Source organism: Mixophyes fleayi, chromosome 10 (genome assembly GCF_038048845.1).
Source record: "Mixophyes fleayi isolate aMixFle1 chromosome 10, aMixFle1.hap1, whole genome shotgun sequence".
In the NCBI taxonomy this organism is placed as follows: Eukaryota; Metazoa; Chordata; class Amphibia; order Anura; family Limnodynastidae; genus Mixophyes; species Mixophyes fleayi.
The window spans coordinates 47,546,743-47,601,677 of record NC_134411.1 but is presented as its reverse complement, the minus strand read 5'-3'; the positions used below and the strand labels follow the sequence as shown (position 1 = coordinate 47,601,677).

Genomic DNA, 54,935 nt, shown 5'->3' with positions numbered 1-54,935 from the left:
AGCCATTATTTTCTGCATTTTCAATTTCAGAGTACCATTAAGGCGCTCCACACATCCCGAACTTTGGGGTCTGTGAAGGGTGTGAAGGGCAGATATGATTCCCATGTCTTTTAACAGTTCCTGGAATCCTAGCCCTGTAAAGTGTGTCCCTCTGTCACTTTCAATGACCTCTGGTACCCCATATCAGCAGATTACCTCACTCGTAAGTTTCTTGGCTACTGCTTTAGTATTTGCTTTCCTATACAGCCAGGCCTCCAGCCAGTGACACAGACTAGCACATTCTCAAAGCCCGAGCATTTGGAAAGTTGTATAAAGTCTATCTGTATCCTCTTATAGGGATACTGTCTCTGGGGTGTGGTTTTCCATAGGACAGACTTACCCGGGTTATTCTATGCACAGATTAAGCATCCTACCATTAACACCTGTGCTGCTTGGACAAACCCTGGTGCTATCCATAACCTGTTAGTGAGTACAACCATAGCATCTTTCCCCAGATGTACTTTACTGTGTGCTATATTGGGATAAACTACTTTTGGCAGACACAAATGATGACCTTTACACCACTCTCCTTGCACTTCTAGTGCTTCATGTTTTGCCCAAATCTTTTTCTCATTCTCTGTTGCTTGTCTCTGCATAAGTTGGAGTGTGGAACGGTCAAATATGGGGTTAGAGGGTCACCATGTAAATAGACTCCACTTGGGGTACTGGGGCTATGGCGGCTTCTCGTATGGCCTGATCTAACAGTCTATTTCCCTTAGCTTCGGGGGGTAGTGTCTCTGTGTGTATTTTCATCTTCATCACTGAGTTTGGAGGGCAGCCGGAATGCGGTGAACAGTGCCCTGATATGTTCAGCATGTTCACTGGTTTGCTTTCTGAACCTATAAAGTCCCCACTTTTCTATATAGGGCCATAATCATGCGCACTTAAAAACGCATAACTTGAATCAATGTAAATGTTTACTCTCTGTCCTTTTGCATATATGCATGCATGTGTCAGGACCTTTAATTCAGCTTCTTGTGCTGACATGTGACTAGGTAGAGTCTGTTGAATCACTTTTTCTGTGTGTTTGGTTACAGCACACCCTGTATAAGAAACACCATCTATGTGGTAGCGTAAGATCAAAGAATTGTATAATGTCCTGCACAGAGCTAGGATATGCCTCAAAGTATATAGAAATCACAGTCTACATAAATGAGGGGGTGCTCCCTACCATAATAGAACATCAAAAGGGATCAGAAAAAGAAGGGATTTGGAAGCACTCCTGTCCACATTGAAAGGGTAACTCAATAATTACCACTAAATAGTTACGGGCAAAAAGCCTTTATTAATAAATAGAAAAACATATCCATCTAGATGATGGTATACAACCTCATTGGTAAAAAAGTGAAATATTAAAAAAAGATAGAATATGGTGAAAAGAAAATAGAGCAATGTGTATTAAAATTAGGGATAGTGGAGCCAGGTAATATGAAAATATATTTCTCTAGGTGTCCATATCTGATAATAGGACAGAGTAGATCGTATATAATAACCTGGTATAGGCGCCCCAAATGACTGTGGCAAACGCCTAAGATTGCCTAGCTAAGGTATGTGTGAAGCGCTCTTGCCAGGGATATCCTAAAGTGCTGTTATTATTCAGGGACTTCTAATACCAACCCTATGGCATATACCGATCTGTGATATTCTTTCACCTGGGTTTTTTGCCAATCCCCATTAATTATCATTTAGTATGGGGCTGACACTTTAGGATATCCCTGGCAAGAGCGCTTCACACATACCTTAGCTAGGCAATCTTAGGCGTTTGCCACAGTCATTTGGGGCGCCTATACCAGGTTATTATATACGATCTACTCTGTCCTATTATCAGATATGGACACCTAGAGAAATATATTTTCATATTACCTGGCTCCACTATCCCTAATTTTAATACACATTGCTCTATTTTCTTTTCACCATATTCTATCTTTTTTTAATATTTCACTTTTTTACCAATGAGGTTGTATACCATCATCTAGATGGATATGTTTTTCTATTTATTAATAAAGGCTTTTTGCCCGTAACTATTTAGTGGTAATTATTGAGTTACCCTTTCAATGTGGACAGGAGTGCTTCCAAATCCCTTCTTTTTCTGATCCCTTTTGGTAGCGTAAGATGTCTGCATTTGGTAGCGGTGTATCTTTAATGTCAGATAAAACCAAACATCCTTGTCTCATTAGTTCTACACAATCATATTCAGAAAAAAAATGTGTTTGCATTTTTTTCTTCTTGTTCAAGCCGGGATGGGATTCCTCCAAATCCCTAGGGGAACCTCAATATATACAGGTACTTCTCCCATCTTTTGAAACTTGCTGCAATAAGGCAGCAGGATTCAACATTGTGCACCACTTGAGTGTAACATTACAGGAAGTTAGAAGTGCTACTTAGTCTGGCTGCTGAGAAGTGTTTTGTTTGTGCTTGATTTAAAATTTATGTTACCGCATGTGGCACCATTAGGGTTACTGGGTGCCCTAGCACAATATCTGTACTTTTTCTAAACACCATGGCCGCTGCAGCCATTGATCGTATGACTGGGTCTAATTGTGCAGAGTAGTATGCAAGTGACCTTAGTTTCCGACCATGTATCTGTGTCAGTACTCCTTGTACATGTGCACTTACTTTAAAACAAAATAATGTGAAAGACTTGTCATAATCTGGCAAAGTCAGTGCTGGCGCTGAAGTTACTTCAGCTTAAAATTGGTTAAACATTTGGCTCTGCTCAGAGGAGAGTATAAATGGCTTGCTATCATCCAGAAGTGCTATTGCAGGAGCACAGATAATAGCTCATAAAGTCTTAAGGCTTTTTCATTTATGTACAAACATTAAATTCCCATCAATGCATTACCATACCCTAATACAATGAGGTATTTACAGTATATGATGATTATAGCACAGTAAATAAGGGCAGTGTATGTCTTTACAACATTGATTGACTCAAAACTATTATGAGGATAAAAAATAAAAACCTTTGTTATCTACCATAAATTGACATTACATTGCATTACTTTCTTTCAAATCATCTGATATAAAATTTGGTTAAAAAACCCAAAAATAAACCCAAACATTATTTCATATTCAACTATGTTAGTCCATTTCTCCTTTTCCCTTTAAAAACCTACCAATGACCTTCTACGACATACAGAAAAAACACCTAGTTCAAGCATTTGCTATGTGAAAAGCCCATAAACTCTAATATCTCTTTCCAAAGCAAGGTAATCATTACTCAGCAGAGTCTACGTTCTTTAAATCCTTCAATAGTTTATACTTATGTTTGTTGTGGCTGTAGACCAAAACATATTGCAAACTTCTATTCTTTGGAAGTTGGATTAATGCAATCTGGATTGCCTAAAGGGTCTTTGTAGCTGGAGACCTGTGAAAAAAAACAACTTTTGCATAGAGATTATCATTTATTCACTAGGAATTACAGTAACTATCATGCTTGTCTGTATCAGTACACCGTTATCAGGTAACCAGTAATCATTTTTGTGCAGTGAACAGCTGATAAAAGCTTTTCTGTTTCCTAAGAATCCACGCACAGGTTCATTGAAGAAGGACCAAGCAGCAGACTCAATTTCCATCAATTTAGCGTTAAATATTTAATCTGTAAGCAATTTCATTATTTCTGGCCTACAAATATGCCTTCTTTTAGACAGAAAATGGAATCTCTGTGTCAGGTGCCGTCTCCGCGCTCTCCACAGGCGCCGTAGAAGGACACCTTCTCTCCGTAATCCACGTCCTGTTGTCTAGCACCAGAACTCTATCTCTGCTCACCTGTCTGCAGCCAGCATGTCTAAACCACCTAAATCTCCCTAACCCAATCAGGAGGCACATTAGGGTATATAAGGCAGCCTCTGACACATGTTGTTATGTACTTGCCCTTAGTTTTGCCCTCATTCAAGATGGCCGTGATTGCATCATGAAGTTTCCATCTTGGATCTCTGTTATGAACTTGCCCTTACAATAGCCCTTATCCAAGATGGCCGGGACTGTCTCATGAAGATTCCATCTTGGATCCCATTTCCTGTTTGGGCCTAGAAAAGGCACTTCCTGTTATGAAGCCTTTGCACGAGTATTGTGTTTGTCTCTGAACCAGATGCTTCCACAGAACCTTGCCTCCTTGTGATTTGGACTTCAAGTACTTGATACTTCCACCAGACCTTTAACCTCTTGTTACTTTGGACTTTATTTGTTGGACACTGGAGATTTATTTGTATACCAAAATAAATCCTTTTGAATTCAGAAATACCTGGCTATTGGGTTCGTTTGTGATACCAGAAGCGTGACACATGTCTAGTGCCAGAGTATTGGTTCTTCCAGCTCCAGCATGGTTGTTCCTGTGTTACTCCTGTGTATTGACTCCTTGGCTATTGTTTGACTTCTTTTCCGGATCATCCCTTGTTCTTCGCTGCCCGTACTGGTTTTGACCCTTGGACTGTTCCTGACTACGATTTGCCTTCTCTCCGTTGTACTGTGCTCCTCTGGTTTCGACTCGGCCTGTTTGACTAATCTCCATTCACTGCACTGGTAACTATCTGGGAGAACCACGACCTGCGCATCACACGCAGCAAAGCCCAAACCTCCTTGCGGGGGTCCCTGGCAAACACCGGTGGTGCGTTAGACTCCGCGCCTCTCAGTTTAGTTGTGCTAATACCAGTCAGTGATATTCCTAGTGAAAGGCGTGACACATGGTTACCACAGAAGTAACATCACCAGAGCAGACACAGTTGGCCTGATTCATCAAGGCACATATCTGCTGATTTTGAGCATATCAAAAATGCTCAGAATAGGCAGATACGTCCGTGACATGTCACAGCACAAGGAAAGGGCAATTACTACAGCCTATGATTTAGGCTTGGGCAAGTCATTGTAGAGTAGGGGCATACCAAACTCAAGCACACACAGCCACGGGCGTAGCAAGCTCTGCAGCTGTGGAAGCATCCTTGTATTTTTGCTGAATCTCTTGCACCAGCTCTGGGGCAAGTGTAAGTTGAGACAAAGGGCTAGATTACTAAGCTGCGGGTTTGAAAAAGTGGGGATGTTGCCTATAGCAACCAATCAGATTCTAGCTATCATTTTGTAGGAAGCACTAAATAAATGAAAGCTAGAATCTGATTGGTTGCTATAGGCAACATCTCCACTTTTTCAAACCCGCAGCTTAGTAAATCTAGCCCAAAGGGTCAGGCGGCTCTGTACAATGTAAAAAACAAAAAAGAATTTAAAAAAAATAAAATGCATGGGGTCTCCCCTCCTGATGCTATTAACCCTAGTGCTGCCAACCTACTGCTGGTTGCCCCAAAATCAGGGGAAAAAAATCCTTGGGGTCCCCCCCGATTTCATGAAAACCAGGGTATCAGGGCATTCTGACACTTGTTGTTCTCCAAGTGCCAGCATGCCCTGGCTACCATGGTTATGCTTGTGCTTGTAGTTCTACAAAGTAAAATAGTGTTTTATACTTTTCCTTTTTTTTATCACTTTATTACCCTATACACACCACCCCAGGGGTGTAGGAAGAGCCCTAGCACTTTTAGCAACAGGCTGGGTATTCCTAGAGTGGGGACACGCACAATTTGTTTGTGGACTCCGCTCCCTACTGACCACCCTGGAGTTGGTTTGACATTATGGCAGGGGGAATCCCTGCTGCGTATCCCCTTCTTATAGTGCCACCAACAATGGCTGGTTTGCCTAGTGCTGGTTTTCGTGAAATCGGAGGTATCCCATAAATTTTTTCCCCCAATTTCACGGAAACCAGCAGTAGGCCGGCAGTGCTAGGGTTAATAGCAATTGAAAGGGGGACCCCATACATTTTTTTTTCAATTTCTTTTTTACACTGTATTAGAGCTGGCGGGTCAGGAAGCTGTAATGCCGCTCGATCTGCCTGCTCTGCAGGCGCTGACAGGCACATACATACCTGTACGGTTCTGTGTAGTACAGCAGCCCTGCTCCCAAATGCAACAGGTTACGGACCTTGAGATCCGTGCTTTGATAAATTGGGGTGCATGAAAAGCCTACATCTGTGCATTTAATACTGAGCACAAGAATGCATGTCCTAATTTATCAGGCCCAGAGTTGGCACAACAGGGTAAAAGGCAGAGTGCAAGAGAAGTCTCGAGAGCCTATTCTTACAGGTAAGCCATGTAGTAGCCCCCTTGGAAAGACCCCCATACAGCGAGGTTGTATACATATATGGGCATTTATATTGCCACGCAGCTGGTACCACATACAATATGGGATATACCGAGCGCGGGCTCGTTGCCAAGCAGCTGGTACCATATATAATGTGGGATATACCGAGCGCGGGCTTATTTTTCTCTGGTTTTGTTTCAAAATATTGCCTTTTTGTCAAAGCAGCTGTCCATCAAGCCTATTTAAGGCACATTTGGGTGTGGCTCACAAGCCAGCCTTTGCTAGATGTAAACCCCTATACCTGGGAGGTGAGTGCATTTGATTTTAACTGCATTTTAATAGTGTTTAAAGCATATAGGTCAGTGTAGGACCTGCATATAATGAGGTACCCTTGACGTGGGATGCAGGCTTAAGTCTTTGGATCAAAATATGAACTAATACCTCATGTTTTCATTTTGCTAGACACACACAGATATGCAGTTTAAAGGATAAGCGCTGACAACTTTATTTCTGTTTTGTATACATATATGGGCATTTATATTGCCACGCAGCTGGTACCACATACAATATGGGATATACCAAGCGCGGGCTTGTTGCCAAGCAGCTGGTACCATATATAATGTGGGATATACTGAGTGCGGGCTTATTTTTCTCTGGAGCTGCATAATATGCAAAGCTTGTGTGATGTGCCTGTGGTCTGTGAATGTGGATTTACTGCTTCTAGCAGCAGCGGCTGGTTTGTAAGGGCTATAACATTCCTAGTACTGTGGAGGAGTATGTTGAAAGTAGAAAGCAATTCCATCTGCTTAACAATGTACAGGAAGAGAAGATGTTTTAAAATGAGTACGTATTTCAACTATTGTACTTTTCTGTGCTAAAGGAAGAGCCTGTGTAATAAAGTTTGTGTCGTGTTTGAACTGAGATGGCCTGGCACCCAATATTCTTGTTATTACACCATGCTCACACTAGTGTCCACTCCACATCATGACAGTGTTCAACACATGTTTATTTGGTGAGGTCCTCTAGTATTGGTTGCTTATACACATCAGCTATCCTGGGCAACAAGGACTGCAGGTATTGCAGCGATGGTCACCAGGGGCACCCTTCACACAGGCACGGTAGACTTTGAAATGAAATGAACCTACAGTTCCTTTATAACAGAGTAGGTCCTACTGTATCTTCACAAATATAAATGTAAAATTAAGTTGACAGGACTTTGCTCGATTAACAATTTATGGATTAGTTTATGTTCTGCAAGCTGTTGCTTTGAGTTATCAGCTGTTTCGTGTAATTAGACGTTAGCAAATATTTGGGAAATTGCTAGAGGCATAAGTGACAGAGAGAATATAGTACTGGTGGATCCTGTCCTTTTACATTAGAGAGCTTAATCGACTTGCAACAATGAATGAAACACCTGGGGGCATTATGTGGCCCAAATAATGGGGTGTGGATGGTTTAAGATGGGGAAATTAGGGATACTATCTGTCCCTCTGCTCACAACCATACACCATCATTTATCATTCATGGAGAGAAAATGACCACAAATCACAACAAAATACTTCACTTCCCATCATCCAACTTGACAAAGCATGGCCTGGTTGTGGTAGACTCCTCATGGCCTTTTTGAAAGAGGGAGAGGTGACCATGCTTTTCCTTTTAACTGCTGCCCTCCATGGCAGGACATGCGCTCCTCACCTCCTGCGGTTCCCAGGTCTCACAGCACACATCCTCCTTCTATTCTCGCACTAACAACAGTGCTATAACTTCTCACAACCCACTCCAGGCCATACTTGCCAACCTTGTTTCTCTCCCCTCTGGGTAAAGTGGCAGCTGCGGAGGGGGAAGTGACAGAGTGAATCACATTATTTTGGCCCTGCCCAGCTTGATCGCATAATTTTGCCATTACGTCCAGCACACATCTAACTGCAGACCTAGCTCCAGGCTCCCCACTGCGGGCCTGATTCATTAAGCAAAAAATTAAGTAAGTTTTCTTACTCAAGTTTTCTAGACAAAACCATGCTGCAATGCAAGGGGGGGGGGGGGTCAAATTAGTTTATTATTTTGGACATAAGGAAAATATTGGCTTTTTTTTTCATGTAGAACACAAATACTTGATAGCTTATTTGTACAGCATACTTGCCAACTCTCCCGGAATGTCCAGGAGACTCCCGCATTTTGGGTGAGCCTCCCGTATGGCAAAATCCCGCATCTTCAGAATTAGGGCCAAATACCGCGATTCTCCAAAAATCGCGCCATTTTGCCCCGCCCCCCCACTGTAAAATGCCGCAATTTTGGAGCCCCGCCCCCCGCACGCCAACCTCCCCCACGGCAGCTCACGGAAGACAATGCAACAAAGTTGGTAAGTATGTTGTACACTAAAATGTAAAGTTGATCTAGTACATGCCCTACTCCAAATATAAATCTGCCACCACATTTTAAATGTACCTCCATCTCCAATGCAATATGGTTTTGCTTTACTTGCTTACCATTCCTTAATGAATCAAGCCCTGCATTCATAGCCCTATCGCCCATGATCCCAGATTCATAATCATGTTTACCTTAAAAGACCAGGGACTATTTTCCCTAAAACACCTGTTACTATAAATTGGTCTTGTGATCAAAGATGAACTTGGCTGAAGTTAGCCATTCTTCCATATCAATTGCACAAAACATAAATAATCATATAAGCTGCATACACTTTTTCAGGTATCTGGCATAATTAAGAAAATACATAGGAAGAATGACCATGTAAAAATAGATTGTTGTTTCCCAAATACTATGAGGTTTATGCCTTTAGTTTGATAACAACACATTAAGGGACATTTCTAAAACTGTTTCCTGAGGCCCCTGTGATTCAATGCTAAAAATGTGGAGGTTACAGATAAAGGAGTGGAGCTTATTTGCGGGCAACATTTTTAAAGGTATGTAGCATTTTGCAAAAAAAGAAAAGAAAAAGCAGTGCTTGTCATATAGTGCATGGTGCAATTTGTGAAACATTTACAAAATCGGTCAGAAGAGTTTTAGAAATGTCAGGCATTTTTGCCTATTCCCTTTCAGAGGCTTATTTTGCATAGTTTTCCTGATTTCCCTGTTCTTAGTATCCATTATGCTCACATTTTTATGAAGAAAACCAGTTTCATTTTTGTTTTCAAAGAACTTCATCTAAAAAACTAGATCTCCACCCATAATTGTGATCACATGTCAAAGTTCTGTTTTAAACAGGAAGCTATGTTTGTTTTTATAAGTAAAGGGTGTGTCAGCAGAGAAGCTGAAAGTCTTGCTGATGCAGAAGAGGTTTTAAAATACTTCCACCAATTGTCTGTTTGAGACCACTGGAAAACAATTCCACTTTCTACATTAAGGAGGACACCCCTAGGATAATCCAAAAGCTCTCTCCCCATTTAAGAAGTACAGAGGCAGCTGTGAACCAGCCTGGAAGAGAACATTTGTACATGAACAAGGTGAGAAGTGAAGGGGAGTGCTTTTATAATACAAGATCATTGCTTTGCTAACCCACCATACAATTGCTGACTGACTGTAGCATCTGTACAGTCTGAAATATGCAGAGTAATTTATTACATATAAGATGTGTTCAGGGGCAAACACAGGATTTTTAAGGGGGGGTTTCCAAATAGTTGAATTCGGAACAAAGCAAAATAAAGCATAAAAAAATCATTCCTACCACACACTAAAATACTGTACATTACATTAAAACAATCTAAACCCTTCATTAAAATGAGTATTGAAACTCCATATTAAAACTAGCTATGATACCGCACATCAAAATAGCATTGATAACACACATTAAAACTAACATTGCTAATGTACATGAAAAAAACGAACAACAAAAACAAACAAAAAGCATTTATAACATGGCACAAGTTTGGAATATATATATATATATATATATATATATATATATATACACACACACACATTTGTTATTGGGTTACAGGGTGAGATAAGATACTGGCCACAATCAATCTAATGTAGTTTTTTTATTAATAGACCAAAGACTCAATTTCTGGGCAGCCTGCAGGGTATGCAGAGCTGTGTGATTTATATATAAATATTGTATTATAGGATTAAAAAAGTAGAGGAATCCTCTACTTTTTTAATCCTATAATACAATATTTATATACAATCACACAGCTCTGCATACTCTGCAGGCTGCCCAAAAATGGAGTCTTTGGTCTTTTAATAAAAGATACTACATCAGATTCATTGTGGCCAGTATCTGCAGCTCTTTTATTATTTAATATTTGCTATATCACTTAAAATAGCCCTACCGTGCCCCAGGGAAGCCAGCCAGTGATGCCGGGTATTCAAGGGAGGAGCTGCTGCGCTCGCGCATGCGCAGCAGCTCCTTCTTGCCGAACAGGAGATATACAGCAGCCGCGGCGCTGTGACAGAAGCATCGCGGCGGTGCTGTAAAAGAAAAAATATTTGGCATGTTTAAAAACGTGCCTTTGACCGAACGATCCGCAGAGGGGAGGGAGAGGTTTCTGGAGACTCAGAAACCCCCCCTGCGTGCGCCCCTGGTGTTTATCTCAAACAGTTTTTATATAAACAGTCTCAAGATTTTGCTTTTGCTACAATTGCACATTGGGTAATTTGTTTGGTAAACAAAGCAATTTTCCTATAGAAACATTTTCTCTTTCACTTTTGGAAAAAATGGAAGATGTTACTGGGATTTTTTTATTTTTTATTTTTTAAACTAACATTATAGGAGTAGTAACACTTAAAGATGCACTACCACTTGCATAAAACACTAATGTCCCCTTCCCCATAGTACTGCTACATGCAGTTGTTCTTGGGGCTCCTCCATTCCTCTTACATCCCCAGCTGAAAACCTGGTGGGGGTGGAAGGGAGTGAGTGGGAGGACTAATCACCAGCCGCAGTCAAAAGATTGTATCGTGTAAATGGTCCACCCTCACTGAAAGGTGGATAACTAAATGGGTGTGACGCTCCTGAATTACAGAACCAGCATAGTCCAGAGAAAAACACTGCATGTAGCAGCCCCTGGGGCTTCGGATAGTGGTAAGAAGCACATTAGTAAAATCTTTTAAATAGTTGATGAAAACTTTAAAATGAAAATGATCAGTATGTGCTGTTAGCAGGTGAAACATTCCTGCCTATTCCTCATAAAGGAGAACAGGTGCAGCACTCGGAGGGAGCTCAGGTTGTAAGGGCAGCCTAACCTTTTAGTATTGGGAATGTAAATAAACATTCTTCACTGTACAATTGTAATTCTGCTTAGCAGAAACTGCAACTAACACTACAGTGCACCTATGAACCACATATATGACCAGTGTTTATTTTTTAAACTGACTTACAGTCTATAGCAGTCAATTCATCTGGTTTAATTAGTATTGTGCAAATGGGACAATATAAGAAAATCCTCTTAGTGCTGCTTCTTTTCAAGTTGACCTATTAATAGTCTGATAGAAGCCTCTGCTGTTCAAATCCAGGGGTTTATGTATTGGTGAAGTACATTGCTGAATTTCTACAAGCAAGCAAAGACTAAACAATTTTGGAGCATATGTAGAAATTAGAGAGATGTCTTTCACAATATACAAAGTCTTTTTGCAACCTGAAAATTACATAAATTTTACAAAATGTTGTTACATTCCGGTGCAGATGTTCCCGGAAGGAAGAAAAAAATAATGTAATATTATTGTACCATACCAATAACGTGAAAAAAGTGCAAAATGAAATGTGCACACCTATTTGCAGTGATAAATTTACATATAGGATTACTTCAAGCTTTTCTTCTCCGGTATAAAGTATGCATCTTGGATTAAACTCCAAAAGGGAAATTTACAGTTTTTTCCCTGTAACAAAGTGAATTATACAAACTTCTGGTTTGTGTCTTCTCATTCACCTATTGTACCTTCTGGAGAAGATTTCTATTCAGCACTATGGCTTTACAGATTAAAAGATTGCTTCTAAATATTGTTGGTCACGGAGGATGTTAGTTGTCTATAGAGTATAAAGTTTCATTGGTAAAGGTGAGTCTCTCAGTTACCTACTGATTGGTTTCGGAGGAAGCTATATTTGTTCTCTCTTCAGTTGAGAATAACCTTAACAACTCTTTGGTATTGACCACAGAAACCATTACCAGATGTTTGAAGTTTTTGATACACTTTACAATGGGTGATTGAGAAGACGCAAACGAGAAGTTGGTAATAAATCAGAAAGAGAACTATTTTGTTTTCCCTTTAGGTTTAATCTGAGATGCTCACTTTACATCAGAGAACCTAACATTAATGTAATAATCCTACATGTGAATTTATCACCTCCAATAGGTGAGTACAATTCACTTTTCACATTATTACTCCTGTTTTGGGTTCTAAAAAACAAACAAACTGATATTTCTGGAAAATAGAGTTTTCTGGGAAAATAAGTGTATGATTTTTGTGGGTACTACAAACAATAATCACTAACCATGACATTGAAATGTGACAACCAGAAAGTGCAAAAGGCACAGGGGTAAAGAAAGTGTTTTTGTTTTTTTTGCAGTGGAGCAGTTACTACAGAAATGATGCTTCAAGCAGTACTTTTCCACCACACACAATCTCGCAAATATTTGCTCATCAATGTTAACATGTGTATGCATGTATATGTTTTTTTTTTGTTTTTTTTTATAAACAGTCAAGTCAATATTTACTATATGTGCATATAAATGTGATTGATGCTCACATCTTCTGCTTTTATAATTTCACCACCAAGAAAAGGCATTACTACTTACAACCCTATTTCTTTGTCCCTCAGAAACTGTGACAATGGCAGAGACTTCAAAAACTTCAAGTGAGTGGAGCTTACCTCTTATATATTAATACCTTACCATCAAGGCAGGACAACCTCTGAAAAAGTGGCTCCGTGGGAAAAACTTGGAAATGCAAATCTTTCTATATTAAGGAGTGAAACTCGTGGGAGGGGAAATCTCCACCCACACCTGGGAGTGGCTATGTGAAGTATTGGGTGTGGTTATGTGATTTGGTGGGCATAGTCATGCAAATCGCAGAGTCAGTGAGTGCAATTTGCTCCTAGACTGACCTGATTTGTGAATAGTCTGTACTGTTTATACTTCTTCCAACCAGTAAAATGAGTTTCCAAAGGAACAACACAAACAGGCACAAAACAACTGAAGGGAAATGGTTAAAGCCAGTAGTCCCCTTAATGCCAGTTAATTACAAGTGGTCAGCATGGGGAAACTTGGCTGTTGGTAATGGGAGTCTAGATGACTCCTAACTTTCAATATTGTTTGTCATTTATAGTGTGTGTGGGTGTTTTTTTGTTTTGTTTTTTTTGTTTTTGTTTTTTAAGTTAGGTTGATACACTTTTTAGGGCAAATTCTGCCAATAAACCATGTGGAATGAGGTGAATACCGTATTTCCCCATGTATAAGACGCACCTTTTTCCCCAAAATTTTGGGTCTAATAACTGGGTGCGTCTTATACAGGGGTAGTAGCACTTACCCTGTCAGATGATTCCTCTGTCCGGTAAAGTCTTCTCTCTGTCTGATCCTGATGCTGGAAACCCGATTAAGGTCCTCTCTGCGATGTCCGGATGTCCTTTCAGGACCTTGACAAGGTCCTGAAAGGCATCCTTGAGGTCCTGAAAGGATTGTCAAGGTCCTGAAAGGACATCCGGACATCGCAGAGAGGACCTTAATCGGGTTTCCAGCATCAGGATCAGACAGAGAGAAGACAGAAGACTTTACCAGACAGAGGAATAATCTGACAGGGTAAGTCAGAATTCACTATAGCGTTGTCGCTCCTCTGTATAAGCTGCACAAATACTCTGTGAAAAAAATTGAGGATAATGTTTATCCGCAATTTTTTCACATGATTTATATAGGTGCGTCTTATACAGTGGAGCGTCGTATACATGGGGAAATGCGGTATTTCATGGAATGGTCTTGAAAAGATCACTCCTCTTTTGTTCTAAATAATAAAGTTCACGCACTGCTTCAAAGAGTAGTGCTCATTGGCTGCCATATTAACCCATTGTTAATGGCAACATCATGCAGTCATTCATTCAATTAATCTAAGATGTACACCGGGGTTGTCCAACCCGCGGGCCGCATGCGGCCTAGCCCGCCTGTAAATGTGGCCCAGCGGTTGTGGCAAGGGGGCAGTGCTGTTAATGAAAAAAATATCCTGCAAAAAAAAGAAAATACTTACCTTCCGTCACGTCAGCTGGCGCTCCGGCTCCCTCCCTGGTCTCCTCCGTGCGGTGCTCGCAGTGAATGTTGGGGGTGACGTCATCACACCCGACATCCATTGCTTAGCGCAGCACAGAGGAGTCACCCGCGCGAACTATCAGCAGCAGTGAAAGATTATCCAGTATCTTATTGCTGTTACTCTGAATTTGGACTTTTTGCACCATGCATTTATGAACTAGCTGTGTTCTCTGTATGTATCTAATATAAATATTAAGAGATGATTGTATTTTTAATATTTTAAACCATTTTAATTGTGCAGTGCTGAGTAGGGTGAAATTATCACCCACTGTTACCCTCATCGGAGGCTGCTCCATGAGCCATTTTTCCCACCACCCTATCTTTAAATCTCTGTAGATTTCTATTAGTCCTCCTGATGCTGCATATATCGGTGACCATTTCAAACTGGTCAATAAAAAAAAATGATTCATGGGTGCAGAAAGAAAGGAAAAAAAAGTTTTTGGCATTTAATTCCCCGAACCCCACCAAGGGGCAGATGCAGGTAAGTTAAATTGCAGCTGGTAATGGGACTACTGCTTTAATCATGATTCTGCAACAGGTTTCCTAACTCTTACTAACTTCATTTCCAAGTAAGTTTAATATGTTAACTATGGTTTTTTTGGGTGATCAGCTATCGTTAGTGTTAGTGTATTTTATGTGCGGCCCAAACCAACTCATCGTCTTCCAATGTGGCCCAGGAAAGCTAAAAGGTTGGACACCCCTGATGTACACCATACAAGTGAAATTAAAATAAATGGCACAGCTGAAAGACTATACATTTAATCAACAACTAAAATGCAGACTGTCACGAACACCCAGCCTGTCCCAAATACAGCAATCTGTGCAGCTGGCAGTGACTGGCGTCACCTTAGTCACTTAGCAATGAATACACCTTTTCTGCCACCATGAAGGATTTATTATGGTGTCCATGCGTTCACCAGAACCACTTATTTCACACTTAAATCACATACAAATGTAGCATGAGCCTCCCTGGGCTTAGTAAATTCATGGAGAATACGCTAGATAAAATTTATTTAATCTGAAAATTTTTTCCAAAGCTTAATTACACAAAAATTTAATAACAAGACATACAATGTATTGCGCAAATAAGTTTCAGAAAATAAAATGGGAAATAAAACCAGAGTACTACTTACTAGTTAAGACTTGGTATGTGAGGGGACACTATTGAGAAAAATAGGACATTTCAGTCTTGATAGACCCCCTCATAAAAATGCACACAGTAATGTCTGAAGCAGAAGATTTTAAACCTTTTTTTTTCACATAGCTCTCACCCCCCCCTACCTTTGGTGTTTAGCTGTCAATAAGGACAGCTTGATCTCCCAAATGTCACAGGGCTTTAGAAGTGAGCTAGGAATGTCCTGTGATCGGAATTTTCACAGGGCCTAGAGTTCTCACCTCTGCTCCTTCTTGAGTGGCTAGATGGTTTACAACTTTGGGGCTTCAAACTCCTCAGATCCTTATCTATCCTGGGTCTGGCTAATATCAACAGATTATTGACACTTAGGTTTACACTCCTGTCAGTTAGCAAAACAAATGTTAAGATTACATTACAAGGTTACATACAATCTACATTGTCATACATGAATTCAACAAAAAATAACAATCAGTCTTTAGATATCGTACATAATCGTCACACAGACCTTCCAGCCTTGCTGTGGTGTTTATTTAATCAGCATTATAGTATTGTGATTCCTGGTTACATTACCACTTTATTACACCACATATCCTATTACAAAATTTCTCTCCCACTACCTATGCATTGGTACTGCTAAAAGCATGAGTCAATGCAAAAGTGTTAAATAGATTGCATTGCATCTGAATGTTAGTAAATCCATGAGTGGTTATGGTGACATTGGAAACCATGGACTATTTTCTGACCCATTTACATGCATTGTACTAGCATTAAACATGGTAGCAGAATGCATGAAATTAAATGCACTGTGTACTTGGCTTTAGTGTTCAGCTTTCTTATTGGACACATCTCTCAGAGACCTACATTAGAAAGACTATCTTTCCTCTCCCTTCATTACGAATTGAACAATGTAAGTATATACATGTCCAGTTCAGTACTTTCCACTCTCCTGAAACATTTGCACTACTTTTAGATTCAATACTATTGAATAGTAATTTTTACAATGCCAGTTCTGGTAACGCATCTCAAAGATTTGTTTAATTTTTTTTTAAATGTAGCAGAGAGCAAACAATATGTGTTGTTCATATAAAATATTTAGTAATTTGAGCAAAATATATATGTGTGTGTGTGTGTGTGTGTATGTATATATATATATATATATATATATATATTATATACTATATACTCGTGTATAAGCCGAGTTTTTCAGCATATTTTTCTATGCTGAAAAGGCCCTCCTCGGCTTATACACGGGTGAACTTACCTGGTCTCCGGTCCCTTGGCTCTTAACTTCCGCAGTATCTACTGACAGGAAGTTCGGCATTTGGAACGCACATGCGTTCCACTGCGGGCGTAAGTAACTTTCACGATACCTGGATGTAATTGGGGGGACAGTGCTGTTATAACCAATCTCTCCTGTTTCATCAAGCTCTTTCCCTCGTCACACACAGCGTTGCCCCATAGAGCCCACGCATGTTGAATCGGGCCTCCATGAGTCTTCACACTGGTATGTTGTCCGTTTACAGCTACTGTTGTCTTATCTGAGCTCTGCTACTGTGCTTCATGGGATTACAGAGATTTTACACTTTTTCTAGCTAGACCCTGGTTACATGATTATATCATGGACTGTAATGCACAGTGGCTATATTTATGCTAACATACTTGTCCTTACAGCACTTGCTGTGTATATGTATGTGTGGTATGATATTGTTACCTTATATCAGTGCACTGATCACGTATGTTGGACAACTCTACTGTGATTAAACTTGTGCTTACAGTATACATATATTGTGGTGCTTTTGGGAAAATCTGTTTTTTAACACAGACCCTGGTTACTGACAGAAGATAACCACATTGGGTGGCAGTAAATCATTCTGTAAGTGTCTCCTGGCCTTTGTTACTTCTGTCACCTGGATTACAGATGCTGACCTTAGGCTGTGCATTTACCAGTAGCTGCTGCATTTCTCACCCTAGGCTTATACTCGAGTCAATAAGTCTTCCCAGTTTTTTGTGGTATAATTAGGTGCCTCGGCTTATATTTGGGTCGACTTATACTCGAGTATATACGATATATATATATATATATATATAATTTATGTGTTTGTTTTTCTTTCAATACTACAAAACAGAGATTTATTGTGCATGCTCTGTCCCCTGCATATTATCAGAAAATCCCTCCAGTGGGATAGGCCGGAATTGCTGGGCCCTCCCCCATACCATATTCTGCCTCTGGCGTCAGCTTTGACACTATTTGATAAGTAAGGTTGAAATCAAGTTAGGAAAAGTATAATGCCCATCAATCTTAATGAGGATTCAGCCTCTGCACTGAAAGTTATTTTTTATGATCCTTAGAGCAAATGGTAGCATGAAGTGCCCCAATCTTCCAATGCTGACTTCATGGCTTGTAGTTGTCTGTCTTCAATGGAATCATTCATATTGGCAAAATATATTTTTCTTATAAAAGAATTCATATAGTTGATACCTGCTCAATTTAGTTTGCTGGGTGATGAAGTTAAAAATTAACGGTAAGCCTACTGCTAAAATATACATGTACCATGTCTATCATTGCAGTTTGATGTATGCTGGCATAATTGCACAATATATGCGTTTGCAATATTCTCACACAGATTTTTTTTTTAGATACATCTTTTGCTCTGTCCCTATGTTGTATGTGTGAATAAAGTTTTGCAAGACACCACAGCTCATAAGGATAATGTTTGCAGGAACTTAATTATTTTCTTGGGCAATCCTGTACAAATCCGATTGACACCTGCTATTTTTCTTTACGTTCAGAAATGAAGTGCCCCTTTTGTTTTTGTATCACACAAAAATGGTACAAATAAGTAGAAACATTATACTTTTTATAGAATACATATAGATGTGCTGCTACTGCCATCTACTGTCTTAAGTTAGTATTTGATTCCAATTATTTTCTATCAATCTTGACTTCACGTGAATGGTAAATTTTAGCCACGCCCTATAATTGTTTATGCATTGATGCTGCTTTATAAATATCCATGGAAGACACTGATCTGAGGTATTGTAATCTTGCTATGATTATAGGCTCTTGTCTGGATTTGGTTACAGTGTACTCAATACATTTTACCTTTGGCAGTTAAAACTAGAGATGGGCGGGTCCGGTTCCCCGAGAACTGAACCCACCTGAACTTTGGGTATCCGAGTACCGAGCTCAGTAGCTCGGAACTCTCCCACCCTCTCCGAATCCAAATCGAGGCCGAACATCATCGTGACGTCGTCAGGGCTCGGTTCTCGCGATACTTCAAGATTATAAATACACGCCTCCACAGCAATCCATCACCATTTGACAGAGGGAGAGAGCAGAGTGTAGTCACTGGCTGATTAGAGCAGGGACAGAGAATCCAATATTCTTTTTCCAATTGTTGTAACAAAAATCGCTAGAGAAGAAAGGAGGATAGAGGTTTTTTTTCTTTTCAATATTTGGCACTCCCCAGTGTTTTTGGGGTGTCCCCCATAATTGTGCATAAATATTTCTGGCTGTCAAAATTACTATCTGTCAGCAGTATCTTACCAAATAATTTTTAGCACTCCACAGTGCTTTGGGCTCAGAATGGATTCAAAGCAGTTCACATATGATCAGAATGAGCAACCAGGTTCTGTCACCAGTCCTGATGTTAGTGTTCCCAGTACGTCATCTGGGCAAGGCGATGTCAAACTACAGTGTTTCGAAATCGGTCCAAAAAAAAATAAATAATTTACTGTGTTGAAGTGAAAAAGAAGTGTTACTGAGCAAAAGTTAAGTGCCGATAAAAAAAAAAATTGCCAACATGCCATCCTACACACGCAGTGGCAAAGAGAGAATGAGGCCTTCACCTTTGGCTATTAGTGGCGGATCCCAAAAAGTTACTGAGCCTACAATTGGTGCACAACTACTGTTGCGCGTCAACGCTGAACTGCAAGATAACAGTAAGGCATTAGAGGATAATGTTTGCTCTGATTCACAAATGACACCAATCCCTGTGGAGAGTCCATCCAACAGTGGTATGTCTAATAGTGAGCATTCTGTTAGTGTACCCATAAAGAAGGGCCCTTTCAGCAGTTCTGCTGATGTGTACCTGAACAGCCCGATTTGATACACAAATTGAGGATGCCACTTTGGAAATGGAAGAGGATGAGGATGTTGATGATTATGATGCAGACAGATACCAAATTGCCTTTGTCCATTTCTTTGTATATTCGAATTTCTAGTTCCACAGTCTGTGCAGGCTGCTTTTTTTATATTCAACTACAAGTGTAGGGTGTAATATACACCCAAAGACGATGGCTACATTGCCAATATTCAAAGATGGAGGAGGTAGACAACCAGGTTTGTCTGTATAATTTGCAGACAAGTGTTCGAATTAAGGACGACCTACCAGGGATTAAACTGTTTTTTTTCATAATTTATTAGCTTTAGAATAACCTCACTTATCTAAGAAACTGGTGGAGCACTAAATTAGGTTATTTTAGACCAAAAAATTTTTTTTTTAAAAAAAAAATAGGAAAACAAAACCAAAACACGCAAGGGCGGTTTTGCAAAACCAAAACACGAAGGTAATCCAGATCCAAAACCGAATACAAAACCAAAACACGGGGGTCAGTGACCATCTCTAGTTAAAACACTCATCATTCATGCTTGGTATGTAATCCATTGGAATTAGAAAACTGATTTAATGTGGGAGAGATAGGTGGCAGTCACAAGAGCAATGTCATATGAATTGATAATAAACTTGTATAAAAGTATCTGACAATTTCATTAACAAAACACTGAAAGATTATTGATATTGGCATGACAAGTTATTTATAGTGACCATCTCAAGTGTTTGTTTTATTTTCTTTTTACACTGGTAATTGCAAGTGAAAGAAAAATGTTTGTTTTTTCTGTTGTCGGTGCATTATAAAAAAAAATACACCAGTTGAAATGACATGCACGGGCATTACCTGGGCATTTGAACACCTATATGGGTAATGACAAGTAAAGAAATAATGAGGTTTTTTTTACATTACTGAATGAAATAATATATGGTGGGTTAGAAAAAGAGAATGTATACACACTGGGAAGAGACCTTGCACCTATCAATTGCACAAGGTTGTGAGTTGCTTTGCTCATCTATAGCACCGACCACACTAATTTTTAATTCATTACACAGGTCTGCAACCAAAAAGCTGTTTTCATAATTTTATCTGATTCTTATGTTTTTTGGTGAGCTGAATTCGAAAATGACCACCGTTTTTTCCTGGGACGTCAGGTTTTTTCACAATCGAAATGTGCCTTGGTCAAACAGGTAGCTGGGGGTGGGGGTGGGGGGAACTGAACATGGAAAAACAAATTTATTTTCACTGCCAGTGCTCCCAATAACATGACAATACATGTTTATTGGTCCTTATGGTGATCACCGCATTGTTGAGTGTGCTTGCAATGGCCTGCCCGGACATGTTCTTTCATGCATTAACTTGTTCTCTGATTCCTCCACAATCTTGTATTTCATTTCAGTCGTCATCCTGCTATTGTCTGTGTGGTTCAAAATTAGTGCAATGCCTCCAAGAAAGTGTGTAAATTCGCCTGACAGTTTCTGTTTCATATGTGGAGAGTTCATGGTGAAAAAGCAGCAGAAACTGCAGAAACCAAAACTGGTTGGTATGTGGGGATTTAAAAGTATTGTGTATACTGCTGGGACAACAGGCTGGGTACACCAAATACCCTTGTTTTCTATGTTTATGGGAAAGTAGAGACCAACAAAATCACTGGAAGCAAAAAAATTGGCCACCAAGAAGTCTAGTTGTTGGTGAAAAGAATGTTCTCAGAGATACATTGGTACCCCCTGAGAAGGTTTTATTACCACCACTCCATATAAAATTAGGATTAATGAAGCAATTTGTTAAGGCACTTCCCAAAGATAGCGAATGCTTCAAGTACTTGGGATCCAAGTTTCCAGGTTTAACAATGGCAAAACTGAAAGAGGGGGTTTTTGTTGGCCCGGATATTAGAAAACTCATATCCGACAAACAGACTTCATCAGTTCAATGACTTCAACTCAAAAAGAAGCATGGGTTGCCTTTACTGTGGTCATAAAAAACTTTTTGGGGAAACCAAAAGGACCCAAATTACAAGGAAATGGTGGAAACAATGTTGAAAGCGTTCCACAAGCTTGGTTGCTACATGAGCTTAAAAGTCCAATTTCTCAACTCGCACCTTGACTATTTTCCTGAAAATTTGTGAGCAGTGAGTGAAGAGCAGGGAGAACGTTTCCATCAAGATATTAAAGAAATGGAAAGAATGTATCAAGGGAAATGGAGTGTTACAATAATTGCTGACTACTGCTGGATGTTGTACAGGGATCTTCCGGAAGCCACCTACAAGAGGAAAAGCTCAAAAAGAAGTTTAGAGTTTAAAAAAAGACTATTTCACAAGCAATCTACTTGAGTGTGGTGTTAATTTTGTCGTCATCTGTGCAAATGAGTTAATATTTTTCATGTAAATAAAATATTTGCGTTAAGAGATTTTTTTTTTTTTAAACGATGACCATCCGTTTGTTCGAAAACCTGACGTCCCAGGACAAAACGGCTGTCATTTTTGGATTCAGCGCACCAAAAAACGTAAGAATCAGTCAACTAAACCAAATCAGCTGTCCAAAAATGTTGTTTTTTTTGTAGACCTGTGTTATTAATCCCTGTACACTGCCATATATGTAGGATGCTCCACCATTATATTATCGTACATCACAACATGTCGATCCACTACATGGCCACATCACAATAGCTGCGTGGCATGTCCCCAGAGGGCTGCCTAGCACTGTAAAGCGCTAGGCAGCACTTTAGATACCTCACTTCCCCCAACAATCCCACCAGCGGAATAAACATGTCCCAGAGAGGGACAGAGCCCAAAAATTGCTACTGTCCCGCTGAATTCGGGACAGTTACAAATTATACATATTTGCCAAAATATAGAAAGCTTGTATTGTTTGATTATTTTCACCAAAATATAGTTAATTTATCATTGGCACTACCCTTTCAATTATCACCATATTGGTGTGTGATTGTTGGTTTGTTTGGCCATGTGGCACTAGTAGGAGTAATTCAAACACAACACTTCTTAGAACTAATTAATGGTGCCTGAACATTTCAAGCCATGCATCACATCAATTTGTATATTTCTCATATGCAAGTCATGTTATGTACCTTGCCTGTGTGATCTTAAAAAAGTTTACATATTATGTAAGTTTCTTTCAATTAATCATTAAAATGTAGTACTTGTGTTATGCTATTTATGATAACCTTGTGTGACAAACTTACTTATTCATGACTGAACAGTCATGGTCAGAGTTGGCTCCATCTTTGTTCCTGCCGGAGTGTGCTGGACATGTAATTTTTGACAAAGCTTATATATGTTTTCCATAAACTTATTTATATACAGAACTGAAAAACTTTATTTATTTATTTTTTTTGGTGTACTTGACAGAAAACGTCACAAGTGTCTCTTTGCCATTTGCATAGTGTATCTTTGTATTTTGTCACACTGTGCATGCTCGGAAAGTGAATGTAAACAACTGCGGCTATTTAGACCTGTGACTTTTTTTTTTTTTTTTATGTATCTTGTTTCTTCTGTGTAAAAATTATTTCATGTCCGTTTACCTAGAGAAAATGCTCTCTGAATCAAAAGCGCTATGATGCAAACATGCCAGTATTTTATTATTCTTTCACTCGGTTTTGCTTGTGCAGGGCCTGATCAACCATTGGGCTGATCAGGCTCCAGCCTGGGACACTGGGTCTCTAGTGGGTGCAGCACCGGCAAAGTTGACAAGCATTTAAAAAAAATTCCTACCTAAAATGTCCAGCACTGCCTTCTCAGTGATCGGGCCGCCCCTGGTCCCAAGGGGGGCGGTCCCGACTGTCAGTGTATCTAATCACACTGATACAGGCAGCTAAGAGCACATCCAATGCTGTTAGCTTCGGTGCTAAGTTTAGTGTGGTCATGTGAGATGATCAGGGCTGCCAAGAGGAATTCAGGGCCCTGGTACAACAACTTCATGGGGCCCCCCTATAGTTGAGCATGTCAAAATTTTGCGGGGACACAAAAATTGTGCTTGGTGTATTCATACAATTGGAGGTGTGGCTATGCATCATTAAGGCGTGGCTAGCAGGTGAAAAGCGCTACGTCGCCCTCCTACAGAAAAAAAAACGCATTGCTGTGTACACCATAACCACAAGGTTGCAATGCATAAGTCCCAGCACTCCTGACTTTCAGGACATCTAGCACAATAGTATAGTATAGAAAGAATGCAATGTGTACATAAAAAGTTCAGTCTTGGCCTTCCCCTTACATTGTGCAGAACACTCACCAAAAATTGGGATTGTTCCACTAGAATCACAACATTTCACAGAATCTCCTGCTCTCTCCTACCTCTTCTCACTTTCACCACCTGTGGCTGCTTGTCTGGATCCTGGAATGTTGGGGGCCCTATTTTGAAAAAAATTGTTACAATTAGAAAATTGCAACCAGCCCCGGCGTTAAATCAATAGCACCCACGAGTAATAATTAGGAATTTCTCTAGCCCCAACATTAAAATAATAGTATCCCCATTTAATATATAAATCTATTTTCCTCCCTCCAAACAGCCCCAGCAATAAATATACCTATTTCCCACAACCATCACTGCCATTAAATAGTTCATAATCACATTTAATAAAGAGATCACTCACACTACCACAAGCCCCTTGTGCCATCACACACATACACTTTACCACAAGCCCCCTGTGCCATCACACACACACATTACTGTTCCCCTTCATCATCCCCACGCTGTGCCCCCCCCCCCCCGTGATCACACTGCACCCTCCATGCTGCCCTCCAACTCCTCCATCACTGTGCCATGCTGCTCCCCCCCCTTCCATCACTGTGCCATGCTGCTCCCCCTCCTTCCATCACTGTGCCATGCTGCTCCCCCCGCCCCTTCCATCACTGTGCCATGCTGCTCCCCCCGCCCCTTCCATCACTGTGCCATGCTGCTCCCCTCCCCCCATCACTGTGCCATGCTGCTCCCCTCCCTCCATCACTGTGTCATGCTGCTCCCCCCCTCCATCACTGTGCCATGCTGCTCTCCCCCCTTCCATCACTGTGCCATGCTGCTCCCCCCCCTTCCATCACTGTGCCATGCTGCTCCCCCCTCCATCACTGTGCCATGCTGCTCCCCCCTCCATCACTGTGCCATGCTGCTCCCCTCCCTCCATCACTGTGCCATGCTGCTCCCCTCCCCCCATCACTGTGCCATGCTACTCCCCTCCCCCCCATCACTGTGCCATGCTGCTCCCCCCCCCCTCCATCACTGTGCCATGCTGCTCTCCCCCCCCTCCATCACTGTGCCATGCTGCTCCCCCCACCCCCTCCATCACTGTGCCATGCTGCTTCCCCCCCACCCCCTCCATCACTGTGCCATGCTGTCCCCCCCCCACCCCCTCCATCACTGTGCCATGCTGTCCCCCCCCACCCCCTCCATCACTGTGCCATGCTGTTCCCCCCCCCCACCCCCTCCATCACTGTGCCATGCTGTTCCCCCCCCCACCCCCTCCATCACTGTGCCATGCTGTTCCCCCCCCCCCCACCCCCTCCATCACTGTGCCATGCTGTTCCCCCCCCCCACCCCCTCCATCACTGTGCCATGCTGTTCCCCCCCCCCCACCCCCTCCATCACTGTGCCATGCTGTTCCCCCCCCCCACCCCCTCCATCACTGTGCCATGCTGTTCCCCCCCCCCACCCCCTCCATCACTGTGCCATGCTGTTCCCCCCCCCCCACCCCCTCCATCACTGTGCCATGCTGTCCCCCCCCACCCCCTCCATCACTGTGCCATGCTGTTCCCCCCCCCCCCACCCCCTCCATCACTGTGCCATGCTGTTCCTCCCCCCCCACCCCCTCCATCACTGTGCCATGCTGTTCCTTCCCCCCCCACCCCCTCCATCACTGTGCCATGCTGTTCCTTCCCCCCCCCACCCCCTCCATCACTGTGCCATGCTGTTCCCCCCCCCCCCCCACCCCCTCCATCACTGTGCCATGCTGTTCCCCCCCCCACCCCCTCCATCACTGTGCCATGCTGTTCCCCCCCCCCACCCCCTCCATCACTGTGCCATGCTGTTCCCCCCCCACCCCCTCCATCACTGTGCCATGCTGTTCCCCCCCCCACCCCCTCCATCACTGTGCCATGCTGTTCCCCCCCCCACCCCCTCCATCACTGTGCCATGCTGTTCCCCCCCCCCCCACCCCCTCCATCACTGTGCCATGCTGTCCCCCCCCCCCCACCCCCTCCATCACTGTGCCATGCTGTTCCCCCCCCCCCCCACCCCCTCCATCACTGTGCCATGCTGTCCCCCCCCCCACCCCCTCCATCACTGTGCCATGCTGTTTCCCCCCCCCCCACCCCCTCCATCACTGTGCCATGCTGTTCCCCCCCCCCCACCCCCTCCATCACTGTGCCATGCTGTCCCCCCCCACCCCCTCCATCACTGTGCCATGCTGTCCCCCCCCACCCCCTCTATCACTGTGCCGTGCTGCTCCCCCCCACCCCCTCTATCACTGTGCTGTGCTGCTCCCCCCCACCCCCTCGATCACTGTGCCGTGCTGCTTTCCCCACCCCCCCACCCCATCCTTGCATCCACATTTGTCTGTGCTTTTTTTTTTTTTTCTCCCCTTGCCTCTCCGTCCTTTACTTGCCTTTTTATTAGCTTCTCTCTTCTATTCTGTCTTCTTTCTTTTGTCTTGGTCTTCTCTGTACCGCTCCTCACTGAGCAGAATGCTTCAAGGTAAGTTATATTTGTGAATTATTGGGGGCAGGAGGAGGGAGATTACTGGGGGGAGTGAATAACTGTTATCTGCTTGATGGTTGGGGGTGGGAGGGTGGTTAATGAGGAGACTGGGAGGGGGGGATGGTTAATGAAGTGAATATGGGACCTGATGAATTGACTGGGGGAAAGGTTAATGAATTGGCTGGGGTCACTATAGTACAATTTTTTGCACACTTTAAATACAAGACTCCAGAAGTCAGCCAACTGACAACGCTCCAAGAACAAGCAAGGGAGAACTGCAGGTAGTCTATGCTGCAAGATCAGGTAAGAGATGAAGTGCAGAATGAAGTGTGTTTTATGTATCTAATATTTTAAAATGTTGTGTTTATGTATGTGTGTGTATATATATATATATATATATATATATATATATATATATATATATATATATATATATATATATATATAAAAAAATTTACACATACACAATGAATCACTGTACACTTTCACCATCCCTGCATCGCGACCATGGAGTGGGGACGGCTGCCTGTCCTTTCCGGCTGAGGGAGCTCTGTTGCAAGGCAGCAGAGAAGCAGTATCCCCCAGCCGTCTGAGCGCCCTGCTGCTAGGCAACAGGATGCTATTTTTGGCTCTCGGTCGGCGTTCTGTGAGGTCACTGACTGCCGACCTATCAGGCTCCACTATTTAAACCTGATGGTGCCAGAGTATTAGGACATTCCTGCCTCCAGCGTTTATATTAGAGATCTCTGCTGTTCCTCCTGTTTTGACTCTGCTTGCCCTGTGACTACTCCTCTGGATCCGGTTCCTGTTGGTTCGCTTTCCTGGTTTGACCGCTTTCCTGGTTTCCTGACCATTCCTTTGAATCTACATCGGTACTTCAATGTTCTATTGGCTTTACCTGGATTGACCTGACCACCCTCATCACTACTATACTAGTAACTGTCCTGGAGTACCGCAACCTGTGCACCTCTTGCAGCGAAGTCCAAACCTCCTTGCGGGGATCCCTGGCGAATACCGGTGGTGTATTAGACTCTGCACCTCCTTGTACAGTTGAGCCAATACCAGTTAGTAGCTCCATCCAGCTTACAGTCCTGACATGCACCTTCCTGCAAAGAGCTCCTGCAACTGCTGACTCTGTGAACAATACATGAAGATAACAAATTTGTCTGGTTCTTTCTATGTCCCGCTCTTTTGTCTCCATCTGCTGCTCAGTATTACTGCTGATCTGATTCTTGGCCTCCTCTGATTCTTGGCTGTTTATTTTGAAGCGGGGTGGATGGTTGGCACCCAAGAAGTAGTGTAAGGAAGGATTCTACAGGCCCGGTGGTATGAAGAGAGGCAAAGATCCCCCCAGTAGTGTTGGCATAAAACAAGTAACACAGTGCTAAAACTGCATAAACTCGTGTATTTGTTTTTTTTGTTTTCTCTTTGCTTGTGGCATAAGGCTTTACCACTGCAGCAGATAAGTAGTGGTAGTGTATGGAAGTAATACCACGATAACCTCAACATGCAATTTTATTCAACATGTCACAAAATAAATAACATTTTAGGAATCTTGGTTCAATAATATGCAAGCATAAATCAACACACCAGATAGGTCACTAAATAAATATTTTCCACTGTAAATTTAGGCACTGTGCTTCAATGAAATGGATTTCACTGGATAGATACTTTAGAAGACAACTGGTTGCTAAGAGTTAATTTGACCATTACACTGAATGCTACGGCAGCAGATAATTTAGACCAATCAATCGCAATACTTTTAGTGCAATTATACAGATCACACTTATCACAGAAAAATCAGTAGAGATGCAACAAGGAGTAATCCAGCTGGTACAGGTTAGATGCTTTAGAATAAATGAGACTGCTGTCACTTTATGATATACAAAACCCAAGGGGGTAAATAATAATCCACAGGTTTAAGCAAAATTTCAGCTGACACATGAAGCTTATTTACTTGTACAAGGTGAACTCAGTAATCAACATGATGCATGTGTAAATCCTGAGCTGTGACAACAGCAATTATGCACAATAATTGATTTCCAGTGTACAGGACTCCACTTAGCAAGCCGTCTAATGGAATAAGCAGCTCTCTCCCAGCAACTGTAGAGTTAAAAAAACAAACAAAAACAACTTGCAATTCTTTCTGCAGCAACTATTTTTAGGCAGTTTCACAATAGAATCAAACTTTTGATGCAATATAGGAAAACTCTTGTGACTGCGTCAGCTTGCAGGTAACTTTAAATACAGTAGATTTGGCTGGCATAAACACTCCCTTCAGACAGAAGTATAACCCAGTGTTGGATTCAGGGGAGTGCAAATGGCGGTGATTTCCCCCCCCCCCCCCCCCCCCACCCCACCCCACCTTGCACATTGCTGCCCCTGGTGTGATGGGACAGTGCCTCGCTTCCATCATGCAAGAGGAGGCTGTTTTGACTTGTCATTTTGCTCAGGAATTTAGAGACCTCGAAAGGAGAAACCGTAAGAGATATCATCCTGAAAAAACCTTTATACAACTAATTGAGGCTCCCAAGTGCTGAGATCAGAATTTCAGGAGCTGCAATGGGTTTTTTTTTGTTTTGTTTTTTAAAACATGACTGCAACTTGGGCTGAAAGAATGAGACAATAGTAACAAGACCGCAGCAAATTAATATCTTTCATCAAAGAAGATATTTGGATTGGACTTAAAAATTTCAGTTGCAATCTTTTTTTGTTATCAGTAAAGTACATTTTTGTCATTTGTGTCTAGATATGATTAAGTGATGCCCCTTCCACTCCAAAATTTGATTGAACTACTAAAAAATACAACGATTAGAATATAGGTTGTTTATTAGCTGTTCTCCCTGACAAAAGATAACTTTAAACTTTTTTTAAAAAAAATTGAAACTGGTTCTAAAGCAGGTACAGTTCCGTACAATTGGCTATGGACCCTAATTTGAAGCTGCACTTTGAAACGGTTCACAATTAAGGTATGCCCATTCCATACGAGGTTAAATGTTTTTTCTAGACAATCAAAATAATGTTTATTATAAAAGTAGTTTAACTTTCTGACTAAATCGAACTTTGATCACCACATCAGTACTCAGTTCGAAGGTTCTCCATTTACATTTGAGATACACGGTTTGCAATAAAAAAAAAGTAATTTAATCAATTTGAGCTGGAAACCGGTTTGTATGTGGACAAACTGGCTTGACATGGTCGCAGTAACTTGAACATGTTCGAATCTGTTTGATGTTGTCCATTTTTTTTTTTAGCTAGTTCTAAAATTATCCAATTTAGTATCCTTGTACGATAATCATACCACAACCAGTTTAAGCATCTTTTGTAACCAAAACACATCTTGCATTGGATCCGTGATGCGTGAGCGCACTATATATACTAGCAGACTTTCCTGATCGTTCTTTCTTTTAAACTTATCTGTGTCTTACCCTTTTTTTATTGTTGTTACATTTTCCAAAGTGCCTCTGGCTGCTCTTGTTGTTTTGCGACTTAGCTATTGATATAAGTGGCTGGTTGGTATGTATTCTGGTATTGTAAGTGAAGCTACAGGACGTCTCTGGGGTCCTCCTTCCACAATGGAAACTAACCTCAAGCATGTCGGCACAGGGATGTTGTCCGCCCTCTCAGTGGCTATGCAGTGGAGGCAAGGGTATTAAGCAAGATTGGGATGCTGGAAGTGGCAATCTTGCCACATCTGTGGTCCTAGTATAATGGACAGAGGTCCCCCAAGACCCCATCCATTGTACAAAACAAAAGTTAATACGAAACATAACTTTGAAATAAATTTTATTTGGATAAAAGACTATAGACTCGCCAAAACCTTCACCACATTTAATATTAAAAAAATATTATTTTCTTGTTTCTCGAACTGACGTAGTCTAAAACTATCCCCCTAAAACACCCCAAAAATTCCACTCCTGTAGATCCACTCCTCCGCTAAATAATTAAATTATCAAATCTGGGGGGCCCTGAGACTCCTGGAATGGCCGGTTTGGAAAACACTAGTGATTATTTGTCCTCCTTGCTTTAATCTTTTAGCGCTATTGTGTTTGGGTGTGTCTTTTTATGTGGAATTTTTTTTTTTTTTCTACTCTACGTCTATGTCTGATTAAAAAGGGACAATTTGTTTTAAACATTGAAATAAAGTGGTTAACCTGGTTTTGGGGAGTCTGCAGTCTTTTATTCATATCTCAGATCAGCCTCCACAAAACTTGGTGCTCGCAATAAATCCCAGTGCTTTTCCGTGTGCAGCTGGTGTCCTGTGGGAGGGGTGGGGTAAGCTTCATTTTGCACTCTCATCCCCAATAGCGGCTACCAATCCTACACTGTCTAGCCAGGGGCAGGAGCGGATCCAGAGGGAGGGCGATTAGAGTAATTTAAGGGGGCAGCAGTGTGATGATGGGTTATACATATCATCTGTTATTTGTTGCTCTTGTTGTGATTTTATATAGTGTTAAAATAAAGCAAAGAACAAACCAGACCAACTTGTATCCTAAAATACATTAATTTGTGAGTTACATAGTGTTGTAGGGCACAGGGCCTATAGAAGTTGTGGCTGGAGAGGGGGAGGAGTCACGATTACTCTATGAACCGCACCCTCTAAAAGAAAAGTCTAGATCTGCCCCTGCTATAACCTCTCAATGGCAATATTACAGTCCTGGTCAGAGATTTTAATCGCACAGTTTGTCTCATTTGTTTCAATAACTTGAACATGGCAAAGGAAAATACATCATAAACTTATCTGTCTTCATATGAGTCCTGCTGATATCTGATGGGCACTTGCAAGCTAGATCTTTTCCTATTTCATCAGATGCTTTCTTATGGGCTGGCTTTTAAGTCTTGTAACTTTAGCTGCAAAAAACCCTCAGGACAAAGCCATAGCATTCAGTGGCTCTTTGTGGTAAGATCCTCCATTATCACAGGCAGCCTTCATAGCACACTTCACACCAAAACATCCAATCCTCTCGAACAGTCTGTCTGTTTTTGGCTCCTCTCCTCTTCCCCAAGAACCTCTTGGAACCTTCTAGTTCATTCATTGCAGTTTGCCCATCCCAAAATGGCAGATACAATTGCATTTAACTTCCTAGAGGCACTCTGGGGAATTCTAGTTTTCTGAATGAGTGCATACAGTAATATATCTGTGATTTGCAGGCTATTACAAGCTCAATGGCCGATTGTGAGAAAAGGGGTAGGAATGCATGAGACTGTAGGACATCTCACTGATGGGATAGTGGACATGTAGGTATTTAGTCTTTTATATCTGCAAGCAATCCGTTTACAAAGTATAGGCAAACATGGAGTTCAGTCACTGGAGATTATAAAAAAAAAAAAATTAAAAATCATGAAACTGTGCATCCTTTGTGCTGCCCCCACTAAATTGCTGCCCTTGGACCTATGTGTCTATCAAACAGTGGTAACCCATAGCAAACAATAATTAGCTTTGATTTGACCTTTCAGGGTCCCTTCACCACCTGTCTGATGGTAATTCACTTTTGAGTTGCAAATTATTGCCTTAAAACTGCATTACAAATAGGATGGGTAAATGGTTATACTGACAATGAAATGTATGTAAAGTGCATCACTGAAGCACATCTAAAGGTAGTTTTCTTGCATTTTTACCCATTTCCCAGCTCATATGTGTGAACGAGCCATTTATGCCTGATTGGTTGGTATAATTGCTACATATTTTGACTTTGTACCAATATAGGCAAACTATATTTGGTAGTTAGATTGATGGTATACAGCAGCTTATTTGTTGTGGATGATGATAATATTTATTATGATCTTTGTTGCTTGCTAATGTCCTAAAATATTTACAATAACCATTTTATTTTGTTTCATTTCAGTTTCATCGATACTTGGTGTATTACTCTGGACAGCACTCAGCATAGCTATGGTTGTTATAGGTAATAACTGAACTTGAATAGTTATTTTGCACTATGTGTAGCATGTAACAGACATTCTATGATTTGAACTAAAATATATTTCTTCAACTCATTGTACTTACAGGGTCTATGTATATTGACAAATGTGAAGTTCAGCCGAAAATTCCAATCTACCTTATAGTCGCTGGCGTAGTTCATTTAGTTGGATTTTTGCTGTCACTGCTGAAGTTGGTTTCTGAAAAAGCGATGTATGGCATAGAGGGAGTGATGGGCATTTTTTCATTGTGTTGGTTTATTGCAGGTAAGGAAAATTACAGTTGGCACAATTCTGAAATTGTGTTTCAGTTGGGGTTGCCTTACTTTTAGCCATTGCTTTAGTGCTCATACTCTTCTTCAAGAGTAGGAAATGGGTCCATGAAAACCAAATTGGATAAGTAAAGTGATCAATTAAAAGTCGACAGTGCAACCTGTGGCGTTATGCTCCACTGGGGGGAGCTATTCAGTTAGTCCCACATTCCCGAGACTGAAAAATAAAGCATTTCCCATGTCCACTGACCCCAGTTCAGGCACAATATTACTGTGCGTAATGCTGCCCTACTGGGATGGCTTTTCTATGTTAACTGTACAGTCTTTACTTGAATTAAATAAAAAAAAAAAAACAAGGAAATCTTTCCAATAATAAACAGTCATATCAGTTTTTCAGTCGACTAAATTGCTTTTCTTTTTTCTTTTATCCAGTATGTAAAGTGACATTTTTATTATGTAAACAGATATTAATATATATTTTTTTAATTTTAGGAAGTGTCTGGGTGTTTAGCATCTACCAGAATCATCCAAGAAACTGTGATGACACACTTTATAAATTTGCATTCGGGATCCTTATTTTTGAGTATATATTTTTAGCTTTTCTTTTCGTAGTGACTTGCGTTTTTACATGCTGCATTGGTTTTCAGGTAAGTAATTCGTAAATAACAATTAACATACAGTAAAAGGAGGAATTGATATTATGGATTCTGATAATATCTTCACTCAAATAGCAAAATGGTGAAAGACCCATCTTTTGGTTCTCCACAAATGCCAAGATATAATTTCCCACATTACAGCCAGGTATCTTGATATTTTCTGGAAACCTAATTTATTGGCACAGATGTCAGCAGACACTTCAGGGCTCAATTGATCACCATTGCCAGTTGGTGTATTGTATATTTATTTAACACACTGACTTGCCTGTTGCCCACCACTCCTTTTGACCATAAATGGAATCACTGCATGCTGTATATGTTGACTGTAGATTTGAAAGGTGATGTGTATCAGCTTGAAGGATTGAGACCGACTACTCTTCGTAATTCAAATCAATCTTAACCGACTGGGTATCTGAAAATGCTCTCAATAGAGCAAATAAAGTCACATGTAATGTTGTAAATGTAACAATGCTTCAAATAAACCTTCTGTTTTGCATCCTATTGTGGGACTTCTTTAGAAGCTGTGGGCTAGAGATTCTTCCTGTTATATATAATCTGTGAGTAATTGTCCAAGTAAGACATGGAACTAGGCAGTAATTCTAAAAATAAATGAAAAGTTGAATGATTAACTTTTTAGATCTTCATCTAATAAAACAATTCATAAGTATATGTGAAAAAGAGGAAAAAAGTAAGGTTTGAATAGTAAAGTATACTGATTCCAAGGTATATCACTAAAAAGATGATGGGGGAAAAAAATAGATATATTTAGTTGTGTATGAAAGAATCCAAAGAAGGAAGAAATTGAAATAAATATTCAGGCACTGGGTGTCAGGGATATGTAGCATGTAGATCCATTTGCCCTCCTTTGAGATTCTAGCACTTTTTTTGTTTTGTTTTTTTACTTTTGTTTATCCCTGTAAAATACAGTAGTGTGGGGTTCTTGATGTGTTTAAGGAAGAAGTGGTTTGATACACTGTGGGTCCTTATACCTCTTTATATTCCCAATATTCTTGCTAATTCTCAATTTAAGTCTCCTAAAAGTTTGTTTGATGTACTGTAAACCACAGAGGTATTCTAAGTCATATAATGCTGAACAAAAACTTTATACCTCACAAGTAAAAGTTAAGGGAACATTGTGCCTAGAATAGTCCACTTGGTAAACTAGAAAATTGAATTGAAAAGTAGACAAACATACATCTAATCTCATAAGCATATTGTCCTCTGGCTCACATCTTTTTCTTCCTCATGAGACTGCTATATTGCTCTATGTGGCTTCTTTAACTTGTGTAATAATTGTGCATGTGCCATGTTTATCCTTCAGCAGTAATAAAGCTATGTAATGTTTTGTTTTATGTTTCAGACGGCAAATGCTGATGCAGAAAGAACACATCTTGGTAGTAACGTACCCTAAGAAGAATCACTGGCATATTTTACATGTTGGAGCTAGTTTATTGTTCTACTCCCATGATGAATACAAACACACATATATTGTACATACACATGCATTTCTGTTTATTGTAATAAACTTGTCTTTTGGGATAGTTAGGTTTTTTTGGGGGGTTTTTTTGGGGGTTTTTTTTTCTGACGGAAATTTGACTTGCCATCTACAGTTATATATCTGAAATATAACATGTGAAACACAAAGTAATGAAAAGAAAAGTAAGCTACAACAAAGAATCAAGCCTATGTAATAAATAATACAATTGTACTGCATGAGCAAAGGGTGTGAATAGTTTTTGTTTATCCTGAAATAACTGTTTTGCAAAAGATAATAAATAATAGTTACTCCGCTTTGTACACATGTTCATACCTTCCTCACTCAGCAGACCTATTTTCTCTCTCTACCAGGGGCGGATTGGGAACTTAAAGTGGCCCTGGAAAAAAGTCTGAAAGTGGCCTCATGTAGGCAGGGCTCAGTATGTGTGCGCCTGCCAGTGTATATGTGTGACCAGTGTATGTTCCGGAGTTTGTGTGCCAAGTGTTTGTACCTGTATATGTGTCTCCTGTTCGTGTCGCTTAACCTACTGCTGGTGTCTAGCTCAGTTGCTGCTTGTCTGGATCCTGGAATGTTGGGGGTCCTATTTGGGGGAAATAAAATGGTTATATGAAACTTAGAAAACTTCAGCCCCATGTTAAATCAATAGCACTCACATTTAATAATTAGGCCTCCCTCCAGCCCCAACATTAAAATAATAATATTTACATTTGGTAGATATTTCCCTCCAACCAGCCTTGACATTAAATTAATAGCATACATTTAATAAATAGCCCTCCTCCCCAAACTCAGCACCACATTCAATTAATAGCCCCCAATCCACCCCATCTTAAATAATAGGCCCCACCAATAAATTAAATTGCCCCACCATCACCCCACAAATAAAATATCACCCATTTAATAACTAGCCCCCACCTAAACACCACCATTAATTTAATACTCTACCTCCCACATTATATTAAGACAACCCCCCCCTTCACTTCCTCACACACATATTAAGAACCCCACCCCCTTCCTCATAGAGCCAGATTTAGACCTCATGGAGCCCTAGGCAAGCTACTGGTTTGGGTCCCCCCTCCATGAAACAATCCATAGCACTTTATATTTTTAGCATGGCATATATTCCTATAGTTAAGTAGAAGGTTAAGCTATGTGTTGTCGCACATCACACTTCGGCCACTGCATCACATTGCGGCACCCTCATTACTGTCCCTCATCACATTGTGCCCTCATTTATCATTACACTGCATCACACTGTGGTAACTGCAGTTAAAGAATAATATCTTGTCAAAGGATCTAGCAGAATTTTGAAATATACTGGTAATATACTCCATACAATGAATATTAAGCTCCGTGGTCGAAGTGGAAATTTAGAAGTGGCGGTATGAAAAATGTAATGGGAATGTAAACAAGTGAATGGAATTTGATTAATTTTACAATGAAGGCAGTATAAGAAGTAGCGGTATGGCATACTACAGTATACACCCCACTTCCACCGCTGCTTACCTTTCAATTCACACAAATTGTACCTTATCTTTAACTAAACTTGGGTATTAATCATAATTAACATGTCGAGAAGCTGCAGTTCAGGGTTAGCAAGCCCAGTAATAAAAATCAGCAGTCTCCTATCGCTACGTTAGACTGTCCTTCACTACAGTTACTGACTGCAGCCCTCTACCTACAGAAACATATTAACATGGATTATTACATTCCAGCACTTTTTCATGTCAGTCTTCTGCATGAATCCCATAGTACAGCATTTAAACAAGACAGATCTCCTCATAATCTAAATCCCACCAGATTCAGGACAGTTGGCAGACTGTTCTGCTCTCTCCTACCTGTTCTTGTCACTTTCACCACCTGTGGCTGCAGGTGTCTTTAGATCAGTTACTGCTTGTCTGGATCCTGGAATGTTGGGGGCTCTATTTGGGAAAAAAAAAAATGAGTACATGAAATTTAGAAAACTCCAACCAGCCCTGGTGTTAAATCAATATAGCACCCACATTTTTTAAGAAAGCTGCCTCCAGCCCAAACATTAAATTAATAGCATACATATTTAATAAATAGACTTATTTCCCTCCAACCAGCTCCAACGTTAAATTAAGTGTTCCCATTTAAAAAATCTATTTCTTTCCCTCCAAACAGCCCCAATAATAAATTAAATATAATTTACGTTTAATAAATATAAGCATTTCCCACAACCATCCCAGGCATTAAAAAATGCATAATCACATTTAATGAATACACCTCATTTTCCCCAAACATTCAATTCATAGCTCCCAAATCACCACAATATTAAACTAAAGGTCCAATTGCCTCATCTTAAATTGATAGACCCCACTATTAAATTTGCCCCATCACCCCACAAATAAAATAGCACCCAATAATTGGCCCCCACCTGCACGCCACCATTAAATTAATAGCCTACCTTTCACATTATATTAAGACCCCCCCCCCCCTTCCCTCACATGTAATATAAATACACTGGCCCCTCACACACACATAATATTAACACACTGCCCCCCTCCCTTCCCATAATATATATACATTGGCCACACACACACACACATTATATATATATTGGAGATGCTCAGGCTTGGTTTCCTGAGAACTCAACACACCCGAACTTAGCATATCTGGTACTTTCGCATTGTTACGCTGTCGGATTTCGCGAGTATTAAAATCGATAAATACCGCCCTCCACGGCGATCTACCGCCATTTGAAAGAGGGACACAGAAAGGGTAGCACAGTCGGTAGAGCAGTTGGCCAGCAACATAAATAGAATTGAAAGAGGAGGGGGTAGCAGTGTTCAACAAAGTCTACAGTGACATTCAGGAGAGCTCCATTGCTAATTCTCATTGCTGAAATGCAAATATTAGTGCTGTCAGGCTTGGTGTAATTTTGCAGTCACATTCTACTGTGTTATATCGGTAACACACAAAGAGGAGAGCTCCATTGCTAATTGTCATTGCTGAAATGCAAATACTAGTGCTGACAGGCTTGGTGTAAATCTGCAGTCAAATTGTACAGTGTTATATAGGTAACACACAAAAAGGAGAGCTCCATTGCTAATTGTGATTGCTGAAACACAAATACTTGGCCTTGCAGACTTTTCTTCTGAATTTAAGTCAAAGTGTACGGTGTTATCAAAATGGATTCACAGCAGTACACAGAAGAGCAGGAGAACCAATCGGCTGCTGCCACTAGTCATGATGATAGTAATCCCTGTAAGTCATCTGGTAAAGCCTATGTAAATGTACATAGTGTGTTTAAGTCAGGCAAGCAAAAATGTAAAAAAAACACCTTTTACCTTGGTCAAGAAAAAAAGCTGTAATCCAGGCAAAGTTATCTGCAGAAAAAAATAAAATTGCCAACATGCCATTCTACACACGCAGTGGCAAAGAAAGAATGAGGCCTTCGCCTTTGTCTATGAGTGTGATATATGAAACTGTTACTGAGGCATCTTCTGGTAAGGTCAGTCGTGACTAAGCAAGACCTTGTCATTCGGACTCCAAAAGTGGTGCCCAAATACTTTTACGTGTAAAAGCCGATCTGGAAGAAAACAGTAAGGCATTAGAGAAAAATGTATGTTCAGATTCAGAAGTGACACCAATTCCTGAGGAGAGTCCATCCACGAGTGCTATGTGTAATCGTGACCATTCTGATAGTGTACCCATAAAGAAGGCCCCTGTCAGCATTTATGCAGATGTGTGCCTGAACAGCTCAAGTGTAGCCGGTGATACACCAATTGAGGATGCCACTTTGGAATTGCAACAAGATGAAGGAAATATTTGTGTAGTTGACGAGGGCACTAATGAGGATGTTGATGAGGATGATGTTGTTTGTGTAAGTCCTGCATCGGTGGAAGCAGGTCTGGCACATGATAAGAAGAAGGCCATTGTCATGACTGGACATAAGACTAAAAAATCCACTTCTTATATGAGGAATTATTTTTACCCAAATACTGACAACAGTTGTCTAACCATTTGTAGTGTATGTAAAGCAACAGTCAGTCAAGGGAGGGACCTTAACCACCTAGGAACCTCATCCATGTTACGACATTTGACGCGAGTTTATGGCAAGGTGTTGGGAAAATCAGAAAGTTACGTTAAAAAAATAACAAGCAGTCCATCATCAGCTGGGACCCTTCTCTCACCTACATCCCGACGCCTGCAATCTACACCCACAACACCATCCTCGTCAATATCTTCAGTAACGATCGGAGTTAGCCCTGCATCCAACTTGGTAAGGCTCGATTACTCCAGCACTATAATTGATTCCTCTGAAGAATTCTTGAGCGTTAGTCCCACTGCTGCTGCTGTTGCTGCTGCTGGGGGTGAATCTTCATCCCAGAAGCAGAACAAGAATAAGACTACTAGTAGTTTACAACAATTGACTGTTAAACAATCCTTTGCAAGAGGAAGCAAGTATTTAAGCTGTCACCCAGTCGCAAAGCGGATCACAGACGCCATCTCGATTATGCTAGTATTTGATATGTGTCCAATATCCACTATTAATGCAGCTGGTTTTAGACAGCTACTTGAGGTCTTGTGTCCCGTTACAAAATTCCACCACAACACCATTTCAGTAGAAAAGCTATTCCTCACCTATATCACAAGGTTCATAAAAATTTATTTATTGGGCTGCAAAATGCCTTTCTACCCACAGTACTCTTAACCACAGATATGTGGACAAGCGGAACTGGGCAAACTAAAGATCATATGACTGTAACAGCCCACTGGATTGGTGATTCACCTTCAGCAGCAGCATGTACCCAAGTAAGTCACATTTGTCAGAGGTAGGCTACTCTGTGTATCACCGGATTCACTAAGAGGCATACAGCTGACAATCTGTTACAAAAACTAAGCAATGTCATTGCAACATGGCTTATCCCGCTTGATCTCTCCTCAGGATATGTCATTTCTGATAACGCCACCAATATTGTTAGAGCATTACAGCTGGATGAATTCCATCACATTCTCTGTTTTGCTCACACAATAAACTTGGTGGTGCAGAGCTTTTTAGAAAATGACAGGAAAGCGCAGGAGATGCTGTCTGTGGCCCGTAAATTATCTGGACATTTCCGGCATTCGGCAACATTGTGTAGAAGATTGCAGCAGCTGCAAGAGCAATTTAATTTGCCCTGCCACCAACTGAAGCAAGAGGTGGTGACAAGGTGGAATTCCACCCTGTATATGCTTCTGCGGATGGAGGAACAGCAAAAAGCCATCCACGCTTACTCCACAAGCCATGACATTGGGAAAGGGGGGGCTGTATTTTAGTTAAACGCAGTGGAGAATACTTTCCGTTTTGTGCAGGGTGCTGAAACCATTCAAAGTGGTCACCTGTGAAGTGAGTTCAGACACTGCTAGCTTGAGTCAAGTGATTCCCTTAATTAGAATTTTGGAAAAGCAGCTTGAGAAACTGAAGGAGGCGATTAAACAAAGCAATTACGCTAAGTATGTCGGACTTGTAGATCAGGTATGTTATTCGCTTTGCCAGGATCCAAGAGTTATCAAAATCTTGAAATCTGATCACTACATTTTGGTGACTGCTTGATCCTCGGTTTAAGAGCTATGTCTTCTCTTTGTTTCCAACTGACCCAGATCTGAAGAGATGCAAGGAGCTCCTGGTTAGCAATATGACAGATCAAGTGTTACATGCCAGGACGGCATCTCCTCCTTCAGTCTCTCAACTGCTGCTTGGAAAAAACTTCGCTTTCTGAAGCGACCCAGGGATGATGCAGATGACTCAGCACCAAATTTTGACATCTGGTCTGGGCTAAAAGAATTGACCGGGAAAAAAAAGCTGCCCACCCTCCAATGTGTACTCGGAAAGAGTTTTCAGCACAGCCAGGAACCTTGTCAGCCATCGGCGTAGGAGGCTACTTCCTCAAAATGTGGAAAAAATGATGTTCATAAAAATTAACTTCAAGTTCCACGAGGAAGGCCTTTCCCGCCAATTACATCAAAATACTGAGACTTCTGTAATGGTGGATTCCAGCGGTGATAAATTAATGTGTGAGGAAGATGTACACACTAATGAGGGTGAGGATAAGGCTGAGGATGATGACAACAACATCTTGCCACAGTAGAGTTCATTAACAGCACTGTTACCTTAGGTGCCTTAAGGCCATTGTTACCTTCTCTTGTGGGGGCCCAAACAAACCAAGCACTTCATCAACAAGAGTGGCACTTTTGTTGCTGAAGTGCTTGGTTTGTTTAAGTGTGCATGTCCTTTTTAAGATCCAACATAAGGGTTTTCTTTTCTGTGACTGCTGTGTGTCAATGTTTCCTATATGTGCTAGGAACTGCCATGTGTTTGAGTCATGGCTCTGTCGCTTAGCATCCAGCTCGCTGCAGTATTTGTCCGATAGTGTATGTAAATAATATTGTGACCTGTGAGATGGTCAAAATTAACTGCAAATGATTTGAAATTAGTGTCATTGAGGTTAATAATAATGTAGGAAGAAAAGAAAGAGCATAATTATGTGATTTTAGCATATTTTAGCAATTTTTCTAAAAAAATACAGATCCAGAACCAAAACCAAAACACACGAGGGTGGTTTTGCCAAAACCAAAACACAAAGTTAATCCAGATCCAAAACCAAAATCAGAACACGAGGGTCAGTGAACATCTCTAATATAAACATAGCATATCTTACACAAATCAATATGTATACACAATGCCAAGCATATAACACCCTCACCCCACAGTCTCTTTTACTAACCTTCTGACATACACTGGTAAAACTTAGTGCTGGAACTGGAAAGGAAGCCTCATCTCCAAAGGCTAATAGCTCAGCATCCACTCTCTGAAATCACAGGCAGCCTGGCAGTAGTCATCATCATCACATTTACTAATGACTATCCCGATTCATGACATGCTCATGTAGCTTCTTTTTCTGGTAGGAGCATCCTCATATACTCTTGTTTTTTATCTTATTTACATTTGAATTTGCATTTTATGATTGACGTAATATTGTTACGACTGGAAGTCGCAACAATATTACACTAGTCTTGTTTATCTTCTCTGCTTCCATGGTCGCCATACTGGTTAAGTTGGAGGAATGAGAGAAAAAATATACCTTTGAATGCCTATGATACATAACCATCTGGTAGGAATCCAACTTTATAACAGCACGGAGGTGTCGGCGAGGTGCATATCACTATTGATGTGAAATCAACAGAGACAATGATTGATATTGCCATCACTTAATAGAAGTTTGGTACGGGCACATTATTAAGAGGGTTCTGGATATGTGGATCGATATATTGATTCTCATTATTTATATACGTGTTTGATAGCACCATTTTGTATGACATACTACACTATATTGTCACTTTTTATTTTTTCCATATATGATGCGGTTTACTGATGTCTTCGACAAGGAAAATATGAGATCTCTCTCTTCATCATCCTACATTTGACAATATAAGTATTTTTATTTTTGTTTTTTGTCTATTTCTAGTAGATCTTTGGACACATTTTAGCGCTAACATTCTTAGATATATTCTTTTTTGCATTACCTCTTATAATCTTTGTTCAATTGAGATATAAAAGACCATTTGTGATTCAAAGTATTATTCTTACGGAGTGCACCTTCTGATGGTAAAAGGTCAGATCTAGTAATGCCTTCAAGTAGTTTTTATGCCTTATTAAGGACTTCCATCTTATACTCTTTTTGTAGAAATGATTCTTTAATTTCCTTAATCTGAATATTTAAGATATCTTCATTTTTACAATTCCTTTTAAGGCATTTCATTTGGCCAAGGGGAATATTATTTAACCAGTTATGCTGATGATGGCTATTACATTGTATATACCTTTTAGTATCATTGGTTTTTTTTTGTATGTTTTAGTCTGTAGGACATTATTTTCTACATAAACAGTAATATCCCAAAAATTAACTGAAGATGCACTATAGTTGAAACTAAGTTCAATGTGGGACTGATTGGAATTCAGATATTCACAGAAAATGTCGGGATCGGCTATGGAGCCTCTCCGTACAAAAAAAGATGGCATCTGTGTATTGGTACCAGGACACCAGGTTCACTCCAAAGTCATGACCATTTCAAATGCAGGTCTCCTCCCACAATGCCATGAAAAGGTTGGCATAACTTGGAGGAAACCTGGTGCCCATAGCGGTTCCGACACACTGCAGATAGTAAAGACCCTTGAACCTAAAATAATTATTTTCAAGAGTAGGACATAATATCAAGAAAATGTTTAGTGGCAAGAATTCCCAGATCATGCTTAATAATAGTGTACAATGATTTGACATCTGCTGTAACCAGAATGAAATTGGATTCCCACTTGACATTCAATATTTTCTTAAGGAAATCACCCGTAACTAAAAGAAAAGAGCTGGTGTCCTTAACAATGGGTTGTAAATAATGATCAATAACTTCAGAAAGATTAGGGCCTCCCTTTTCCCTGGCGAAGCATGGGGTCCCCCTCCTCCACCCAGTTTCAGCCTCTGCCCCTCCCTCCAACAGGACTCCCACTGTTCCTTTTGGACATAACAGCACACAGCACGCATACTCAAGTTACATTTCCTCCTCCTAAAGTTTCTTCTCTTCCAGTAACACAGGTCGGACAAAACCAGGATGTGGTGCATTCAGGAAATCTAAAATCAGCTGCTTCATGGACCAACTTGTGTGACTGCAGACACTTCGCAAAACAATGATCAGGACGGAGGAGAAGATTTGCGGGAAGTTCAGGAGAATGCAGATGGCAGCAATTAGTCTAATTCTGTTGTTGTGCACAGGACACGCACATATAGTATATATTGAAATGTTTGCAATACTGGATATGTCCAAAAAATAGCTAATAGCAGCTTGTAGTAGAGGGGGCATCGAGGAAGAAGCATACCGCTCATTCCCTAACTGGTTGAACGTTTTTTGTATTTTTTGCAGCTATATATTTGGAGACCAGACTGGGGGCTCTCGTAGACATCTGGTGCCACCTCCACTTGATCAATGAAACAGTGATCAATGACAGGGCTGGCGTGTGGTGCACATATGATGAGAGCTTCTGTCAAAAAGCTAGCAGAATGGAATTGATACTGTGAATGTAAGTATATAGAAACTTGGTCTAAGCTGATGCACCCATCAGGAGGCGCTATTCCAACCATGGCAAGTAGGTTTCCAGGGGCAGGGATACGTGGTGTTCCCAATGAGATTAGAGCATTTAATCATTCCACATGTGTAAGGGAGGAAGCCTGCAGATATAGGCATATCCGCTCTACCTGTCGGTCCCATGCCGCAAAAGACTGCACCAGGAATGTACCAGACTCTGGCAGAGGGCGGGGGCTTGCAGGAACTGCACCTTAAAGCACTGTCTCCCATTAAATTGTCCCCCATTTGTAAATGGCTCCAGCTCTTCCCAGATGCCTCCCTGGCAAATTTCCTTGCCCAAGGCTTTCTTCACAGATTCCTGCCCATTTTTGGGGAGGCGCGGTCCAGTGTGGGACGTAACCTAAAGTCAGCCTCTTTACTTTCAGAGGTACTGGCGGTTACGGATGGCAAGAAAGTTCATTTTGTACGCATGATTGGCCCTTATTTATCCTCTCCCCTAAAAACCTCTCACCTGTTGGAGTGGTGCCCAAAAAGGCGAACGGGAAGTACCATCTGATACAACATCTCTCTTATCAGCCTGGTTTCTCGGTAAATGATGACAAAGATGAAAGCCATATCTCAGTAGTCTACCAGTCCTTCGAGGACGCGATGGTATTGGTCAGAACATATGGGAAATGTTCTTTGTTAGCAAAGCTCGAAGTGGAATCTGCATTCCAGCTTCTACTGTTATACACTGAATCATTTCGGTTCATGGGTTTTACATTTCAGGGAGGGTATAATATTGATTGGTGTCTCCCAATTGGCTGTTCGGTTACTTGTACTTTTTTTGAATGATTTGGCTCCTTCCTGCAGTGATGCATACAAGCAGGAACGGGCCATGCAGGTATTGCTCGTTATTTGACTGACTTCCTGTTTATCGGTCCTGCAGCGTCTATAGATTGCGCGGATATCCTTTTAGCAGCACAGTCCCTGTTTGCTGTAATGGGCTTGCCTGTCTTTCCTGGGTATAGAGATACACTGTAGTTGGCTGTTGTCGGTTACCAAGGGACAAGGTGGCTACATTGGAGTCATACATTGTTGAGACGCTGATCTCATCTACTATGCCTCTGCGGTGGGTTCATTCTTAGTTAGGCTCCTTTAATTTTGCGTGCAGGGTCATACCCATGGAATGGATTTTTGTAGAAAATTGAAAATAGCCGTGGCTGGGCTGCAGAGGCTGCATGCTAGGCTCCGGCTTTCAGCGGAAACCCGTGGGGATCTACGGATTTGGGTTGAATTTCTGTGGAACTTTAATGGTGTTTGAATATAGCCTACCACTCAAATATCTACTTCCGGGGGGGGGTTGGTGCACCACCCTCTAGCCGGTTGCTTGGTGGCTCAATGGTCTGATAAGGAGTTTACTGGTGCTTGATCTTTTTCCCATAGTTAAGATGCAAATCTTGTGCAGAACGGAGGTGTCGAGTTGGGAGATATTTTGAGACAAGTGAGATGTATGTTGGTGCAATTTTATTGATGGCCTTGTATAATAGTAGAAGAATTTTATATTGGATTTGTTGAAATACAGGCAACCAATGTAGACACTGACAGAGTGGTTCTGAAGAGGAAGGACGATTTGCAAGGAAAGTCAATCTAGCGCCTGTGTCCAAAATAGATTGTAGGGGTTTAAGTCTGATTTTGGGAAGATCAGTAATGAGGGAATTGCAATAGTAGATGCGGGTGATGATGAGTGCATTAATTAAAGCTTTTGCAGTGTCCTGTGTGAGATATGTACGTTTTTTTGGAAATGTTTTTTAGATGTATGCTGCATGATGTAAATATAGAGCTGATGTAGGGAAGAAAGGATAGTTGCGAGTCAAGCATTACACCTAGGCAGTGAGTTGGCAGGGTGGGATTTATGGTCCTGTTACCAAAAGATATAGAAATGTCAGGCAAGACACTTTTGTTGGTGGGTGGGAATATTATTAATTCTGTTTTTAAAAGATTGAGTTTGAGTTCGCTAGGGGACATCAAAGATGAAATGGCAGAAAGATAGTCAGTAACGCGAGACAAAGATGGTGAGAGATCAGGAGAGGATAGATAAATTGTGTATCATCTGCATAGAGATGATGCTTAAATCCAAAGAAGCGTATTAGTTTTCCAAGAGATGCAGTATAGATAGTGAACAGCAGAGGACCTAGGACTGAGCCTTGTGGTACTCCAACTGATAAAGGAAGCAGAGGGGTGGTGGATCCAGAGAAATTAACACTAAAAAAGTGATTAGTTAGGTAGGATGAAAACCAGGATAAGACAGTGTCTTGAAGACCTAGGGATTGGAGCGTTTGTATGAGGAGAGAGGTCAACAGTGTCAAATGCAGCAGAGAGATCCAGGAGAATTAGAAGAGAGTAATGGTCTTTAGTTTTAGCTGTGATCAAATCATTGATTATCTTGCTCAGGGCAGTCTCTGTGGAGTGTTGAGCGAAAGCCTAACTGAATCGGATCCAATAGGTTGTTTGCAGAAAGAAAGCGTGTGATCAATATACTGTAGATACATACAATAGACAGTGTTTTTATATATATTTATATTTTGATTCAAGTTTATTTATTGTATTCCTTTTCTTAAGTTTTCAGCACCCTGTACTTTGTTCAATGTTAAATACCTTAAAATTAGCATTTTTCATGTATGTTTCTGTTAAAGCACTTTATAAATCCCCTACGCTAGCTTGAATTATTTCTAAAATACAGTACAGCTTTGAAATGGAGACGATAGACATGCCATACTCCACTTCTGCTTCGGCCCCTATCATGAAGTGGTTCAAGTGGCATGTATACATTAAAGAGAGAGCGGGTGCAAATAAAGGGTCATCTTCCTCCTCTTCCACCCACTCGCTCCTGGCTTTACCTGACTCCACCCAGGAGGTGTAGTGGTTCCCCCTCACGGCATCTTTTGGACGTTCTATGTTTCTATGATGTGCATTGCAATGTTTTTTTGTTTTGTTGTGGCTTTTATATTTTCAGATTATATTTGTTGTAATACTCATTGAGCAACCACCCCCCCTCTTTGAGTGGGTTACCCCCTGTATCCCCCCTTCTTGATTTTACATCTTTTTTTTCTGCACCCCAAATATTTAGCAAAAACTTAAATAAAAATTATTGATGAAAAAAAAAATAATCAACCATGGTATTTTTGTCTTTAATGGTCAATAAAGTAACATACCTTTACCTTTCCATCAGGATAGTCCTGATTTTTGGGGACTATCTTGATTAGCCCAGAGCTTGTCCCAGCATGAGGAACAGATGGGATGAATTTCCACTCTTCACTTTACATACATGCTGTGTGATCCAGTTAGTGTTGCACTCTTTATATAAGGGAGGATGGGAGGGAGATGTAATTGGTTGGAGGGAAGTGCAAGCTATGCCCTCCATGGTGCTGGCCACACTCACACTTCACTGGCTACACTTGCAGTGGGATGGCACTTGTCACAACAGGCCCTTTATCATTTTCAGCCCCAGGCCCATGTGGCCCTTAATCTTATTTTGAAGTCAGCACCGACAGGGAAAGAGGAACATCCACAGCACCAGACTCCTCTTAGGCTGCGCAGGCCACTGGGTTTGTTTGTTTTTGTTGTTTGTTGTTTTTAAGTGGTGCTGCAATCATCTTCATGTATTTATGTTTAATTGTAAGTGATTCTGAATATGGGTGTCAATCCTGGTTTATGACACCTCTCTCATAGCGGGGTGATAGTACTTATCTTTGACCTTTATAAGTCCACATTCATGTGCTTGACACATGTGGAGATGTGCTTCTCTATGCCGCAGGTAAGCTGGCTGATATGGTGTGGTGCTTTGTGCTGCATAATTTGGCCCTAAACCAAAGTATACCCCTAACAACAGCAATATACAGTAACAAACCAGGTGAGCTCATTCCAGCAGCTGATGTTCATGTATTATTATTATTATTATTATTGCCACAGTGCTCCGCATCACCGTACAGTAGGGAAAACAGTACATACATAAAACAGGGACATACAAGGTACACAAAATAAATGCAGACATGAAAACAAAGGGTGTAGAGGACCCTGCTCATTAGAGAGCTTACATTCTAAGTGGAAAGAGGACACAGCTGAAACAAGAGGTGTAAATGTGTTTCAAAGTAGAGATTGGGCTAGTTGTGAGGGTGCACTAGTGTGAATAGTGTTATCGGTGATAAGGTCACCTCTAAAAAAGAGATGGGTTTTGAAAGAGTGTCTAAAGATTTGAAGGCTGTGGGAAAGTCTGATTGAGCGTGGTAGGGAATTTCATAAGTGGAGAGTAGCACGGGAGAAGTCTTGTAAGCGGGAGTGAGAAGTGGTTACCAAAGACGAGACAAGGCGCAGGTCAGAGGTAGATCTAGGTTGGTGGGAAGGAGTGTATTTTGATATGAGATTTGAGATGTATGCAGGGGTAGTGTTATTGAGGGCTTTGTTGGTAAAGGTGAGTAATTTAAATTTGATTCTGGAGGACACAGGGAGCCAGTGTAGGGATTTTCAAAGTGGTGCAGCAGATGTGGAGCGGTGAGAGAGGAAGATCAGTCTTGCAGCAGCATTTAGGATGGATTGGACTGTAGATATATGGGTGTCAGGAATGCCAGATAGGAGGAGGTTGAAATAATTATGACAGGAGATGATGAGAGAATGGATAAGAGTTTTGGTAGCATGTTGAGTAAGAAAAGGACGTATTCTGGCAATGATTTTAAGGCGGAATAGACAGGACTGGTAGAGAGTCCGGATGTGAGGAATAAAGTAGAGGCCGGAGTCAAGTGTGACACCAAGGCAGCGGGCTTGCGAGACTGAGGAAAATGTGGTTAGGGAGATTTGAGGGCAGGTGGTGACTCTGGCAGGAGAGAAGACAATAAGCTCTGTTTTGGACAATAATAAGCTCTGTTTTGGACATAATACAGAGGTGGGATAGGCAGGTAATAGAGAATCATCCATACTTATTTTTCAGGTGAGAATGTTTTTAACGTCAGTATAATTATTGTATACATACCAGTAAGCTTGTTTTTAATTAGTACCTGTGATTGTCAAACCAACATCATTATAAACATAATGTGCAAACACTATTAACCTTATTTTATGGGTATATGTTTGTTTGTTCAATTAACCATTCAGGTATTATTGCATGTTAAAAACAATATAATAAGTGTACCCAGATTACCAAAATAAACAACAACAGTGTGCATTAAGAGCAACTTTAATAACTAAATAAATGTAAAAAAACAGAATTAACACAGTCTGCATTTCAAAATCAAAAATAGGCACTTTGACATAAATGCAATACATTTTTTAATATATATTTTTTTTGGTCTTGACTGTGGGCTCTGCTGCCTTGTCCTGGCTGTTGGATGGTCATCTGCCACCCCCAGGGGCGGATTGGGAACTTAAAATGCCTCTGGAAAAATGTGGTCTCATGTGGGTGGAACCAAGTCAACTCGAGGTGAGGCCAACACAAAAGTAGGCAGGATTTAGAACTACTGGAATTTGGTTGTAGTAACATTTAGGAAAACCTGGATGTGATGACTTAAGACACAGTGGTTCATCTCTAAAGCAATGTAGGGAAAAAGCTGCCTGTCCTGTGCTATAAAAAAACATTAATCCTTTTGGATGATTTGCAACAGGTTTATACCACTGTGCTCAAACTTGTTTAGTTGCCTACTACCAACCTCCTTCCAAAATTCCCTTCATAGAAACATATCTGACTTAGCTTAATAAGTTTAACTATTGCAAAACATGTTGGCAGAATTGTATTTGATCATCTGCCAGAGCAGTATATAAGCACCTTACCACACTGTTGCATTGTTCCCTGACGTCCTGAGATGCAAACTACCAGTCAAATTTCTCTATATATAATATATGAATATGTGTACTGTGTGTTTCAAAAAAAGGCATTTAAAATAATCTTTATAATGGCTATCCAATGCGATGACCACAAAGGTGAAATTTTGCAAGCATCTGCAAGAAAACACTTCTTTTGTTACAATTGTGTATGATCCCTAAATGTGCCCAGTGATTGGTGGTGGTTTGAATTAATAACAGTGCAGGGAGGATTAGCAGACAATGACAAAAGTGAAGGGGATAGCTATTCCTAGGGTTTGCTGGTAATATACTAAGTACAAAGGAGCAAGAATTAATAATATTGTCAGTGCAATGGGGGCTGGCCATATGTTCTAGAAAGTGATCTGAGAGTGGGACCAGGGCAAGGTAGAAGGCAGGCAATGGAATCCATGCAAGAACCACTAAAGTATCACCAGAGCTAAAAAAAAGGCTCTGGGGAGCCTGAGGCACCTAAGAGAGGAGGGTTATCATTTTAGATACCTTTTAGATAAATACACAGGCAAAACTGTGTGCACCACTGTTAGTTGCACACAGCTCTGCCTTCACGAGCAGGACAAAGTGAAGCGGGACATACCTGCCAACTGTCCTTGTAGTCGGACCAAATCCTGACTAAGCAAGACAGTCGCCCAGATTCAGGACTGCCCTACAAAGATTCAGGACAGTTGGCAAACTGTCCTGCTCTCTCCTACCTCTTCTTGTCAGTTTTACCACCTGTGGCTTCTGGTTTCTTTAGATCAGATGTTGCTTGTCTGGATCCTGGAATGTTGGAGGCCCTATTTGGAAAAAAAAATGGGTAAATGAAATTTAGTAAACTCCAACCAACCCCGGCATTAACTTAATAGCACTCACATTTAATAATTAGGCCTCCCTCCAGTCCCAACATTAAAATAATAGTACTCACACTTGAAAAATGTATCTATTTCCCTCCAACCAGCCCTGACATAAAAGTAATAGTGCTTTAATTTAATAAATAAACCTATTTCCCTCCCTCTAAACAGCCCCAGCAATAATTTAGTAGCATTTACGTTTAATATAACCATTTCCCACAAGCATCCCCAGGATTAAATAATGAATATTCACATTTAATAAATAGCCCTCCTCCCTAAACTCAGCACCACATTCAATTAATAGCCCCAAATAACCCCAGGATTAAATGAGAGGTCCTGTTAGTTTAGAATAGGCAACCCCCACATAGTTTAGAATAGGCAGTCCCCCTATAGTTTAGAATAGGTTAGCCCCCTCCTATACTTTAGAATACACAGCTCTCCCTATAGTTTAGTATAGGCAGCATCCCCCATGGTTTAGAATAGAGAATAGGCAGCATCCCCCATCATTTAGAATAGGCAGCCCCCCTCCTAAAGTTTAGAATAGGCACCCCCCTATAGTTTAGAATAGGCAGCCCTCCTATAGTTTTATATTGACAGCCCCCCCTATAGTTTAATATACAGACCCCCTATAGTTTAATATACAGCCTCCCCTATAGTTTAGTATAGGCAACCCGAACTATAGTTCAGTATAGGCAACCCGCACTATAGTTCAGTATAGGCAGTCCCCCTATAGTTAATGTAAGTATGCGGCCATGGAGAATGTACTTTGCAAAGCGTTGTACATTGTACATGGCCGCATACTTACATTACCTCCTTAACAGCACCGATAACAGCGTTGCGGTCGCCAGTGACGTCATCAAGTCTTGCCGGGTTCTTTCATTCTTGCAGTCGGTTGTCACATCAGTCGGCCTGGACCCTGGTCAGGAAGGAGCAGTTCGCTGTGAAGACGTCGGGGTAAGTCTTGTCGGGGTAGTCAGCATCGATATGCTGACTACCACTGGCTTACTGTGTACTACTGCATTTGCATATTTGGATGTCACCATGTTTCAGTTGGCTAACACTTTACACTCAGATGTCTGTCATGTCAATTGACCAATAACAGAACTGCATTGTCAACTGCATTTCTCCAAAACACTGGCATGGAAAGCATGCTTATAAACTGCACACCTGTCTTCTGTTTCAATCTCTTTACTTAAATGAGAGAATACTTCACCTCAAATAATAGGACATTTCCAAACACATATATATTCAGTAGGTGAGAATGCTGTTTTAGAAAAATTGCTAAAATATGCTAAAATCACATAATTGTGCTCCTTTTTTGTTCCTACATTATTGTTAACCTCAATAACACTAATTTCCAGTCAGTTTTGACCGCCTCACTGGTCACAATATTATTTTCATACACTTTCAGCCAAAGACTTCAGCAAACTGGCTGGATGCTAAGCGACAGAGCAACAATACAAACACGTGGCAGTTTATAGCACATCTAGGAAACATTGCCACACAGCAGCGGCAGAAAAGTGATTCAAGATGGAATTGTCCTTGGGACCTCCCACCCACCCATATGTTAAAAATGTTTAACAAACTCACACAGAAACAGGAGGGGTAGCAGCTACAGTTTAACAGAGCAAGCACTTCAGCGACAAGGAGTGCCACTTTTGTGTCTGAAGTGCTTAGTTTGTTTGGGGGCCCACAAAGAAAGCTAACAAAAGGCTTAAGGCAGCTAACCCAACAGTGCTGTAAATGAACTGTAAGACTGCAGCAAGAGGCTGGTTAGAGCAATGGCGCAAACACACAGCAGTTTATATCACATCTAAGAAATATTGCCAGTGCCACACAGCAGTGTCAGGAAAGAAAAGTGACGCAAGATGCAATTGTCCTTGGACCCTCCCACCCACCCTTATGTTGGATCTTAAAAAGAGGAAGCACAGTTTAACAAACCAAGCACTTCAGCGATAAGGAGTGCCACTTTTGTGGCTAAAGTGCTTGGTTTGTTTGGGCCCCCCACAAAACAAGCTAACAATGGGCTTAAGTCAGATAAGCTAACAGTGCTGTCAATGAACTCTACAGTAGCAAGATGTTGTTGTCCTCATCTTCAGCCTCATCCTCACCCTCATCAGTGTGTACATCATCCTCGCATAATATTAATTCAGTCCCGCTGGAATACATGATTACAAAGGTCTCTGTACTTTGATATAATTGCCAGTACAGGCCTTCCTCATTGAATTTGTAGTTCATTTTGATGAACATCATCTTTTCCACATTTTTAGGAAGTAGCCTCCTATGCCGATCGCTGACAAGGTTCGGGGTTGTGCTGAAGACTCTTTCCGAGTATACACTGGAGAGTGAGCAGCTTAGGTATTGCAAAGCGAGTTTGTACATGGTTCTACAAATTGCCTTTTTTTCCACCCAATATGTAAAGGGATTTTCTGACGTGTCTATTTCTATGCTGTCGGTAAAATAATCCTCCAACATTCTTTGGATGTTGATAGTAGGATCAGATGAAATTACGGCAGAAGTGACGATCTTTGAGCAATTCTTTCAGACCAGAAAAGATGTCAAAATGTTGTGCTAACTCATCTGCATCATCCCTAAGTTTTTTCCTAGCAGCAGTAGCCTGAGAAACTGAAGGAACCACCAGGAGCTCATTGCATCTCTTGAGATCTGGGTCAGTTGGAAATAGAGAGAAGACATAGCTCTTAAACCGAGGATCAAATACAGTCGCCAAAATGTGGTGTTTCGATTTCAAGATGTTGATAACTCTTGGATCCTGGCAAAGCAATTGAAGTACTTGATCTACAAGTCTGACATACTTCGCGTAATTGCTTTGGTTCATCTCCTCCTTCAATTTCTAAAGCTGCTTTTCCAAAAGTCTAATTAAGGGAATCACTTGGCTCAAGCTAACAGTGTCTGAACTCACTTCACAGGTTACTACTTCAAATGATTTTGGCACCTTGCACAACACGAAAAGTATTCTCCACTGCGCTGGACTATAATACATTCCCCCTCCTTTCCCAGTGTCATGGCTTGTGGAGTAAGCGTGGATGGCTTTTCACTGTTCCTCCATCCTCACAAGCATATAAAAGGCTTCAGTTGGTGGCAGGGCAAAATAAACTGTTCCTGTAGCTGCTGTAATTTCCTAGATGCTGTTGCAGAATTCCGGAAATGTCCTGAAATTTTTCGGGTCACAGACATCTCCCGCATATCCTTGTCATTTTTCGAAAAGCTCTGTACTACTAAGTTGATTGTGTGAACAAAACAGGGAATGTGATGAAATTCTCCCCGTTGTAATGCTCTAACAATATTGGTGGCACTATCAGAAATAACATATCCTGAGGAGAGTCCAAAACAGAGAGGCCAAGTTGCAATGACATCCCTTAGTTTTTCTAAAAGGTTGTCATCGGTATGCCTCTTAGTGAAGGCGGTGATACATAGAGTAGCCTGCCTCTGAAAAATCTGTCATTTTTGGGTACATGCCGCTGCTGTTCCTGCTGCTGAAGAGGATTCACCAGTGACAGTGGGGTGTCACTATGATATAATCCTTAGTTTGCCCAGTTCCGCTTGGTCACATATCTGTGTTTAAGTGTACAATAGGTATAAGGGCATTTTGTAGCAAATAAATACACTTTTTCGAACCTTCTGGTAGAGGTGAGGAATTGCTGTTCTAGTAAAATGGTGTTGTGATGGAATTTGGTAACAGGGACACAGGACCTTAAATAACTGTCTAAAACCAGCTACATTAATTGTGGAATTTGGATGCAGATCTAATACTAGCATAATCGCCATGGTGTCTGTGATCCACTTTGCAACTGGGTGACAACTTTCATACTTGCTACCTCTGGCAAAGGATAGTTTACCAGTTGTAAACTACTAGTAGTCTTCTTCTTGGTCTGCTTCTGGGAGTAAGATCCACCCCAGCAGCAGCAGCTTGCCTAACGGTCAAGAATACTTCAGAGCAATCCTGGATATGGGAGGAGTAATCTAGCCTTAGAAACTTGGATGCAGGACTAACTACACTCACACTCACAAGAGGATATTAAGGTGTCGTTGGTGTAGAGTGTAAGTGCCGGGATCTAGCTGAGAGAAAGAAGCTAGCTGATGCTGGACTGCTTGTTGTTATTTTTTTAGCATAAGTTTCAGATTTTCCCAACAGCCTAGCATGAACTCACTTCAAATGGCATAACATCGATCACGTTCCTAGATGGTTAAGGTCCCTACCTCTACTGAGTGTGGCTTTACAAACGCTACAAATGGCTAGACAACCGTTGTCAGAATTTGGGTAAAAATAATTCCACACATAAGAGGTGGATTTTTTGGTCTTATATCCAGATAAGACAATGGCTTTCTTCTTATCACTGGCAAGAACTGCTTCCACTGGTGCAGGACTTACAGAAACAACATCATCCTCATCAACATCCTCATTAGCTCTGTCATCAGCTACACAAATATCCCCCTCATCCTGTTGCAGATACAAAGTGGTA

General features: G+C 41.0%; 1 protein-coding gene across 1 annotated transcript; it reads left to right on the top strand.

The window, feature by feature from the left end:
• Positions 1 to 9,393: 9,393 nt before the first annotated feature.
• LOC142104189 (transmembrane protein 272-like) lies at positions 9,394 to 34,998 on the top strand. The gene is made up of 6 exons (XM_075188713.1): positions 9,394 to 9,620; positions 12,935 to 12,970; positions 32,201 to 32,260; positions 32,364 to 32,540; positions 33,038 to 33,192; positions 34,562 to 34,998. Exons 2-6 carry the CDS (start codon positions 12,946 to 12,948, stop codon positions 34,610 to 34,612), a joined length of 468 nt encoding a protein of 155 aa, XP_075044814.1. The 5' UTR covers positions 9,394 to 9,620; positions 12,935 to 12,945; the 3' UTR covers positions 34,613 to 34,998.
• The last annotated feature ends 19,937 nt before the right edge of the window (positions 34,999 to 54,935 follow it).

Excerpts from the sequence above, each read along its gene's own strand:
- LOC142104189 (XM_075188713.1), top strand. The coding sequence starts at position 12,946 with ATGGCAGAGACTTCAAAAACTTCAA. Across the intron at positions 12,971-32,200 it reads AGAGACTTCAAAAACTTCAA|TTTCATCGATACTTGGTGTA; the intron begins GTGAGTGGAGCT and ends GTTTCATTTCAG. Across the intron at positions 32,261-32,363 it reads CATAGCTATGGTTGTTATAG|GGTCTATGTATATTGACAAA; the intron begins GTAATAACTGAA and ends TTGTACTTACAG.